The sequence below is a fragment of the Triticum urartu genome, chromosome 1A, assembly GCF_056163025.1.
Source record: "Triticum urartu cultivar PI428250 chromosome 1A, HENAU_Tu73, whole genome shotgun sequence".
NCBI lineage: Eukaryota > Viridiplantae > Streptophyta > Magnoliopsida > Poales > Poaceae > Triticum > Triticum urartu.
The window spans coordinates 396,069,539-396,141,627 of NC_141873.1; positions in this window are offsets into that span (position 1 = coordinate 396,069,539).

Genomic DNA, 72,089 nt, shown 5'->3' on the forward strand with positions numbered 1-72,089 from the left:
AGCACCATCTCCACCATAGAGCTCCCAAACAAGAGCAGTTAGTAAGGCAGCTCCAGTGCCCAAAGGGCCAGTACTATCACGGCGAACCCCAACTCTACCAGTTAGTACGCCTATTCCTGTGGAGGAAGCACAACCAGCTAGTCGTAGTTTAGCATCTATCGCATTTGATGTTGTTAAATCGTATGTGCGTATCTTCCCATCTTGGAAATATTGTACTGAAGATGAAGGAAAATGCCAGTTGCATGTGTTTGTCCAGGAGTTATGTGTAAGTAATGTTATTCATGGCAATTACTTTGCTTTGTCCCATACATCCTACCTCCATGATGGTTATAATACAGCAAATTTTCCCATTTTTCTCTATAGAGAAGGATCGATTTGGAAACTCAGGATGAGGTAACCTGTGCTAATACCTCTGCTGTCTTCAAGAATGCTTGGTGGCAGTATCGGAATTACCTGAAGAAAACATACTTCACCGGCAAAGAAACTCATCAAATTCCCTTACGTTCTCCTGAGACACATTTACTGGACGATGACTGGGAACGCCTTGTTCTGTACTGGTCCCGAACCAAGAATGTGGTAAGGTCTATGAGCTCATTTTCTATTTTTAAGTATTATATTCTTGCGTCTTACTGTACTCTGTTCATGTAGAACAAGTTCCCAAATCTGAAGAACAATTGTTCTAATTTAAGGTTCCATTGCTACCATAGGACATAGATATATGTTTGTTTGATGCTTTTATTATGTACTAGTACTTGGCAATAGAAGACTTGGTAGTTTAATCCTATCCACCTTACTAATGAACTGGTTCACCGAAATGAGTTTCATATACTAGTACATGCTAAACTTGTTATGTGTCTGCTTGTTTCTTCTTTTAGAATGCTGATAGAATATTGGGGAAGAGTGCCTTATTAAGCAACGGTAAAGGAAGTAATGCAGATAAGGTTCAGGATAGTGACACATCCTGTCTTGGTTTAGTGTTGGAGTTACTGGCCACTACCGCTTGCACAAGCTATTCAAACTCACTGTCTGAATCAGTTTGGTTTGTTGAGTCTCAACTACAAGCTGAAAGACATCGATCAGCTGTGCTGCGACAAGAAGCGGAAGGACTGCAGAAGTCCCTGGAGCATTCAGATACATACTTTCTGGTGCAACAGCAAGCGTTGGAGGATTTTAGCGCCAAACAGGACAAAGCTAATCAGCTTGCTAAGCTTACTGCCAGCATGGTGGATACCTAGGATAACGTTTCTTGAGCTCTTCTGAAGTTGTTTCAGTTATGCTCTTGTTTTGCTGCCGCGTTTATTTGCACTGGTGGCCAATTTTGACGGCCAGTGTATATGATATGCTGCTTTGTTCCCTATATTTGCACTGGTGGCGAACTTTGATGCCCAGTGGATGTAATATGTGTAATAGCCGTGATAGCCTAGCATTAGTTGCTTGCTTATTTATTTCCTTGTTGTCTTGTTTATTTGTTTGCTTGTAGTCATTGCAGTTCTTTTTCCGCGGTTAACTAGTGGCTGCAATAACCTATTTTTTAAAACTAGGCCACAATAACCATGGGCTAATATTTACTGTAGTGACACTGGGCCTCCTACGGGCCATAGAAACAGTGGGCCCTTTACGGGCCGTAGAAACAGTAGGCCGTCTACGGGCCGTAGAAATAATGGGCCTTCTACGGGCCGTATCATCAATGGGCCTTATACGGGCAGTATGATCGATAGGCCAAACATGGGCCAATAACAGGCCGCATTATGGCCGTAAACGGTCTAGAGTTGGAATCGTCCATTCATGGGCCAACCGTAACGGGCCATCGTTAATAGGACGTATTTGATGATGCTATGAAAACGGCCCAATGTATTAACGGACCACAAACGGGCCGACTGTAACCACGGGCTGAATTTGGCCCACAAGAAGAAAATGACAGTAACGGGCCGTAAGTAAACGAATGCTGGAAATGAGCCCAAGAATAAATGGGCTCTGAGAAGGCCGAAAGATAACATGGGCTGGAAACAGCCCAACGGAATAACGGGCCGTTAATGGGTATAAAGTGATACACTGTTCATTACAGGCCAGTTTCACCACGGGCCGTTAATGGGTGTAAAGTGATACACTGTTCATTACGGGCCAGTTTCACCATGGGCCGTTAATAGGCCAAGAGTTACATAGGGACTCATATGGGCCGAAAGACGTCATGGGCCATACATGGGCCAGAAGTGAAAATGGGCTGGAATCATATTGGATGGCCCAGATGACGCTACTGGGCCTAATTCGGATAGGGCATAACGGGCCTTGGGTTAGCGGGCTATAAATGGGCTATATGCGAACAGGCCGTTAACATGCTTTCCATGGGCTGGCCCGCCAGCTTTTGACCAAGTCAAACAGGCCGGCCTTTTCACAGGAATGGGCCACTGTTGGGCAGTGCCATGTGTCGACGTATCATAGGCTCCTATCTGACCCGCTGACGAACTGACACGTGTTTTGTCCGGCCAATAAGAATTTTACACGTGGAAATTTCCCATTGGTCGGGGCTGTTAACAGGTTATCGGATCCAAAACCCGACCCGATAGCTTAACAGTGTTCCGTTACGGTGGATGCCACGTGTCGGTCACCCTTGACGAAAGCACTTCTGTGACGCGCGATTTATCATCTTGGAAGTGGACACTTCCGTGATGATAATTTTGGTCATGTCATGGAACACTTATACGACAGCACAGGTATGACTATCTTGATTCTGTCATAAATTTGTCATGGATGTACATGCATGAAAAAAAAGTGACCTACTGTGACAAACACGTATCATCACGGAAGTGTATTTTTTTGTAGTGGTGCCCGCAACCAATCCACCCAGATCTGTATTTAAGTAGCCACCTTAAGTTAACCATCAATTAACAATCTCACATCTGTCATGGAAACACTCAAACCCAATCCACGTCTACGAGCATAGCATGGCAATATAAGCATAGCGTAGAGTAACTCCCAAGGTTTGATAATAAAAGGGCAATAGGTTCTACCTCGTCATCTACTTCCCAATACCCACATGTTATCAATCCTAATCATGCAATGTTTGAGGGCTGAGACTAATGCATAAAAACTGGGTAACAAAGGGATATGATCAAAGTGTTACTTGCTTTGATGATGATCCGCAAATAAAATAGCAATAAAATCCAAATAAAATTATTTATTTGATTTTAACATTTTCCTCCAATATTTCTTTTATTTTGGAGAAGTCATATTATCTCCTCTCATATATTTTAATACGGAATATTTCGGAGAGAAAAATAATTAAATCAAAATGACCCTCTTTTCAATATTTGAGAAAAAATCAAATATGAAAATAATAAAATCCCCAACTCTCTCCGTGGGTCCTTGAGTTGCTTAGGATTCATAGGATCAAAAACCAAAATGCAAATAAAATAAGATATGCATATGATGACCTATGTATAACATGCCAAATTGAAAATTTGGGATGTTACAAACCTACCCCCTTAAGATGAATCTCGCCCTCAAGATTTGGGTTGGCTAGAAAATAGGTGTGGGTGGTCCTTCAGTAGATCTTCCTCTCGTTCCCAGGTGGCTTCATCCTCGGTATGGTGGCTCCACTGAACTTTGCAAAACATGATAACTTTGTTGTGAGTAACTCTGCTGGCAAACTCGAGAATCTTGACAGGTTTCTCCTCATAGGTTAAATCACTATCCAACTGAATTGCTTCCAAGGGAACTGTATCTCTCAGAGGAATGTCGGCCATCTCAGCATGGCACTTCTTCAACAGGGAGACGTGAAACACATCATGAACTCTTGACAGTCCTTCGGGTAACTCCAACTTGTAGGACACTTCTCACATACATTCCAAAACTCGGTATGGTCCTACAAATCTCGGGGCTAACTTTCCCTTAACTCCAAAACATTTAACTCCTCGCAGAGGTGACACTCTAAGATATGCTCTATCTCTGATTTCATAGACTACCTCCTTGCGTTTTGAGTCTGCATAACTCTTCTGCCTGGACTATGCTATCTTCAGTTTATCATGGATCATCTTAACCTTCTCTTCGGACTCTTTGATCAAATCTGGTCCAAACAACTAGCGGTCTCCAACTTCATCCCATATCAACGGTGTCCTGCACCTCCTTCCGTACAAGGCCTCAAAAGGTGCCATCTTCAAACTGGCCTGATAGCTGTTGTTGTATGAAAACTCCACGTAAGGCAAATTGTCATCCCAACTAGATACATAATCTAGTGCACAAGCTCTCAACATGTCCTCCAGATTCTGATTGACTCTCTCGGTCTGCCCATCTGTCTGCGGATGAAAGGCCGTACTAAACTCTAGCCTGGTACCCAAGGTCTGGCGCAGCTGATTCCAAAACTTCGAGGTAAATTGTGTTCCTCTATCTGATACGATGGTCCTCGGAACTCCATGCGGACATACAATCCTGGTCATATAAATCTTGGCCAACTTCGCACTCATATAGGTGGTTTTCACTGGGATAAAGTGAGCCACTTTGGTCAAACGATCCACTACTACCCAAATAGAATCATATCCTGATCGGGTCCTGGGCAATCCGGTGATGAAATCCATGCCAAGCTTATCCCACTTCCATTCGGGTATCGGCATAGGCTGCAATAATCCTGCTGGCTTCTGATGTTCTGCCTTCACTCTCTGACATACATCACATATGGCTACATACTCGGCAATATCCTTCTTCATACCATTCCACTAGAAATGCTCCTTCAAATCCAAATACATCTTGGTGCTTCCGGGGTGTATCGAGTATGGCGAGTCATGAGCTTCCTGAAGTATCAACTTCCTGATCTCTGCATTATTGGGTACATAAACACGATCCTCAAACCACAAGGTGTCGTGCTCATCCTCACGAAAACCTTTGGCTTTTCCTTTACTCATCCTCTCTTTTATCTCAGCAATTTCCTTGTCACCCTTCTGAGCTTCTTGAATTTTTCACAATAATCTTGACTGAACTTCCAATGCTGCAACAAAACCTCTAGGGACTATCTCCAAACGAAGCTCCTTGAGATCTTCAGCCAACTCCTTTGGTAATCCTCCGCTTACGAGGGTATTGGCATAACTTTTCCACCTCAAAGCGTCTGCTACGACATTGGCCTTGCCTGGATGATAGTGCAACTTCATATCATAATGTTTTATAAGCTCCAACCATCTCCTTTGCCTGAGATTCAGCTCCTTCTGTGTGAAAATATACCTCAAACTCTTATGATCCGTGTACACATCACAACGATTTCCAATAAGAAAATATCTCCAGGTCTTGAGTGCATGCACTACAGCTGCTAACTCCAAATCATGCATGGCATAATTCAACTCAAGCGATCGAAGCTGTCGTGAGGCATATGAAACAACTCTTTTGTCCTGCATAAGTACACCTCCAAGTCCTAAGCGAGAAGCATCGCAATACACTTGGAAATCTTTGGTTGCCTATACAGTTCATAGACAAGTTAATGGTTACTACTAAAAGACTCAAGATAAGTGTGAGTACCGAGGATGGCCCCTCATAGGATGACGAGGGAGGATCCCCGCTGGAGTATTGTGTTGGTGAGTAGTGGATTCATGTGTGAAAACTATTTTTACTAGTGGAGTCTCGTAGGATAGCTTAGCCAAGAGTCAAAGCTGGCTTGCTGCAGTAACTCCACCACCTTCTTGAGAATGAGCATGTCTAGTAGGTTCTGTTGTAACACCTGCTGAGTACCTTTGTACTCATGTTTTCTTAATTACTGTTTTCAGACGACATCATCGCCCCCTCCGATGGGTTCTACATAGACCTTGATGTCGACGAGTGACTAGCCACCCAGGTGGTGATCCTGGCCATGGAGGGCCCTATGTAGATAGACAGGCTTCGGAAGCCTTCTTGCTTTCTAGTGTCTGTACTCAGACTATTTACTTCCGCTTGTGCTTGTATGCTTGTATGACTTGAGTGTTGGGTCATGTGACCCCTACCTGTATGAACTTGTTATGTATGGCTCTCTGGAGCCTTTAAATAAAGTACTTGAGTTGTATAGTTTTGTTGTGATGCCATGTTGTATGTACTCATATCGGGCATATTGTGTGTATGATTGAAATGCTTGGTATGAATGGGATCCGACAATCTAGTTGTTTATCCTTGGCAGCCTTTCTTATGGGGAAATGTAGTCTAGTGTTCCTCGAGCCATAGTACTCCGCTGCAGCCCGGTTCACCGGAGTCCTGCTAGCCCAGCACTACTACTCAGGACACTTGACTGGCCGGCATGTGTTTCACTTCGTTCCTATGTCTATCCCTTCGGAGAAATGTCACGCGGTGACATCCGTAGTCCTGCCTAGCCTGCTACAGCCTGGGTTCACCGGAGTCCTGTTAGCCCAGTGCTACAGCCCGGATTCACTCGCTGATGACTGACATGTTTGATGTGATTCATGTATGCCTGTCTCCATAGGTCTGTGCCACTTTGGGTTCACGACTAGCCATGTCAGCTCGGGTTCTCTGTCATATGGATGCTAGCGACACTATCATATACGTGAGCCAAAAGGCGTAAACGGTCCCGGGCCATGGTAAGGCGACACCCGTGGGATACCGTGCGTGAGGCCACAATGTGATATGAGGTGTTACCGGCTAGATCGATGTGACTTGGAATCGGGGTCCTGACAGCGTTGGCATCAGAGCCGGACTACCTATAGGTTCATTGAGCCAAACTGGTCGATGTCGAGTCTAGAAATGCTATTGTTATATGTAGGGGAATTGATTGTGGGAGGGAACGTAAGGCTCTTTTACTCCTTTACCTTATGCCCTCTGATCTGAGTCATTCTCTTCTCATTCAACGTGGGTTAAGGACTAGGCTCTCTTCTTCTGTGAGGTTCACGTGTTACCAATCCATAGTAGCTTATAGGATTGTTGTTACAAGCCTCAGTACAGTTTCTACAACCTTTAGTATGTTGCCAGTTGAATCAGAACCTTGATATGATGTTGTTGAGGGGTATTGCAAACTGTTGTGGATGTCTCAAATCTTTTTCTGAGCATTTACAGCTGTTATGTTGTCCAATTTTCCCTAGAAATTCTAATGTCTTTGCATTGTGGTTGTGCTTTCAGATGGCCACTCGTGCTCAAAACCAAGTGGTTCGCCTGACCCGGTGCCTTGATGTGCCCGGTCATACTGCTATGTTAGTCCGGGTAATAATCAAGACGGGTTACCGTTGGTATCCCGAATACACTGTCGAAGAGCAGTTTCGAGACTTTAATCAAAGCCAATATTTCTGCACTGTCAGGATATTTCCTTCTTATCCTGGATCTACCGAGCCCCTCCACTATTCCTATGGACTCGGGGTTACTGTTGAGATGGCTGTGCAGGATGCTGCCTATTCCATGATGACCATCATGCGAGTCCGGACTAGCCTGCTTCGGAACACCGACTTCCGTTACATGCCAGCTTCACTTCCAGGAGCGCAAGGGTATCTCCAGGCTATCTATGATAACTCCACTCAGGAGGACTCACTAACTCGTTCCACTACCGAGATGCTCGAGGATAAGGACCGAGAGAATCGGGCCTTGAGGCTGGAGCTTTTCAACACCCGTGCTGATCATTGGGCCACTTTGACTCGGTTTGCACCTGCGGTGCAAGCTGGATGTATGGATACAAGGGATATGTATCTTGTGAGATCTGGTCTGCCAGACATGGTGGATTGGCGTGATGTGGGAGGCATCACCCCTCCCCGTGGTCCCCGCAGGCCACCGTTTATTGGTCCAAGACCTCATCCTAGCCCCTTTGGTCCACAAGCTCCTCAGGACCGTCTGTTTCCGGATGATCACGTTGAACTTCCAGGCTATGGAGGTGACTTCTATGAGGACTACTATGGAGCTGTCTGAGTTAGTAGTAGTATCACTAGTATTGTAATAGTTGTATCCCCACTGTCCTGCGTGACTTGTGGAATATGACTTTGTGTGTAATCAATTCCGGAGGTGTAGACAAATAATGTATAGGATCTTGGAATGCCTCCGATGAGATGTAACGTCTTTCATCATAGTTGTACTGTATCCTGGGCTTGTACTAAACTATGTATGGTGTGTATGATCGTTGGTATATATATATGCCAGTTTTATATTACCATGACATATGGATGAACATCTCTGCATTCCGTGTTATCCATTACATTCTGCACTTCCTTGCTAAGTTTGAGCCATCCTTATCTAAACCGTTGTCTTGTTTTCTCCTAGGATGGTCAACACCCGCAGCAACCCTGCTGCCCCGGAGCAGGGGGAAGCCAGTGCAGCTAGGGGTGAAAATCTGCCTCACCCGCCTTCTCTGGCCGAAGTGACGCTGGAGGCGGAAAGAAACAAGCGTGAGACTAACCGCTTACTGGAGCGGATTGAGCAGAACACTGCACGCCATTCGCGAAATGACTTGGTGTCAATCAATGACTTTATCAAGATGTACCCACCAAAGTTTAACCATTCCGTCGAGCCCCTCGACGCAGATGACTGGCTTCGCAGCATCACCCACAAGCTACATTCTGCCAACGTAGCCGAAGCTGATAAGGTTACTTATGCTGCCTACCATCTCGATGGCCCTGCTAGCCTTTGGTGGGAAAATTTTGAAGCCATGCGCCCGGTCGGCCAAATCACTACTTGGGCTGAATTCAGTGAGGCTTTCCGTGAGCATCACATTCCGGAAGGTCTCATAGATCGCAAGACGGAGGAGTTCTGCAATTTCACCCAAGGAAGACTGACTGTGGATGCTTATAGTCGTGAATTTGGGAATCTGGCACGTTATGCTCCTGAAGAAGTATCTACCGACGCTAAGAAGCAGGCAATGTTCCGCAAGGGACTTAGCCCTGAGCTTCACCACGATCTTCATCTGCACGAGTGCACCTCCTTTCAGAAGTTGGTCAATAAATCCATCAGTGCTGAGTCAGGCCAGTCTGACTATGACGCTTCACGCAAGCACTGACGTGATTTTGGCTCTTCATCCAGCTCTGGAGCTTAGAAGCGCCGGGTGTGGATCCCAAGCACGGCACTGCCACCCAAGTTCATTCCGAGGCCATCCTTTGAGGCGCCTCATCCCAACCAGCAATTTGCACCGCCCAAGCCCTATGGTGGCCCCGCTGCTAATGCTGCTCCACGCCCCAATGTGGTGACATGCTTCAAGTGTGGAGAGCCGGGTCACTATAGTCGAGAGTGTCCCCAGAACAACACCAATCAGTCTGGAAAGTCCGTTGGCCGTGGTAAGCCAGCGGGAAAGACATTCTACGCCAAGCCGGTCACCACTGCACGTGGCCATGTCAACTATGTTTCAGCCGAGGAGGCTCATGAGGATCCTAACGTTGTCCTTGGTACGCTCCTTGTTAATTGCCATCCGACATCTGTTCTTTTCGATACTGGAGCATCTCATTCATTCATATCTGAGAACTATGCTCGATTGCATAACACGACATTCTGTGACATGCCCTCTACCATGGAAATTCAAACCCCTGGCTCTAGATGGCAAACTTCTAGAGTAAGCCATGGGAACAAAATTCTTGTCGATAGACTTGTCTTCCTTTCATCCTTAATAGCTCTCAAGTCCTTGGACATAAACATCATCTTGGGTATGGACTGGATGTCATCTCATTATTCTAAGATTGATTGTGCCACTAGAACCGTTCAACTTACTCACCCATCGGGCAAGACAGTCGATGTCTTAACTCGAGTGGCCAAGCGCCAGCTTTACTCCCTAAATGCCAACCCCCTTCCAGACCTTGAAGATGTTCCGGTAGTCCGAGATTTCCGGATGTCTTTCTAGAAGAACTTCCAGGTGTTCCACCTGACAGGGATGTCGAGTTTGTGATAGACCTTGTTCTAGGAACCGTTCCAATTTCTAGGAGACCCTATAAGATGGCACCCTTAGAACTAGCCGAGCTTAAGAACCAACTCGATGAGTCCTTGAAAAAGGGTTTCATCCGTCCTAGTTCCTCTCCTTGGGCTTGCCCCATCCTCTTCATCAAGAAGAAGGATGGAACGGATTGAATGGTTGTAGATTACCAACCTGTCAACTTGGTCACTATCAAGAACAAGTATCCGCTTCCCAGGATCAACGATCTGTATGATCAGCTCACTGGATCCTCAGTCTTTTCCAAGATGGATTTGAGGTTGGGCTACCATCAAATAAAAATCAGAAACGGGGACATTCCCAAAACGTCCTTCGTTACTCGTTATGGCCAATACGAGTACACCGTTATGTCCTTCGGTTTAACCAATGCCCCAGCCACCTTCTCTCGGTTAATGAACTCGGTCTTCATGGAGTATTTGGATAAATTCGTCGTAGTATACCTCGATGACATACTCATCTACTCCAACAATGAAGAGGAACATGCCGAACATCTAAGGGTGGTATTGACGAAACTTCGAGAGCATCGCCTTTATGCCAAATTCTCCAAGTGTGAATTTTGGTTGCCAGAAGTGACCTATCTAGGCCATGTAACCTCTGGTAAGGGTATTGCTGTCAATCCCGGGCGAGTTCGAGCTGTCCTTGATTGGACTCCACCTGAGACAGTCAAGCAAGTTCGGAGCTTCCTTGGCTTAGCGAGCTACTGCCGCTGCTTCGTAGAGAATTTCTCCAAGGTTTCTAAACCTCTAACTGAACTCCTCAAGAAAGATAAAAAGTTCGAGTGGACTCCACAGTGCGAGTTCAGCTTTCAGGAACTGAAAAGACGCCTGACATCTGCTCTCGTACTGGTACCACCAGATTTCTCCAAGGACTTTATTATCTATTGCGACGCCTCATGACAAGGACTAGGTTGCATACTCATGCAAGATCGTCAGGTAATTGCCTATGCTTCACAGCAATTACACCCACATGAGGAAAATTATCCCACACATGATCTGGAGCTTGCAACTGTAGTCCATGCACTTAAAACTTGGCGACATTACCTCCTCGGTAATCGTTGCGAGATCTTCACTGATCACCAAAGTTAGAAATATATCTTCACCCAACCAGATTTGAATCTCAGGCAACGACGTTGGGTCGAGTTGATCTCGGATTACGACTTAGGAATAACTTACACCCGGGCAAAGCCAATGTCATGGCTGATGCACTAAGCCGTAAATCCTATTGTAACAACCTGATGTTACAACAAAGTCAACCACTTCTCCATGAGGAATTTCGTAAGCTTAATCTTCACATTGTTCCTCGAGGATTCCTATCCACCCTGGTGGCGAAGCCTAATCTTATGGATCAAATCATAACCACCTAGCGGTATGATAAGGGCATATCCCAGATTAAGGAAAACATCGCTAGCGGAGTTGCTAAATGTTTCTCCATTGATGAGCGAGGTGCTGTCTTCTTTCAGAACCGCTTGGTGGTTCCCAAGAAACAACATCTACGCTAGTTGATCCTTAATGAAGCTCATGAATCCCCTCTCACCATTCATCCCGGTAGTATTAAAATGTATCAAGACCTACGCCAGAGGTTTTGGTGGACTAGGATGAAGAGAGAAATCGCTCAATACATTGCTAATTGCGACATTTGTCGTCGCGTTAAAGCAGGGCATCAACGGCTTGCTGGCACCCTTCAACCTTTGGCTATTCCTGAGTGGAAATGGGATAAAATCAGTATGGATTTCATTACTGGGTTTCCCAGGACCAAGAGAGGGAATAATGCCATCTTCGTCATGATCGACTGTCTTTCCAAAGTAGCCCACTTTCTACCTGTTCGTGAGAGTATCACCGCTAGCCAGCTAGCCGACTTCTACATCTCCCGAATAGTGTCTCTTCATGGTGTTCCATTGGAAATTAACTCACACCGTGGGAGTCTCTTCACCTCTCAATTTTTGGAAAGTTTCCAAAATGCTATGGGAACTCGTCTCTCTTCTAGCACTGCCTTCCATCCTCAATCAAGTGGTCAAGTAGAGCGAGTCAATCAAATTCTGGAAGATATGCTCCGAGCTTCTGTCATCTCATTTGGAATGGGTTGGGAGAAATGCCTTCCATTCGCGGAGTTTGCTTATAACAATAGTTATCAAGCTAGCTTGGGCAAGTCTCCTTTCGAAGTTCTCTATGGACGAAAATGTCGAACGCCTCTTAACTGGTCAGAAACCGGGGAAAGACAACTCTTTGGCCCGGATATGATTCAGGAAGCAGAAGAGCAGGTTCGCGTTATTCGTGAGAAATTGAAAACAGCCCAATCTCGTCAAAAGAGCCAATATGATCGTAGACATAAGCTTATGGCTTATGAAGTCGGCGAGAAGGCTTACCTTAGGGTTACTCTGTTAAAGGGAATCCATCGTTTCGGTATCAAAGGAAAATTGGCTCCTTGTTACATTGGACCCTTTCGCATTCTTGCCAAACGAGGAAAAGTTGCCTACCAATTGGAACTACCTTCACATATTTCCAGAGTTCACGATGTCTTCCACGTTTCTCAGCTTAGGCGTTGCTTTGTGGATCCCATCCGTGGAGTGGACCACGAAACGCTTGATCTACAAGATAACCTCTCATATCGAGAATATCCCGTTCGTATCCTTGATCAAGCCGAGCGTACCACCCGACGCCATAATATCAAGTTTCTCAAGGTTCAATGGTCACACCATTCCGAGGAAGAGGCCACTTGGGAAAGGGAGGATCGTCTTTGACTCGAGTACCCCACCTTCTTCCCGGAGGATCCTAAATCTCGGGACGAGATTGTTTTGAGTGGGGGTGAGTTGTCACACCCTAGCTAGTTCAAGCATTAGAGTGTGCATCTTGTTTAAATTCCTCTTAAATTTGAAATGGGGATGACAGAACCCCCAGCACCCCCCCCTGGAACAACTAGAGTTTACTAAAAAAAATTTCAATGAACCTAAAATGCCCTTATAAAAAGCCCACCCTTTTTGTTTTGGGTTAAAATCTTTGACAAAAATGGTGCACATTTTTCTAGGACATCTAAGGTCACTGGATTAATCCTTATAGTATTTGCATTTGGGCATTTAAATGCTATAAAATATTTTAAATGCTCAAATAATCATAAACTAAAATGTTTGCTGTTGGATATATTCTAAGCAGTGGCCATGATTAATTTTACGATTTATGGTAATGCCATGGCATTTTTAATAAAGCCCTGAAGTTACAGAAATAATAGAATAAATAAAAAAACACAAAAGGAGAGAAAGAACAAGGACCTACCTGGCGCAGCCCACCAGCCCACCCGGCTCGGCCCAGTCCACTGGCTCTTGCCAGTCGTCCTCCTCCTCTCGCCAGGAGGACAAGGAGCGCATGGCCGGCGCCCGCGGCCACACGCCGGCCACCTCCTGCTTCCGCCGACACCCTGGAGGCGTCTACGAGTGCCACGCCGACCCCCACGACTCCCTCTCTTTCTTCCCACTCTCCCCGTGGCCTCTCCCCCTCTCTGGCTCTCTCCCCATCCCCCTGCCGAGCGCAGCCGTCACCGCCCACAAGCTCCACCGCAGCCACCGCCGTCCATTCGTTGCCTCGTCATGCCAGGAAGCTCCGCCGTCGTCGACTACATCGAGTAGGCCGAGCCCCGAGCGCTTGCTCGCCCCGGAGACGCTGCACAGAGCTCGTCCTCAACTCCGGCCACCGGAGATCCCCTTCGCCGTCCCCGCCGCATCAGCTCATCCCCGACCTCGCCGACTGCCTCGATGAGTCCCCCGTGAGCTCAGCCACCTCCCCACCCTCTCCATTCTCCCTCTCGAGCCCCGTAGCGACTGCACGTAGATCACCCGCACGCACCACCGCGGAGCTCGTCGCCGACGAGGCTCCAGCCACCCAATGGCCGTGCACCCTGTCCACTAGTCCTACCGCACCCCCAGGAGCCCAACGCACCAAACCACCCGCCTCCCCATGCCCCCTAGCGACTAGTTCAACCTCACCCGAGCTCCGGCCGCCGCCAAACTCGTCGCCGGCGACGTTTCCAGCCACCCCAGCTCCACCCACTGCCACCACTCGACGCGGCTTCCTCCCCGCATCACGTAGATAGTCTCCACCGTCCTTTTGGTCACCAGAATGCAAATCCCGCGCTGCTCCGCCGTGTCTGGCCTCGCCGGCGGCTAGACGCCAGCGAGTTGACCCTGTTTGACCCCGTGTGGGCCCAGGTTGACCCCCCTGAGTCTATGACAGGTGGGGCCAGCCTGCTAATTAGTTTAGGATTAGTTTTAACTAGTTTTAATTAGTTTAGTCACTGACATGTGGGCCCAGGCCCCATTGACAATTCATTAGTGTTAATTTAATTCTGTTAATTAGCTGAGTCATTGACAGACAGGGCCCTCCAGTCAGGTTTGACCTGGCCGACCCAGTTGACCGCTGACGTCACACCTATGTCATGCTGACGCATTTATTCAATTACTGGAATTATTCTTATATTGGAAATTCTAGAAAATAGCTAAAACTTCTAAAAATCATAGAAAATCAACCATAGCTCCAAATCAAACAATTTATATATGAAAAATGATCAAAAAAATTCAATCTATCCATCTGTAATGGTTTCATGCATGACAAAACAAGTTAACCTTGCTGTTTAAGCAGAATAAGATAATGCACTAATAAGGACATGTTAAACGAGCTATCATTTGAATCTTTGATTCAAATGAGTTCATTCCATCCTGTTTTAGCTTGCATTAGGCCAAGACACATTCATTTCTGCCATGTCATGGCATGCATCATATTGTTGCATATCGTCATGTGTTGATTATGTTTCGGTCTGTTTTTCGTGGTAGGTTCTGCCTCCGAGGATAACCCCGAGTATCCGTCTGAAGGGCAGTACCCTACTACCACTACATCAGGCAAGCAACCCATTGATCATTCCGATACAACCCATGTTCTCGCTTCTGCTCTTGTTTACCGCATTAAGACAACACGATTTAAACTGATGTGTGCTACGGTAGTTGAACCCTTATCCTCTGCATGACCTTTCATTGCCACAGTAACTAGATGAAACCCACTAGCATGTGTAGGAGTTGATTGAGCCATGTTTGTGTTTCCTACCTTGCTATGCCTGCTATGCTTAGTGTTGTGTCAGGTCTGGTTCATCTGGGTGATGGGCTAGAGTGAAATGTTTATGTCGGTAATCTGAGGGATGTGTTGAACATGAATTGGTAAAGGTATCGATGAGAGGCCATGTAGGAGTACATGGTGGGTTGTATCATTGAGGTCGTCCCTAAGAACTGAGATCTATATGTGTGATTTAAGAATCAGCTACTACCATGCATTGGGATCCTTAATTGACCCTCTCGGCTTCTTAATCACCCTAGTACTCTGTCCAGGAGTTGCAAATAGTTTCTGGTGTTTGTAGGTTATGTGTTGGCGGCCGTGCGTAGCGCTGACCCTAGGGGTGGGCTATGTTGCGGTAGATACACCGTGGCCGGGTATGTCGGGCGCCCGTTTGGCGTCTCGGGACCCTGTTCACATCGTTCGGGGCCGTATGTGGAAACCTCGGCCGGACTCCCTGCGGATGGAACCTGGATAGGTGATAAACCTGGACTAGGGGCTTAAGTGTTTAGGTAGGCTGTGGCCGACACCCTCGTTGGGCTTCCGCTTGAAGGTTGTCGAGTACATGTCGTGTAAACGGCGGTAAGTGGTGAAAGCGTGTATGAAGAAGTATACCCCTGCAGGGTTAACATCATTTATTCGAATAGCCGCGTCCGCGGTAAAGGACTACTTGGTTGCCTATACAGTTCATAGACAAGTTAATGGTTACTACTAAAAGACTCAAGATAAGTGTGAGTACCGAGGATGGCCCCTCGTAGGATGACGAGGGAGGATCCCCGGTGGAGTATTGTGTTGGTGAGTAGTGGACTCAGGTGTGAAAACTATTTTTACTAGTGGAGTCTCGTAGGATAGCTTAGCCAAGAGTCAAAGATGGCTTGCTGCAGTAACTCCACCACCTTCTTGAGAATGAGCATGTCTAAAAGGTTCTGTTGTAAGACCTCCTGAGTACCTTTGTACTCATGTTTGCTTAATTACTGTTTTCAGACGACAACATCGCCCCCTCCGATTGGTTCTACGTAGACCTTGATGTCGACGAGTGACTAGCCACCCAGGTGGTGATCCTGGCCATGGAGGGCCCTATGTAGATAGACAGGCTTCGGAAGCCTTCTTGCTTTCTAGTGTTTATACTCAGACCATGTACTTCCGCTTGTGCTTGTATGCTTGTATGACTTGAGTGTTGGGTCATGTGACCCCTACCTATATGAACTTGTTATGTATGGCTCTCTGGAGCCTTTAAATAAAGTACTTGAGTTGTAGAGTTTTGTTGTGATGCCATGTTGTATGTACTCATATCGGGCATATTGTGTGTATGATTGAAATGCTTGGTATGAGTGGGATCCGACAATCTAGTTGTTTATCCTTGGCAGCCTTTCTTATGGGGAAATGTAGTCTAGTGTTCCTCGAGCCAGAGTAGTCCGCTGCAGCCCGGTTCACCGGAGTCCTGCTAGCCCAGCACTACTGCTCAGGACACTTGACTGGTCGGCATGTGTTTCACTTTGTTCCTATGTCTGTCCCTTCGGGGAAATGTCACGCGGTGACATCCGGAGTCCTGCCTAGCCTGCTACAGCCTGGGTTCGCCGGAGTCCTGTTAGCCCAGTGCTACAGCCCGGATTCACTCGCTGATGACCGACATGCTTGATGTGATTCATGTATGCCTGTCTCCATAGGTCTGTGCCGCTTTGGGTTCACGACTAGCCATGTCGGCTCGGGTTCTCTGTCATATGGATGCTAGCGACACTATCATATACGTGAGCCAAAAGGCGCAAACGGTCCTGGGACATGGTAAGGCGACACCCGTGGGATACCGTGCGTGAGGCCGCAATGTGATATGAGGTGTTCCCGGCTAGATCGATGTGACTTGGAATCGGGGTCCTGACAGCGTTGGCATCAGAGCCGGACTGCCTGTAGGTTCGTTGAGCCAAACTGGTCGATGTCGAGTCTAGAAATGCTTTAGTTATATGTAGGGGAATTGATTGTGGGAGGGAACGTAAGGCTCTTTTACTTCTTTACCTTATGCCCTCTGATCTGAGTCATTCTCCTCTCATTCAACGTGGGTTAAGGACTAGGCTCTCTTCTTCTGTGAGGTTCACGTGTTACTAATCCGTAGTAGCTTATAGGATTGTTGTTACAAGCCTCAGTACAGTTTCTACTACCTTTAGTATGTTGCTAGCTGAATCAGAACCTTGATATGGTGGGTTGTTTCATTGAGGTCGTCCCTAAGAACTGAGATCTGTATGTGTGATTTAAGAATCAGCTACTACCATGCATTGGGATCATTAATTAACCCTCCCAGCTTCTTAATCACCCTAGTACTCTGTCCAGGAGTTGCAAATAGTTTCTGGTGTTTGTAGGTTATGTGTTGGCGGCCGTGCGTAGCGCTGACCCTAGGGGTGGGCTATGTTGCGGTAGATACACCATGGCCGGGTATGCCGGGCGCCCGTTTGGCGTCTCAGGACCCTGTTCACATCGTTCGGGGCCGTATGTGGAAACCTCAGCTGGACTACCTGCGGATGGAACCTGGATAGGCGATAAACCTGGACTAGGGGCTTAAGTGTTTAGGTAGGCCATGGCTGACACCCTCGTTGGGCTTCCGCTTGAAGGTTGCCGAGTACATGTCGTGTAAACGGCGGTAAGTGGTGAAAGTGTGTATGATGAAGTATACCCCTGCAGGGTTAACATCATCTATTTGAATAGCCGCATCCGCGGTAAAGGACTACTTGGTTGCCTATACAGTTCATAGACAAGTTAATGGTTACTACTAAAAGACTCAAGATAAGTGTGAGTACCGAGGATGGCCCCTCGTAGGATGACGAGGGAGGATCCCCGGTGGAGTATTGTGTTGGTGAGTAGTGGACTCGTGTGCGAAAACTATTTTTACTAGTGGAGTCTCGTAGGATAGCTTAGCCAAGAGTCAAAGCTGGCTTGCTGCAGTAACTCCACCACCTTCTTGAGAATGAGCATGTATAGTAGGTTCTGTTGTAAGACCTCCTGAGTACCTTTGTACTCATGTTTGCTTAATTACTGTTTTCAGACAACAACATCGCCCCCTCCGATGGGTTCTACATAGACCTTGATGTCGACGAGTGACTAGCCACCCAGGTGGTGATCCTGGCCATGGAGGGCCCTATGTAGATAGACAGGCTTCGGAAGCCTTCTTGCTTTCTAGTGTCTGTACTCAGACTATTTTCTTCCGCTTGTGCTTGTATGCTTGTATGACTTGAGTGTTGGGTCATGTGACCCCTACCTGTATGAACTTGTTATGTATGGCTCTCTAGAGCCTTTAAATAAAGTACTTGAGTTGTACAGTTTTGTTGTGATGCCATGTTGTATGTACTCATATCGGGCATATTGTGTGTATGATTGAAATGCTTGTTATGAATGGGATCCGACAATCTAGTTGTTTATCCTTGGCAGCCTTTCTTATGGGGAAATGTAGTCTAGTGTTCCTCGAGACGTAGTACTCCGCTGCAGCCCGGTTCACCGGAGTCCTGCTAGCCCAGCACTACTGCTCAGGACACTTGACTGGCCGGCATGTGTTTCACTTCATTCCTATGTCTATCCCTTCGGGGAAATGTCACGCGGTGACATCCGGAGTCCTGTTACCCCAGTGCTATAGACCGGATTCACTCGTTGATGACCGACATGCTTGATGTGATTCATGTATGCCTGTCTCCATAGGTCTATGCCGCTTTGGGTTCACAACTAGCCATGTCGGCCCGGGTTCTCTGTCATATGGATGCTAGCGACACTATCATATACGTGAGCCAAAAGGCGCAAACGGTCCGGGCCATGGTAAGGCGACACCCGTGGGATACCGTGTGTGAGGCCGCAATGTGATATGAGGTGTTACCGGCTAGATCGATGTGACTTGGAATCGGGGTCCTGACAATCAGTGAGACGACGATGAGTAGTAGGAGTATTTCCGAACGGACGTGTAGGCCGGGGCGCCTCTTCGTGAACCGTGGCAAACTCGCAACCGTCCACGTTCTTCCTCTCGATTTGGAACTGCTGTCGCACGTTCTTCCTCTCCCTCCTCCATTTTCCTTCAGCCCTTCACCCTTTCTTCTGCCATTGTTCGATCGTCTTCTCCACGGAGGGAATAGGCCAGAAACGACCTCGTTATTCTTGCCCCGATCTGAAAGATGACGTGGTGGGGGAACTCATTGATCATTGCGACGTCATCACCTAGGCTAGCATGGCAGGTTCGTTCCAGCCCATTCTCGACTCAACTAATAACATCATTGCAAGGAACCCAAGGGTCAAGGAGCGGTTTGATCTCCCCTATCTTCTTCGCCGTGACCCTGATGACTGGCGCCGACACGACGGAGGCCTCGCCCTGTGCAAGTTGATGCCGCTTGATAATGATATGTGTGATGTTAAGATGCCATCTCTTGAGGGCAAGGCTTGGGCGGGCGCAAATGGAGATTGGGTTGTTTACATTGGGTCCAACTGCGAGTGGGAACTTGTGAATGTGTACACTCGTCACCGGGTTCCACTTCCAAAAATCTCAGCACACTGCCCAGAGGTTGAGCACACCGGTAATGTACGCACGTTCAAATATGATCATGGTGACTGTCGTCTACGGAATATAGCAATTTGTCGAGTTCCCAACCGCTCTTGGAATTACAAAAACTATGATGTTGTTGCTATCTTCGATAAGCTTGTTGCCGTCCTTGATGGTTTCACTGATGGATATTGCTCAAAAATCAGTTTCTGTACACGGATGAGTACTGTGATGCAATTGAATACGAGGGCCTTGTGTTTGCTGCCACCACTCGTGGCACTGTTTTTGCATGGCATCCGCGTTGTTTCGGTACGTTTGTCTTCCACCGTAATTATAATTGTTTCATCCACATGCATGCGGGTTAGCAAGTTTCCCTTTACTAATTAACCTTCTTCTTGTGTTTCTAAGGTCCTGTGAACATCCCACCACCTATACTTGAAGATTTTTATAACCATGGGGAGATGACAATGGTGATGATCACGAGCATGAGGACGAGCAGCGCCGATATACTCTGTAGCGCCTGGCAACTAATTCCGACGGATCACCTCTTCTTGTGTGAATATAGCCCACTGATGATGTTACTGCTAAGGAAGCAGGTGTAGTCTCCCATGGTCGCACTCTCTGGACCTATTCCAACACCCGTTGCATGGTATTCGGGATGGATACTAAGGTGCTAGAGCCAACTCCTTCTCCCTGGCACAGAACTGATAGTCTTGGAGAAAACTCACTCTTCCTTGGACAAAACTATCCGATGATGGTGAAAGGCGATCCAACTACTGTTGACACATTTATGAGAAGCAACTGTGTCTATACCTCGGACATTTGGGTGGTTCCCTACCCTGGTACTGATATAGTAGGTCGCTTTAGCCTGGATGATCAGTCCTGCGTTGGTCTCCAGATCGACAACGGATGGCCCGTCCCAGAGAATCACTTGTGGTTCAAAGAAAGCGTTTCCAACGCCGCGGAATGGTTGAGTTGAAGTTCATTTCATGGCTTGTTATTTGTTGTGTGGTGAAAACTTTAGTATTTATAATGTATCCTCATTGTCGATGTGGGTTGATGACCTGCTGTACTATGTAATAAAATGATATGCCTGTGATAAACTTACTAAATTTATGAATGGCTTTCGAGTCGCATCTCTGAGTGAGTGGTGCGACGAGGCAAAAAATATTTTCCGAATACATAATTGTACGTGCATTGCAACAGGTTATCGGATGAGGCCAATCAACAATAGTAGTACACTATTTGTACTAGCTTCACATGCTTCGTGTGTCGGGCGGGTGTTTTTACTATAGACATATGTTAATGTGTTCGTTGTACGCAACCAGCACCTCGAATCCTCGATATACTAGTAGTATAGTATATAGTAGGAGTAAGTAGTAGGAGTAGTAGGGTGGCATGGGCCAGAACAAGCATTCACGTCCAGGAGTACGACACACGCCACCACCACGACATCCATCTGACACCATATTATTTCTTGGAGTCCGTGCGAGAGCAATCTCTTCAACCTCGTCGTTTCTCTAACTTCGGCCATCGCGCGGCGGGCGAGGTGGCGGTTTGCTGATAGTCGGTTTCCTTAACTGCGGTCCCACTTGTAAGGCCAACTCCAACGCACGACCCCAAACGGACCTTTGTTTTGCACGAACTCCAACGATAATTTGGACTACTCCTGTAGTAAGTTGCATTAGTGCCTTCTCGATGCATTCATTGTTGATCTGCGGAGGCTCTATCTTGCGTGCTTCTTTCTTCTTCTAGTGTAAATAAGTAGACGTTGCTTCGTCGCATCTAGTCTAATGTCTAGCCTCTATTCTATACTAGCTAAAAATGATAGAACATCTACTAAATTGCGCTCTATCAATATATGGATGTACTCTTCTTCCCAATACAAAAACTTACATCCATTCTACTCCCTCCGTTGCACAATACTACATGCCTTCTATTTGTCAAAATATATATGTATCTAGACATGTCTTAGTATATAGGTACATCCATTTTTGGACAAATGGAAGTCAAGTATTTTGCAATGGAGGGAGTACACAATAAAAATTTTAAGTTAGCACAACTAGTCTAATCCGAGAGCAGAACCGAAGATTTGGTCGGGTTCTTCCTCCTTTTGCCGACACGTGGGACATCCAGCATCTAGGTCGTGTCATGAAAGAAAATAGAGTGGTAGTTGAAGCCACGAGATGTGCATCTTGGGTTAAACTGTAAATAGAATCTTACTACTCTTGAGTAACTCCAAAAGCGGCCACCGAAGATCTTTATTGGATTTGTTTTTCATCACCAGCACGTCGAGGTGAAAGATGTGCAGGTTCAGTGGGTCCTCTTGCATTTTCTCTGACATGTGGGGCCGCATGTGAGCAAATAGACGATGGGCTCCGCACGTCCGCTGGCTAGCTAAGAAGAGAGATAGAGGAGGGCTGAGCACGGACTGCAGGAAATTTGTTCTACGTACCTCGATATAGTGGGGTGGCATGGGCCATAACTAGCATTCACGTCTAGCAGTACGGCACATGCCACCCACACGAGTCCCATCCGACACCAATTTTCTTGGTGTCAGTGCTACAGCCATCTCTTCTCCCTCCTGTCCTCTTTTCTCAGCCATCGCGCGGTGGGAGGGGTGGGGGTTTGCCGATAGTCGATTTGCTCAACTGCGGTCCCACTTGTAAGTGAAAATGCAACACTGCGCACATTCCCGCTTGAGCGGCGTGCCGGACCAACCGTGTGGGGGTGCGACGCGAACACGGCAGGCTTTTCCTTTTGAACTCGGAACTTGTAAAATTTGGTTCTGCTCCATGGCGCGACCGATAGATAGAAAATAATGATTTTTCCTAGAGTAATGAGAAGTTTGCTTCCGGCGCCGTTCATGCATGGAGTACATACGAAAATTATGAAGTTGATGCGAAAGGTAAGATAATTACTGTAGTATCATATACTACTACATGGATTTGACGGAAGGATAAAAATACATACGGATCCATCAACGTTCAACAACATCCTCACGCCCTAGTGCGCCGGGTCACCAACCGACGTGTGAGGAGCAGCGGCGTTGGCGGCGAGCTCAACGTGCTTCTGAACAGTGTCGTCCAAGGTTGCCCTACGCTCCAAGAAGGCCAGCATCCTATCGTCCTCCTCTTGCATGTACTAGTCCTTGTGGACGATTTGCGTGTAGACGTGGGTGATTATGTCGATGGTGTCATGTTGTGCCAGGCGCTGCGCGGCGAGCGCGACCTCGAGGTGGACATTCTCCGGCGCGACGGCCGGGACTCGCAGGGCCACCAGTGCGTCGAAGAGGTTGTTACCATGGTGGCTGTTGAGGGTGGCGGTCAGCGCAGAGCCTGGGCGCGTCGGCTGGAGGCTTACATCAAAGTCGTCCGCAAGCTTCTTGACGACGGTGAACTTGTCAAGGAAACCGACGAGGACCTCGTCGAACAAGGATGCGAAGCTGTAGTCCAAGCGGCCCCTCGCCCTGGCGGCCTCAAGCAATACTACCTGCCGGGCCGCAGGCCGGCATCGTGGACCATCTGGCACAGCCGGCTGATGCTTGCGCTCATCGCCTCCATGGGTCTAGCGTAGCTTCTAGTCAACTGATCTTGCGATTCGAGTGATCACTCAGCCCTTGGTTAGCGTGCGTAGGTGCATAGGATTTCGCACTACTCCTCAGCCCTCTACTACACCTGCCATTGGCTGTATGATAGGTGGGCCAGCCACCCCCTGGGGCCACGTGTCATTCACCTCCTGACCCGTCTCTCACACGCACCCTGCTAGTGTATATACTCCCTCCTTTCTGGTTTATAGGGCTTATCTCAAAATTTTAGTTTTTCCATTTCATAAGGCTAAATTTGGTTGTTTTCCATCACATGTTAAGATTCCAAGGTGCATTAAATCATTGCATGCAAGTACTAAGAGAAAATTGACCAATGCATGTAATTTATGCATGCATGCATTGCAATTAATGCATTGGTAAACATACTTTTTGAGGAAAACAAGAGCATTAATTGGGTGCTTTTGCAAACTACAAAAAGTATTCCACCACTCACCATCTACCTTGGTTGGTGAGAATTTCGAATTGAGCCTTATAAACCGGAAAGGAGGGAATATAGTGGTTTTCTTTTTCTCTCCATATCAACCATTTTATATTGCGTACGTGTCATTCAAGAGTCAAATGATGGTTACTTCTTCTGACTAACTTACTGTGTGATTTGACTGCTCCTTAGTGGCCCCTACAAGTACTCCCCCTACGTGTATGCAATAGTCACACGTACACATGGACGCAAAAACGCGTGCGATGCCCTAATGCATGCATGTCCGAGCACACGACGAAACACACACGGTGACGCTCAAGTGCTCAACCTACACGTGCATGCACACACATACTCAGTCGGGGTGAGCTAGTGACCGTATGAACACCAGAAAATATATATATTGAGCGCAATGAGCGTAGTATGAAGTCCACTGACCGTATTTTTACAAATATACAGTGTTAGACAGTGTATTTATCTCATTTGAAATTAAGCCATGTTAACCGGAGAGGAGGCAGCATGGACTAGCATTACTTTGCTGTGTCCCGTCAACTTGCCGAACGAGGAGAAGGTTGCGGGACGGGAGAAGCTTGCGCGCGGTGCTCGCAGGACAAGGCGAAACTTTTGACTAATGCAAGCTCTCCCTCGCTCAGGCGGTGGACGTGCAATAGTTAATTCGGTGTCAGATTGCCAGAAGCATACTACACTATACTACTAGGAATCGGATGGAGGAGCGTGTGCACTCTTATTATAATTTTAATATGTGAAAAAGCAATCTTCAACACATTTGGTTCTCTTCGAGGGTTCTCGCATGTGATAATGGAAGTTGATTGCATGGAACACTCGCCACAATTCTTGCTTAATTCTGGCTCATATCCTGTTACAAATAGTAGCGCTCAGTAATGTTTCCTCTTTTTTTGTTATTCAGCATGTAAACAGGTCAGCAAACCTTGTGGCGCATCTTCGTGCGAACCGTGCTTGCTGCACTTTGAATGTGGCCGAGAGCTGGCTTGATGAAACACCTCGCTTCCTACTTCTTTTTTTGGCTTCCTAGTGACCAGTGTCTTGGCTGATCGTCCTAAGAATGCTTATATATGAATAAAGCTCTCTCATTTACCCGCAAAAAAGATTAAGCCATATTAACTGGAAAGGAGGGAGTATGGACTAGCACTACTTTTTGGTGTGTCCCGTCAACTCGCAGAACAAGGAGAAGCTTGCAGGACAAGGTGAAGCTTGCTTACGCCTTTTGACTAATGCAACCTACCCTCGGTGGACATGCATCAGTCCATTCGGTGTCAGATTGTCAGAGGCATACACTGTAGTACCCAACATGCGGAGTACCATCATTGTTCGACTTCACAAAGCGGCGAAGAGCCAAGCGCAGTACTAGTATGCATACTTGGTTTTGCACCTTCATACTACTCCACCCTCCGTCATAGTTACAGGGCGCGCTTCATTATGATGCATTTCTCTCAATGCATTTCCACCACCAGAGAGACTTTAGACGCGTTTGGTTTAATGCTCAATTAATTAGGGCGTGGTAACCGCAATCAAGTCCACAATTTTCTCTCCAAGTATTGTACTACTACGGAGTGCATGCATGTGTGTACCCGGGGTGGAAGCACTGCATGCATGTGTGTACGCATTATTCCCTCTAGTAATAGACGCCGTGCTATAACTACCAATGCTATTTTTCAGGCCGATCGCTAGTCGCCTTGGTCCCACAGATTTTTTTTCTTTTTTCTGAAGCGCGCTGTATAAACAGTGACGGATGGAGTAGTATGAGCGGATTCAAAGAAGAGCGTATTGATGGTTCCTTCTTCAGAGCAACTTATAGTGGGAAAGGTGGGGCTTATGATTTGACTGTTCATTACTCACTATTAATGCGGCGCAACGACCGGGCTGAGTCTCCCATGCGGTTGTGCACTACCCCTTGGTTCTTAAATATACTCCGGAGTATTTGTCTTTCTAAAATATGTTGAAATCTCTGTTAAGACAAATAGAATATTTAGGAACGGAGGGAGTACACATACGAAGCAAAATGAGTGAATCTACACTCTAAAATATGCCCGTTTGAAATTTGTAAAAAGACAAATATTTAGGAACGAAGGAGTATAATTTGGTGCATGGAACATGGACCCGGATGATGAAGAGGCTTCTGGCAATGCTATCAAGCTTCCATCATTTGTTTACATAATTGACGTACTATACAAATAATTTTCCAGCGACATGAAATTGTACAATGGTGTGAGCTTTCAGCTTTTGTTTCGCGTGTCTTGCCATCGATGCTCTTTTGGAAACAATAAAAAACTAACTTCCTTGCTAATGCATGTCAATTATTAGCAGATCGGAGCTAATAATTACATCACAACTAAAGACAAAGTTGTGAGAAGGTGTTAAATTAAAATTGATCCATGCTTTCATTGGCAGCAACATCCCCCCAGCTCTGTCTAAATCAACAAGGCATGTTGGGAAAAAAGTAGCTGTCTGGAGCATGCAACATTCCGATCATTTTGTGCAGTTCCACTAAAATAGAGCTGAGGATCCCTGTTCCAAAGATATCAAGTGTGATTACGATAATAGAGGACTGCTGATGAAACAATAAACACACAAATAAAAGCCGGTCACCTTTGCGGTCTCTCTTAAGACTAATTAGTTGGAGAAGATTAGGCTCGGAGTTGGATGAGGAGGATAGAGCAAAACCAATCTCCCTTTGTGCAGTCGCACTGAAATGTAGAGACGTTGCCCGTGTGACATTTTAGTACAACTGCACAAAACACTCTTAAGATAAAAGTGATTTGTGCAGTTCACCAAAAGGTCGCAATAGCAACGAGGTGAAATGGATAGCCCTGTTTGCAAAAAAGAGGTAGAAAGGAAACAATTACTGGCCAATAACAGTTGATGACACATGCGACGACAAAAAAGAAGCATATTCCTTATCCTAAGGGAAGATAACAACACGGTTGTGTTTGTCTAAAATGGTGTGAGGACGAGAATGCAATATGGACAGTTCGCCGGACGAGCTACGTTTTGGGCAAAGAACTATGGAAGATCCACATGCAACGACGTGGGAAAATGGGCAGTGGAGCAAGGCCGGAGGGGATACCTGGAGGTCATCGGGATGTAACTAGGTGAGCGGAGGCGGGCGGAATCTGCGAGCAGGTGGCGTAGGCCCTGCCGCGCCGGAGCTTGGTCAGAGAGAACGGCGTGTACCGCAGATCGGGACGTGCTGCCTCGGCACCGTCGAACGGAGAAACGATGCACTTCCTTCCTTTCCCCCGGCGGACGGGATGCGGGCGAATCAGTGACCAACAGTGAGAGAGGGAGAGGCCACTGCACTCCCTTTCCCCCGGTGGACGGGATGCGGCCGGATCAGTGACCAACAGTGAGAGAGAGAGAGGCCACCGCACTCCCTTTCCCCGACGGACGGGATGCGGCCGGATCAGTGACCAACGGTGAGAGAGAGAGAGAGGCCACCGGAGCCTTGTGTGAGATACTCTGAAGAGCGGACTACCTTTTCCTTCATAAAAATCGTTTTATATTCTGTGTACGTGCCATTGAGCGCTATAACTTTATCTAAAAATAGCGCGGCAACGCGTCAAGTCGAACTTTGTTTCATGCACGCGCGGTACCCAACCTCCCTAGGTAAACAACCGCTACAGGCGTTCAAATTAGCACGTGGGCAGCCATTTCATAAAGAAATGAGCTCCACCGTGTACCCGCGCGGGTGTGGCTGGGCACGAAGCGTGAGTACGTGCATGGTGCACCTATTCTCTTCTTGTATACGTACACCACCTATGTGGGGTTGTGTGAGAGAGATACAAACCTAGAGAGATATAGTGTGTGGGTTCTTGAGAGTTTTGGGGGGGGGGCAATCAAAAAATTTAACATATGCAATGTGTGTGAAATAGAGTCCTGGATATAACATATATATAGAGGGGGCAATCCACGAGAAGAGAGTGGATGTATCATCGGCTTGAGGTGTCTATAGAATCAAAGAGAGGGATGATGTGTGTGTGTGTGCGCGCGCGATCGATAAAGAGTGCCATCGAATTTGTGTGTGCCCACGTCAAAGATATAGAGTGGCTGGCCTACTGGAATGTGAGATGGGACATGTGCAGTTTGTCTCTGTGGCATGGATACCTACCTGCAGCGCTCGACTATCGGTGTGTTGTGGGGAAGAGGGAGGCCCAATTAACTATAGAGGTACAATGGCTGGTATATGTGTGGAGGAGGAGAGAGGCCTACCTCATGTATTAAGGAGATCGATCTGCCTCATGTATTAAGGGAGATCGATCGGCATCCATGCATATGTGCAGGAGATGAATAAGGTTGGGAGAGAGACAGAGCTAGAGTGTTGGAGGGGGTGGTAGTGGAGTTTCTTCTAACAAATGGTGGGATAGGCTTGCTAGACAAACGGAGGGCACGCCCGCAATATCAATAAGAGAGGAGATGGTTGCTTGTTGTCTGTGCACGTGCGTGTGAGAGACAGGTCAGGAGGCATGCACGAATGATGAGGGGGACGATGTGGCTGTGGTAAGCAGACGTAACTACATAGGAAGATCAATCGCCCTTTGTAAGATAAAGGAGAGACATAACTTGTGAGGTACGTCGATCGATGGGGGGGTAGTTAAAGTCGATCTAGGTATATGTTGGGAGATCGATCAGTATACATGCATGTGTGTGTTAGAAGCAAATGAGGCACGAGGAGAAGGATAGAGAGAGAGGGATGCATGTAGGAGGTGGTACGAGAGGCATACTATATCGAGGGGGAGGAGTGTGCGAGTACGAGAACAATGAAAAGAGTGGTGGGATTGAGGCATGGACGGTGACAAGAGAAGAGGGGAAGCTTGTGTTTGTCCTAGGCACACCTGGCTAGAGAGGCATATCGATCGATGTGTGCCGTAAAGAAGGAGCTGGGGGGCCTACACACACCGTGGGTGAACGACCTAAAGTGAAAACACGAATTTGCGCGATGGAGCTAGAGAATGCTGAGGGAAGGTGAGAGGGATGCGGGCGTGTGCATGCACAAGAGAAAGTTAGCACTAGCTACAAAGATAATAGGGTTGTGTGGGTGTAAAAGATGAATAGAGATCATATATACTTCATTATAAAAAGCGAATTCGGATATTTGAAGAATTTATCATAGTGTTTAAAACCGACAGATGTGTGAATATATATAACGGTGATAAACATGGTGTGGTTATGAACATGGTATACTACATTTAATATATTTTATCTCTACTCTTATAAAAACGGAGTTGTTGATGATGGTGTGCCTGCCATCCTGCATTATAGGCCGTCTGATTTATATCTGGCGGATAGCAAGGAAACTTTGATGGTTGAAGTTGGCAACAATCATGATTGTAGATTCTTATTTAAATGGAGAAACGAATTCAAATTTAGTTCGAATTGCAGCGGTAGTATAGACATTTGGAATGCACTAAAATGTTGGTATGAGTAGGTTACATGCATTATACAGCAAGCGAAATTTTTTAATCGGACATAACATGGATTCATACTCCCTCCTTCCATCTACATAGGGCGTAATGAGATTTTTAAGACCGCCTTTGACTATTAACAAGATTAATAGTACATGACATGCACAATGTGAAAATTATATCATTGAAAGAACCTTTCACAGACGAATTTAAAGGTGTGCTTTGTGTAAGTTGCATGTCATATATCATTGCTCTAATATTTGGTCAAAGTTAGCATCGAAAAACACATTAGGCCCTATATAGATGGAAGGAGGGAGTAGCTTTGAATAGCATTTGTATAGTAAAACATGGCAAGACTCTCTCTTTGTGTGGTGTGAATAGTTTTATTTTTTTCGTTTTCTTTTTGGTTAAGGGAAGTGCGAATTGATTTGGTACGTACAAGTACAATATTACGACACGTTAGGCTTGTCCCTGAAATTCAACCCGCGTCTTGTTATATCCCAAAAATTCAGATATCGTGCTCTCAAAACTGGCGCCTTCACAACCCACGCCTTGCTATCCCGAAATTACAACGCGCGCGAAAACTCCCTCCAGCTGCCAAATCCCGACATGCGAAATCCCCCTTCTAACCCTGAGCCGAAAGCGCCGCTAGTTCAAATCGGTGGGGGGTACTTTTGTAACACACCCTACATTTTGGACAAGCGCGTTCCTAAGTCATGCTTCACCCCCTCCCATCACCCCCTTTTCGCCATTCGAAATCCCAGGACGCCATAACCTCTCCGCTCCAGCCGCAAAACCCCACCCTGCTCCGTCCGCCACGTCACCGCTGCCTAGCCGGTGCCTCTTCCCCGACGACATCGTCCACCGCAACAGCTCAACGTCCCTCGTCCACCTCCCTAGATGAGGATCTGTCGTCCATCTCGCCGTCCCGCCGGTTCAGCCACCCCGTCCTCCACCTCCAAGGAGCTACTTCGACGATCGCCTCGTCTATCGCGGCTCCTCCATCCCCACAGCGCCGCCATAACCTGCTCCACCGGAACCGCAGCATCCCCGCCGGTTGTACACTCATCACATCGCACCTTCTCCTTAACTCGACCTCCCGGCGCCGACGGTGCTCCATCCCGCACCCCCATGGAGCGGCTACCTTGAAGCCAGCGCCACGGGCGACATCTCCACGGCGGCTCTCCCCCAGTGCGAGGCCCCTTCGACAGCGGCGTCCATACCAGCCGGATCTGCTGCTGCTGCTCCGGCTCTCGCTCGCTCGCCCAGCTGCTGCTGCTACTCTCCCCCTCGCTCGTGCTGCTGCTCTGCTCCCATTAAGCCACACTTCAGTCGACTGAATCGACTTTTGGGTCAGTCGATTTTCAGGGGTTGGGGGGCTCGCCGGAGTTAAGGAAGAACCTCCCGCAGCGGGGACGGGGGCTCGCCGGAGAGGTACCCCACTATCTATCTTAGGGTTCAGGGTGGGGGCGGGGGGCCTAGAGGGCTGGCCGGGGCGGCGTGGCGAGTTGTTTCGGGGCGGCGAGGCGGCGTTGGGGCCGGCAGTTCATCCGGTGGTGGCTGGCGGCTCAGGGGGTGCCGGTTGAAGATGAACTGCAGGCCCTCCCTAAACTAGATGTCAAGTTCCTCTCTTCTACCATTGCGTTCAGTTTCGACAGTAGCATTCAGATTCCACAGTAAATTTCAGTTTCGATAGTTAAGTTCAGAGCCAACAGTTTTTACCTCATCTGTTGTAGTCAGGTGGTTTTTGGTGATGTTAATTTTACATCCATTTTACACCATCTATTGGAAATGCTATTAGAATCCCACTTGAGATTGACGATGTCTGTCCTGTGCTGCTTCAGCCTTGACGTCTTACGGCTCACCGGAGCTGCTCCAACGACAGAACGATCCATCACAACAGAGCAGTGCCCTGGACGCCGTCTACAGATTCCTCAGATCTTCCTCCACACCTCCGACAGCCACCTCTGCCTCAACTGCTTCAGCGACCAACCCAATGATTCTTAGGTTGACACGGCTACGGCAAAGAGGTTGTACACTTGTTGCAGCACTTATTACTATACATTCACGCCGATCCATTAGGGCTATTTTGGTTCAACGGAAAAACATCGATCCACTGGTTGTTACCATCACTCTAAATTTCTGCATGCTCTCCTTACATAATCTCACCATATTTTTCTCGTATGCATGTAAGATATTGTACACAGTCATGCTGAACATGTAGAGAAAAACAGAAGAGTTTTGTACGGCAATACAATGTCATGCAGACATCGCTCCATGGTGGGTTCAATGGCAAACCCTCCCCACCCCTCTCCAGATTGTAATCCAGAGGAAGATATCTGTTCTGAGGCGGATTCGGACGCCGCTGACCACTCCTATTTACCCCCCAAGGTGTTTGCTCTACCTTGGCATGATGATGTTAGTCATATCATGCATATGTTTCCTTGCAGTGCCTACTTTTGACATCATATATGTCATCTGCTTAGTTTAGACATGTTCTATAATGCCACCTGTTTAATTTCTATATCATACATGGGAATTATGCAGTCTCATGTATTTTAGCCGGCCATAATATATGTGAAATGTGCAATGCCATCCTGTTTAACCAGGCATCATATATTTGAATGATATCTTGCCCATCCTTTTCTTCATTACATTTCCATTTGTCGACAATGTTTGTACATTAAACTACTCTTCCTGTGAATCAGCCATTTGGGTGGGAGATGGAAATATCTGGAGTGAAAACAAGGCCTTCAGAGCAGACAGTGCTACCTGTCGAAGCAGATCTCTTGTTGGGTCCCGATAGCTCCTCAGAGATGGATTCAGAGACAGATGACCAGTCCTATTCCCCCACTGAGGTGTATGCTCTAACTTGGCACGGTTATACTGCTCATATCATGCATACGGTGTCTTGCATTGCATAGTTTAGACATCATATACACAATATTCAACACCATGTTCTTAGTTCAGACATCATATCGAATGCCCTCTATTTAGCATATAAATCATATATGTGAATTAAATGATGTGATCCTGATTACTTAGATAACATGTAGGTGAATTATGTCAGGTGATCCTGTTTAGTTATTCATCATATCTTTGAATTATGTTATGCTATGCTATCCAGTTTAGATAGACATCATATATGTGAAATTATGTCATGCTATCCGTTTTAGTTAAACAATATACATGTCAACTATTTCATGCCCTCTTTTTTCCACACTATCTATTGCATCTGTCTCTCATACAATGTCTGTACATTCAACTATGTTTCCTGTTTATTAGCCATTTGAATTGGAGCGGGTGATGCTAGTATCTAGCGGACTAAAAACACGGTCTTCATATAAAACAGTGCTACCTCTTGGTGGAGATAGCACCCCGGTTGTACATGCACAAGAACCAGCCCTACCACACATAACCCAAACTCTCACAGATTGTACTAAAACTACGATGGACAGAGAACCAGCTTCACCCAATCTAACCCCAACCCCAGCCGATAGTAACCCAGTTCCTGTTGACACAGCACCATCTCCACCATAGAGCTCCCAAACAAGAGCAGTTAGTAAGGCAGCTCCAGTGCCCAAAGGGCCAGTACTATCACGGCGAACCCCAACTCCACCAGTTAGTACGCCTATTCCTGTGGAGGAAGCACAACCAGCTAGTCGTAGTTTAGCATCTATCGCATTTGATGTTGTTAAATCGTATGTGCGTATCTTCCCATCTTGGAAATATTGTACTGAAGATGAAGGAAAATGCCAGTTGCATGTGTTTGTCCAGGAGTTATGTGTAAGTAATGTTATTCATGGCAATTACTTTGCTTTGTCCCATACATCCTACCTCCATGATGGTTATAATATAGCAAATTTTCCCATTTTTCTCTATAGAGAAGGACCGATTTGGAAACTCAGGATGAGGTAACCTGTGCTAATACCTCTGCTGTCTTCAAGAATGCTTGGTGGCAGTATCGGAATTACCTGAAGAAAACATACTTCACCGGCAAAGAAACTCATCAAATTCCCTTACGTTCTCCTGAGACACATTTACTGGACGATGACTGGGAACGCCTTGTTCTGTACTGGTCCCGAACCAAGAATGTGGTAAGGTCTATGAGCTCATTTTCTATTTTTAAGTATTATATTCTTGCGTCTTACTGTACTCTGTTCATGTAGAACAAGTGCCTAAATCTGAAGAACAACTGTTCTAATTTAAGGTTCCATTGCTACCATAGGACATAGATATATGTTTGTTTGATGCTTTTATTATGTACTAGTACTTGGCAATAGAAGACTTGGTAGTTTAATCCTGTCCACCTTACTAATGAACTGGTTCACCGAAATGAGTTTCATATACTAGTACATGCTAAACTTGTTATGTGTCTGCTTGTTTCTTCTTTTAGAATGCTGACAGAATATTGGGGAAGAGTGCCTTATTAAGCAACGGTAAAGGAAGTAATGCAGATAAGGTTCAGGATAGTGACACATCCTGTCTTGGTTTAGTGTTGGAGTTACTGGCCACTACCGCTTGCACAAGCTATTCAAACTCACTGTCTGAATCAGTTTGGTTTGTTGAGTCTCAACTACAAGCTGAAAGACATCGATCAGCTGTGCTACGACAAGAAGCGGAAGGACTGCAGAAGTCCCTGGAGCATTCAGATGCATACTTTCTGGTGCAACAGCAAGCGTTGGAGGATTTTAGCGCCAAATAGGACAAAGCTAATCAGTTTGCTAAGCTTATTGCCAGTATGGTGGATACCTAGGATAACGTTTCTTGAGCTCTTCTGAAGTTGTTTCAGTTATGCTCTTGTTTTGCTGCCGCGTTTATTTGCACTGGTGGCCAATTTTGATGGCCAGTGTATATGATATGCTGCTTTGTTCCCTATATTTGCACTGGTGGCGAACTTTGATGCCCAGTGGATGTAATATGTGTAATAGCCGTGATAGCCTAGCATTAGTTGCTTGCTTATTTATTTCCTTGTTGTCTTGTTTATTTGTTTGCTTGTAGTCATTGCAGTTCTTTTTCCGCGGTTAACTAGTGGCTGCAATAACCTATTTTTTAAAACTAGGCCACAATAACCATGGGCTAATATTTACTGTAGTGACACTGGGCCTCCTACGGGCCATAAAAACAGTGGGCCTTTTACGGGCCGTAGAAACAGTAGGTCGTCTACGGGCCGTAGAAATAATGGGCCTTCTACGGGCCGTATCATCAATGGGCCTTATACGGGCAGTATGATCGATTGGCCAAACATGGGCCAATAACAGGCCGCATTATGGCCGTAAACGGTCTAGAGTTGGAATCGTCCATTCATGGGCCGACCGTAACGGGCCATCGTTAATAGGACGTATTTGATGATGCTATGAAAACGGCCCAATGTATTAACGGACCACAAACGGGCCGACTGTAACCACGGGCTGAATTTGGCCCACAAGCAGAAAATGACAGTAACGGGCCGTAAGTAAACGTATGCTGGAAATGAGCCCAAGAATAAATGGGCTCTGAGAAGGCCGAAAGATAACATGGACTGGAAACAGCCCAACGGAATAACGGGCCGTTAATGGGTATAAAGTGATACACTGTTCATTACAGGCCAGTTTCACCACGGGCCGTTAATGGGTGTAAAGTGATACACTGTTCATTACGGGCCAGTTTCACCACGGGCCGTTAATAGGCCAAGAGTTACATAGGGACTCATATGGGCCGAAAGACGTCATGGGCCATACATGGGCCAGAAGTGAAAATGGGCTGGAATCATATTGCATGGCCCAGATGACGCTACTGGGCCTAATTCGGATAGGGCGTAACGGGCCTTGGGTTAGCGGGCTATAAATGGGCTATATGCGAACAGGCCGTTAACAGGCTTTCCATGGGCAGGCCCGCCAGCTTTTGACCAAGTCAAACAGGCCGGCCTTTTCACAGGAATGGGCCACTGTTGGGTAGTGCCATGTGTCGACGTATCATAGGCGCCTATCTGACCCGCTGACGAACTGACACGTGTTTTGTCCGGCCAATAAGAATTTTACACATGGAAATTTCCCATTGGTCGGGGCTGTTAACAGGTTATCGGATCCAAAACCCGACCCGATAGCTTAACAGCGTTCCGTTACGGTGGATGCCACGTGTCGGTCACCCTTTACGAAAGCACTTCTGTGACGCGCGATTTATCATCTTGGAAGTGGACACTTCCGTGATGATAATTTTGGTAATGTCATGGAACACTTATAGCACAGGTATGACTATCTTGATTCTGTCATAAATTTGTCATGGATGTACATGCATGACAAAAAAAGTGACCTACTGTGACAAACACGTATCACCACGGAAGTGTATTTTTTTGTAGTGGTGCCCGCAACCAATCCACCCAGATCTGTATTTAAGTAGCCACCTTAAGTTAACCATCAATTAACAATCTCACATCTGTCATGGAAACACTCAAACCCAATCCACGTCTACGAGCATAGCATGGCAATATAAGCATAGCGTAGAGTAACTCCCAAGGTTTGATAATAAAAGGGCAATAGGTTCTACCTCGTCATCTACTTCCCAATACCCACATGTTATCAATCCTAATCATGCAATGTTTGAGGGTTGAGACTAATGCATAAAAACTGGGTAACAAAGGGATATGATCAAAGTGTTACTTGCTTTGATGATGATCCGCAAATAAAATAGCAATAAAATCCAAATAAAATTATTTATTTGATTTTAACATTTTCCTCCAATATTTCTTTTATTTTGGAGATGTCATATTATCTCCTCTCATATATTTTAAAACGGAATATTTCGGAGAGAAAAATAATTAAATCAAAATGACCCTCTTTTCAATATTTGAGAAAAAATCAAATATGAAAATAATAAAATCCCCAACTCTCTCCGTGGGTCCTTGAGTTGCTTAGGATTCATAGGATCAAAAACCAAAATGCAAATAAAATAAGATATGCATATGATGACCTATGTATAACATGCCAAATTGAAAATTTGGGATGTTACAAACCTACCCCCTTAAGATGAATCTCGCCCTCAAGATTTGGGTTGGCTAGAAAATAGGTGTGGGTGGTCCTTCAGTAGATCTTCCTCTCGTTCCCAGGTGGCTTCATCCTCGGTATGGTGGCTCCACTGAACTTTGCAAAACTTGATAACTTTGTTGCGAGTAACTCTGCTGGCAAACTCGAGAATCTTGACAGGTTTCTCCTCATAGGTTAAATCACTATCCAACTGAATTGCTTCCAAGGGAACTGTATCTCTCAGAGGAATGTCGGCCATCTCAGCATGGCACTTCTTCAACAGGGAGACGTGAAACACATCATGAACTCCTGACAGTCCTTCGGGTAACTCCAACTTGTAGGACACTTCTCACATACATTCCAAAACTCGGTATGGTCCTACAAATCTCGGGGCTAACTTTCCCTTAACTCCAAAACATTTAACTCCTCGCAGAGGTGACACTCTAAGATATGCTCTATCTCTGATTTCATAGACTACCTCCTTGCGTTTTGAGTCTGCATAACTCTTCTGCCTGGACTATGCTATCGTCAGTTTATCATGGATCATCTTAACCTTCTCTTCGGACTCTTTGATCAAATCTGGTCCAAACAACTGGCGGTCTCCAACTTCATCCCATATCAACGGTGTCCTGCACCTCCTTCCGTACAAGGCCTCAAAAGGTGCCATCTTCAAACTGGCCTGATAGCTGTTGTTGTATGAAAACTCCACATAAGGCAAATTGTCATCCCAACTAGATCCATAATCTAGCGCACAAGCTCTCAACATGTCCTCCAGATTCTGATTGACTCTCTCGGTCTGCCCATCTGTCTGCGGATGAAAGGCCGTACTAAACTCTAGCCTGGTACCCAAGGTCTGGTGCAGCTGATTCCAAAACTTCGAGGTAAATTGTGTTCCTCTATCTGATACGATGGTCCTCGGAACTCCATGCAGACATACAATCCTGGTCATATAAATCTTGGCCAACTTCGCACTCATATAGGTGGTTTTCACTGGGATAAAGTGAGCCACTTTGGTCAAACGATCCACTACTACCCAAATAGAATCATATCCTGATCGGGTCCTGGGCAATCCGGTGATGAAATCCATGCCAAGCTTATCCCACTTCCATTCAGGTATCGGCATAGGCTGCAATAATCCTGCTGGCTTCTGATGTTCTGCCTTCACTCTCTGACATACATCACATATGGCTACATACTCGGCAATATCCTTCTTCATACCATTCCACCAGAAATGCTCCTTCAAATCCAAATACATCTTGGTGTTTCCGGGGTGTGTCGAGTATGGCGAGTCATGAGCTTCCTGAAGTATCAACTTCCTGATCTCTGCATTATTGGGTACATAAACACGATCCTCAAACCACAAGGTGTCGTGCTCATCCTCACGAAAACCTTTGGCTTTTCCTTTACTCATCCTCTCTTTTATCTCAGCAATTTCCTTGTCACCCTTCTGAGCTTCTTGAATTTTTCCCAATAATCTTGACTGAACTTCCAATGCTGCAACAAAACCTCTAGGGACTATCTCCAAACGAAGCTCCTTGAGATCTTCGGCCAACTCCTTTGGTAATCCTCCGCTTACGAGGGTATTGGCACAACTTTTCCACCTCAAAGCGTCTGCTACGACATTGGCCTTGCCTGGATGATAGTGCAACTTCATATCATAATGTTTTATAAGCTCCAACCATCTCCTTTGCCTGAGATTCAGCTCCTTCTGTGTGAAAATATACCTCAAACTCTTATGATCCGTGTACACATCACAACGATTTCCAATAAGAAAATATCTCCAGGTCTTGAGTGCATGCACTACAGCTGCTAACTCCAAATCATGCATGGCATAATTCAACTCAAGCGATCGAAGCTGTCATGAGGCGTATGAAACAACACACCTCCAAGTCCTAAGCGAGAAGCATCGCAATACACTTGGAAATCTTTGCATATTGATGTCTACTACACAACCTTCTTCTGGTAGACGTTGTTGGCCCTCCAAGTGCGGAGGTTTGTAGGAAAGTAGCAAATTTCCCTCAAGTGGATGACCTAAGGTTTATCAATCCATCGGAGGTGTAGGATGAAGATGGTCTCTCTCAAACAACCCAGCAACCAAATAGAAAAGAGTCTCTTGTGTCCCCAACACACCCAATACAGTGGTAAATTGTGTAGGTGCACTAGTTCGGTGAAGAGATGGTGATACAAGTGCAATATGGATGGTAGATAAAGGTTTTTGTAATCTGAAAATATAAAAACAGCAAGGTAGCAAGTGGTAAAAGTGAGCATAAACGGTATTGCAATGCTCGGAAACAAGGCCTAGGGTTCGTACTTTCACTAGTGCAAGTTCTCTCAACAATAATAACATAATTGGATCATATAACTATCCCTCAACATGCAACAAAGAGTCACTCCAAAGTCACTAATAGCGAAGAACAAACGAAGAGATTATTGTAGGGTACGAAACCACCTCAAAGTTATTCTTTCTGATCAATCCATTGGGCTATTCATATAAGTGTCACAAACAGCCCTAGAGTTCATAGTAAAATAACACCTTAAGACACAAATCAACCAAAACCCTAATGTCACCTGGATACTTCAATGTCACCTAAAGTATCCGCGGGTATGATTATACGATATGCATCAGACAATTTCAGATTCATCTATTCAACCAACACAAAGAACTTCAAAGAGCGCCCCAAAGTTTCTACCAGAGAGTCAAGACAAAAACGTGTGCCAACCCCTATGCATAAGTTCAGAGGTCACGGAACTTGCAAGTTGATCACCAAAACATACATCAAGTGGATCATGTGATATCCCATTGTCACCACAGATAAGCACATGCAAGACATACATCAAGTGTTCTCAAATCCTTAAAGACTCAATCCGATAAGATAACTTCAAAGGGAAAAATCAATCCATTACAAGAGACTAGAGGGGGAGAAACATCATAAGATCCAACTATAATAGCAAAGCTCGCGATACATCAAGATCATGCCGAATCAAGAACATGAGAGAGAGGGAGAGAGAGAGATCAAACACATAGCTACTGGTACATACCCTCAGCCCCGAGGGAGAACTACTCCCTCTCGTCATGGAGAGTGTCGGGATGATGAAGATGGCCACCGGAGAGGGATTCCACCCTTCGGAAGGGTGCCGGAATGGTCTAGATTGGTTTTCGGTGGCTACGGAGGCTTCTGGCAGCGGAACTCCTGATCTAGGTTATTTTCTGGAGGTTTCTGTATTTATAGGAAATTTTGGCATCGGTCTCACGTCAGGGGGATCTCCGAGTCGTCCACGAGGGTGGAGGGCGCGCCCTACTCCCTGGGCTCGCCCTCCTATCTCGTGGACAACTCGGGACTCTTCTGGCCCAACTATTTTAACCCGGGGGCTTCTTTTGGTCTATAAAAAATCATCAAAAATTGGCACGTCAATTGGACTCCGTTTGGTCTTCCTTTTCTGTAAAACTCAAAAACAAGGAAAAAACAAAAACTGGCACTGGGCTCTAGGTTAATAGGTTAGTCCCAAAAATCATATAAAATAGCATATAAATGCATATAAAACATCCTAGATGGATAATATAATAGCATGGACAATAAAAAATTATAGATACGTTCGAGACGTATCAAGCATCCCCAAGCTTAATTCCTACTCGTCCTCGAGTAGGTAAATGATAAAAACAGAATTTTTGATGTGGAATGCTACCTAACATATTTATCAATGTAATCTTATTTATTGTGGCAAGAATATTCAGATCCATAAGATTCAAGACAAAAGTTTAATATTGACATAAAAATAATAATACTTCAAGCATACTAACTAAGCAATTATGTCTTCTCAAAATAACATGGCCAAAGAAAGTTCATCCCTACAAAATCATATAGTTAGGTCATGCTCCATTTTTTTCACACAAGAATGTTCTCATCATGCAGAACCCCAATGACAAGCCAAGCAATTGTTTCATACTTTAGTAATCTCAAACCTTTTCAACTTTCACGGAATACATTAGCGTGAGCCATGGATATAGCACTATGGGTGGAATAGAGTGTAATGATGGGGGTTATGTGGAGAAGACAAAAAAGGAGAAAGTCTCACATTGACGCGGCTAATCAACGGGCTAGGGAGATGCACATCAATTGATTTCAATGCAAGGAGTAGGGATTGCCATGCAACGGATGCACTAGAGCTTTAAATGTATGAAAGCTAAACAAAAGAAACTAAGTGGGTGTGCATCCAACTTGCTTGCTCACGAAGACCTAGGGCATTTGAGGAAGCCCATTGTTGGAATATACAAGCCAAGTTCTATAATGGAAAATTCCCACTAGTATATGAAAGTGACAATATAAGAGACTCTCTATCATGAAGATCGTGCTGCTACTTTGACGCACAAGTGTGGAAAAAGGATAGTAGAATTGTCCCTTTTATTTCTATTTTTTATATTTTTTTATTTTATTTTGGCTTTGTTTTTTAATTGGCCTTTCTTTTCTTTCTTTTTCTTTTTTATTATTCTTTGGTACAATGCTCTATTAATGATTTTCATCACACTTCTATTTATTTACAACTCAATGATTACAACTCGATACTAGAACAAAATTTAACTCTATATGAATGTCTCCGGCGGTATACCGGGATGGGCAATGAATCAAGAGTGACAAGTATGATAAATTATGCACGGTGGATTTGCCACAAATACAATGTCAAGTACATGATCATGCAAGGCAATATGACAATGATGAAGCGTGTCATAATAAATGAAACGGTGGAATGTTGCATGGCAATATATCTCAGAATGGCTATGGAAATGCCATAATAGGTAGGTATGGTGGCTGTTTTGAGGAAGATATAAGGAGGTTTATGTGTGATAGAGTGTATCATATCACGGGGTTTGGATGCACCAGCGAAGTTTGCACCAACTCTCAAGGTGAGAAATGGCAATGCACGGTACCGAAGAGTGTGTATAATCCATGGACTCAACATTAGTCATAAAGAACTCACATACTTATTACAAAAATATACAAGTAATCAAAAACCAAGCACTATGGGCATGCTCCTAGGGGGATAGATTGGTAGGAAAAGACCATCGCTCATCCCCAACCACCACTCATAAGGATGACAATCAAAGAACACCTCATGTTTCAAATTTGTTACACAACGGTTACCATACGTGCATGCTACGGGACTTGCAAACTTCAACACAAGTATTTCTGAAATTCACAACTACTCAACTAGCACGACTCTAATATTATCATCTTCATATCTCAAAAAAATTATCAAGTATCAAACTTCTCATAGTATTCAATGCACTTTATATGAAGGTTTTTATTATATCCCTCTTGGATGCCTATCATATTAGGACTAGTTTCATAACCAAAGAAAATTACCATGCTGTTTAGAGACTCTCGAAATGATATAAGTGAAGCATGAGAGTTCATCTATTTCTTCAAAATAAAACCACCGCCGTGCTCTAAAAGGATATATGTGAAGCACTAGAGCAAACGACAAACTACTTCAAAAGATATAAGTGAAGATCAATGGGTAGTCGAATAATTATGTAACTATGTGAAGACTCTCTAACATTTAAGAATTTCAGATCTGGGTATTTTATTCAAACAGCAAGCAAAAAAAATGACGCTCCAAGAAAAACACAAATCATGTGGTGAATAAAAATATAGCTCCAACTAAAGTTACCGATGAACGAAGACGAAAGAGGGGATGCCTTCCGGGGCATCCCCAAGCTTAAGATCTTGGTTGCCCTTGAATATTACCTTGGGGTGCCTTGGGCATCCCCAAGCTTAGGCTCTTGCCACTCCTTATTCCATAGTCCATCGAATCTTTACCCAAAACTTGAAAACTTCACAACACAAAACTCAATAGAAAACTTGTAAGCTCTGTTAGTATAAGAAAATAAATCACCACTTAGGTACTATTATGAACTCATTATAAATTCATATTTGTGTAATAATTCTTCTTTATTCTTCTAATTGATTGCAATTAAACTCGGCTCAATCTTTTTTTTCTAAAAAAGATTGAGCCGAATAAAAATAGATCATGATATGATCATGAGACTTGACAAATTGTATACTGTATTTGAACTTCTATATGGTTCATACCCTCCGATACTACTCATAGATTCATCAAAATAAGCAAACAACACAATGAAAACAGGATCTGTCAAAAACAGAACAGTTTGTAATAATCTGTATAAAACGTATACTTATGTAACCCCAAAAATTCTGAAATAAATTGGTGCACGTGAGGAATTTGTCTATTAATCATTTGCAAAAAGAATCAACCTAATCTCACTCTCCACTAAAAAATGGCAGCAAAACTCGTGAGCGCTAAAGTTTCTGTTTTTCACAGCAAGATTGCAAAGACTTCACCCAAGTCTTCCCAAAGGTTCTACTTGGCACAAACACTAATTAAAACATAAAACCACATCTAAACAGAGTCTAGATGAATTATTTATTACTAAACAGGAGCAAAAAACAAAGAACAAAAATTAAGTTGGGTTGCCTCCCAACAAGCGCTCTTGTTGAACGCCCCTAGCTAGGCATGATGATTTCAATGATGCTCACATAAAAGATAAGAATTGAAACATAAAGAAAGCATCATGAAGAATATGACTAGCACATTTAAGTCTAACCCACTTCCTATGCATAGGGATTTTCTGAGCAAACAACTTGTGGGAACAAGAATCAACTTGCATAGGAAAGCAAAACAAGCATAACTTCAAGATTTTAAGCACATAGAGACGAAACTTGATATTATTGCAACTCATACAAGCATATATTCCTCCCTCATAACAATTTTCAGTAGCATCATGAATGGATTCAACAATATAACTATCACAGAAAGCATACTTTTCATGATCTACAAGCATGCAAAGTTGACACTCTTCCAAAATAGTGGGATTAACATTAACTAAAGTCATGACCTCTCCAAACCCACTTTCATAATTATCACAATAAGATTCAACACCCTCCTAAATAGTGGGATCATTACTTCCTAAAGTTGACACTCTTCCAAACCCACTTTCATCAACATAAATATGAGGAATGCTATCATCAAAATAAATTTGCTCATCAAAACATGGGGGACAAAAAGATATCATCCTCATCAAACATAGCATCCCCAAGCTTGTGGTTTTGCATATCATTAGCATAATGGATATTCAAAGAATTCATACTAACAACATTGCAATCATGCTCATCATCCAAAGATTTATTGCCAAACATTTTATTGCATTCTTCTTCTAGCATTTTGGCACAATTATCAGAATCCTTATTTTTATAAAAGATATTAAAAAGATGAAGCATATGAGGTACCCTTAATTCCACTTTTTTGTAGTTTTCTTTTGGGATAATTAATTTGGTGCCCTTAGTTGTGTCCCACTCGGTAGGTTTACCCCTAGTTTCCGAAAACACTTGTTCCTGCCCAAAGCACTTTGCTCCTCTTATGCTTTTGCCCTTTGACCGTTTGACCATCACTTTGAAAACTTCATAAAGCATTCATACTAACTCAGAAAAATTCAAATAAGATATCAAAATGTTCATAAAAGCATCACCTATATGTGCATGTCATTTGCATTCATGAAAAAAGTGTTGGCCGGTCCCCATCTCAGTTTTAGCTCATATCATCTTAGCATGAACAGTAAAATCTAAAAAAAATATAAAAATTCTAAAAAAAATGGTCGCAAACTTTGACCAGTGTTTTGAGTGCTTGCCAAGTTTCATAAGGGAATGACATTCGTGGAAGTCGTGGTAAGAAAATGAAATTTTGGAGCATTGATTTTTGTTTTTTTGCCACGACTTCCATGAATGCCATTCCCTTATGAAACTTGGCAAGCACTCAAAACATTGATCAAAGTTTGCCACCAAATTTTATTAGAATTTTTGGAATTTTTTTAGATTTTATTGTTCATGCTAAGATTATATGAGCTAAAACTAAAATGGGGACTGGCAACACTTTTTTCATGAATGCAAATGACATCCACATATAGGTGATGCTTTTCTAAACATTTTGATATCTTATTTGAATTTTTCTGAGTTAGTATGAATTTTTTATGAAGTTTTCAAAGTGATGGTCAAACGGTCAAAGGGCAAAAGCATAAGAGGAGCAAAGTGGTTTGGGCAGGAACAAGTGTTTTCGGGAACTAGGGGTAAACCTGCCGAGTGTGACCCAACTAGGGGCATAAAATCAATTATCCCTTTTCTTTTATAGACTAAACTAGTGATAAAACAAGAAACAAAAAGATTTGATTGCAAGATCTAAAGATATACCTTCAAATGCTAACCTCCCCGGCAACAGCACCAGAAAAGAGCTTGATTTCTACTACACAACCTTCTTCTTGTAGACGTTGTTGGGCCTCCAAGTGCAGAGGTTTGTAGGACAATAGCAAATTTCCCTCAAGTGGATGACCTAAGGTTTATCAATCCGTGGGAGGCGTAGGATGAAAATGGTCTCTCTCAAACAACCTTGCAACCAAATAGCAAAGTGTCTCTTGTGTCCCCAACACACCCAATACAATGGTAAATTGTGTAGGTGCACTAGTTCAACGAAGAGATGATGATACAAGTGCAATATGGATGGTAGATAAAGGTTTTTGTAATCTGAAAATATAGAAACAGCAAGGTAGCAAGTGGTAAAAGTGAGCGTAAATAGTATTGCAATGCTAGGAAACAAGGCCTAGAGTTCATACTTTCACTAGTGTAAGCTCTCTCAACAATAATAACATAATTGGATCATATAACTATCCCTCAACATGCAACAAAGAGTCACTCCAAAGTGACTAATAGTGGAGAACAAACAAAGAGATTATTGTAGGGTACAAAACCACCTCAAAGTTATTCTTTATGATCAATCCATTGGGCTATTCATATAAGTGTCACAAACAGCCCTAGAGTTCGTAGTAAAATAACACCTTAAGACACAAATCAACCAAAACCCTAATGTCACCTAGATACTCCAATGTCACCTCAAGTATCCGCGGGTATGATTATACGATATGCATCACACAATCTCAGATTCCTCTATTCAACCAACACAAAGAACTTCAAAGAGCGCCCCAAAGTTTCTACCGGAGAGTCAAGACAAAAATGTGTGCCAACCCCTATGCATAAGTTCACGAGGTCATGGAACTCGCAAGTTGATCACCAAAACATACATCAAGTGGATCACGTGATATCCCATTGTCACCACAGATAAGCACATGCAAGAGATACATCAAGTGTTCTCAAATCCTTAAATACTCAATCCGATAAGATAACTTCAAAGGGAAAACTCAATCCATTACAAGAGAGTAGAGGGGGAGAAACATCATTAGATCCAACTATAATAGCAAAGCTCATGATACATCAAGATCGTGTCGAATCAAGAACATGGGAGAGAGAGATCAAACACATAACTACTGGTACATACCCTCGGCCCCGAGGGAGAACTACTCCCTCCTCGTCATGGAGAGCGCCGGGATGATGAAGATGGCCACCGGAGAGGGATTCCCCCCCCCCTCCAGCAGGGTGTCGGAACGGGTCGAGATTGGTTTTCGGTGGCTGTGGAGGCTTTTGGCGGCGGAACTCCCGATCTAGGTTATTTTCCGGAGGTTTCTGTATTAATAGGAAATTTTGGTGTCGGTCTCACGTCAGGGGGATCTCCGAGTCATCCACGAGGGTGGAGGGTGCGCCCTACCCCCTGGGCTCGCCGTCCTATCTCAGGGACGGCTCGAGACTCTTCTAGCCCAACTATTTTACTCCAGGGGCTTCTTTTGGTCCATAAAAAATCATCAAAAATTTGCACGTTAATTGGACTCCGTTTGGTATTCCTTTTCTGTAGAACTCAAAAACAAGGAAAAAACAGAAATTGGCACTGGGCTCTAGGTTAATAGGATAGTCCCAAAAATCATATAAAATAGCATATAAATGCATATAAAACATCCTAGATGGATAATATAATAGCATGGAACAATAAAAAATTATAGATACATTGGAGACCTATCACGTATATCTGGCAGAATCAACACTAGGGTTGTAACCAAACGTTTCTTCAACTCCTGAAAACTTGTCTCACATTCATCTGTCCATTTAAACTTAGTGTCCTTCTTCAGCAACTCCGTCATAGGCTTCGCAATCTTAGAAAATTTCTCAATGAATCTCCGATAATATCCTGGGAGTCCAAGAAAACTCCGGATCTCTCCAACTAAGGTGGGTGCTAGCCAATCAGTGACAGACTGCACTTTGGTTGGATCTACCGCTATACCTTCTCCTGATATAACATGTCCGAGAAATCCTACTTCCTTCAACCAAAACTCGCATTTGCTGAACTTGGCATATAACTGATGTTCCCTGAGCTTCTTGAGAACTAAACGCAAATGCTCCTTGTGTTCCTCTTCATTCTTCGAGTATACCAAAATATCATCAATGAACACCACAACAAACTTATCCAAGAACTCCATGAACACCTTATTCATCATACTCATGAAATAGGCTGGGGCATTACTCAATCCAAATGACATAACCGTATACTCATATAACCCGTACCTTGTGGTGAAACATGTCTTGGGTATATCCTGTTCTCGAATCTTCAACTGGTGGTAACCTGATCGCAGATCGGTCTTGGAGAATACTTTAGCTCCTTGCAGTTGGTCAAACAAATCATTGATCATCGGTTGTGGGTACTTGTTCTTTATCGTCACTTCATTCAATGCCTGATAATCAACAACCATTCTCAAGGATCCATCCTTCTTCTCAACCAAGAGCACTGGGGCTCCCCATGGTGACGAACTTCGTCGAATGTAACCTTTCTCCAATAACTCCTTAATCTGCTTCTTAATCTCCTCCAAATCATTTGCGGGCATCCGGTATGGTCTCTTCGATATGAGTCCGTTGCCTGGCAACAGCTCTATCAAAAACTCAATGTCTCGATCCAGCGGCATGCCTGGTAGCTCCTCTAGAAATACATCCGGATAATCCTTCACTATCGGCACTTCCTCCTGAACAACTCCTGAGAGGGAATTTACTTGGGTTCTCTTTGGCGCATGGCTGGACACATACTTGATCCTTTTTCCCTCCGGGGTAGTGAGAAAAATTGACTTACTGGCGCAATCGATGTTTCCTCCATACATCGACAGCCAATCCATTCCTAGTATCACATCCAATCCTTGTGACTCCAAACTTATTAGGTCTGAGGGGAAAACATGGCTACCAATGGTTAAGGGTATCCGATGGCACCATCGGCTGGCCATATACTCTGCTCCTGGTGAGCTTACTAGCATGGGTGACCTAAGGGCTAAGGTGGGTAACTTAAAATTGTCCACAAATCCCCTTGAAATGTATGAATGTGATGCACCAGTATCAAAAAGAACGAGAGCGGTAAATGACTTAACCAAAAACTTACCGATAACGGCATCTGGCTGCTCTTCAACCTCCTCCACATTCACGTGGTTCACTTGTCCCCTGTTGAAAGGGTTGGGCTTCTTCCTAGAGCTTCCATTGCCGTTACCATTCTTTGCTTCAGAACACTCGGTGGCGTAGTGTCCAGTCTTCCCGCACTTGAAAGAAGTAATGTGACTTAGATCCTTCTTGGCGGGTGTGGCTGGGTTAGAGCAACTCTGAATGCTGCCTGTTCCATTCCCGTTTCTTGGGGCCACAATGGTTATGCGAACTTCCTCCATTGTGGGTATGGCCACCATGATTATGGGCATATCCTCCCAAGTTCAGGGTAACACGAGGCTTCTACTGAGCTCCTGAATTGTACTCCCCTTGTCCATACTTCCTTTTACGGCTCTCAATCTGCTGCTGCTTCCCTTCAATCATAAGAGCCTTGTCTACCAACTCCTGGTAGTTGTTGAATATTGCCACCATTAACTGCATACGCATCTCATCATTCAACCCTTCCATAAACTTCTCCTGCTTCGCGACATCTGTGGCCACATCATCTGGGGCATGGCGAGCTAACTTGCTAAACTCATCCACGTACTGCCCCACAGTATGATTTCCCTGGCGTAAGTTGCGAAACTCATGCTTCTTCATGCTCATAGCTCCAGTTGAGACATGAGAAGTGCGGAATGCTTGTTGAAACTTCTCCCAAGTGACATTGGCTATAGGGAAAGTGGCTGTGTAATTCTCCCACCATGAGGCTGTAGGTCCATCCAATTGATGTGCGGCAAAACACACCTTCTCAGCATCTGTGCAACCTACGGTGGTCAACTCCATTCCAATCCTACGTAGCCAATCATCAATAACTATTGGCTCGGTGCTGGTGGAAAACATTGGCGGCTGCAACCTTAGAAAACGGGCTAAGTTGTCAACTGGAGGTGGTGGCGGTGGGTTGTTGTTGTTGTTGTTGTTGCCTTGGTTTTGTACTAGCAACTGCATCAGGGTATTCTGCTATTGGATCAACTAAGTGATCTCCGGTGGGAAGCCAAATCTGGGGTCATGTCTCGAAGGCATCTGATGGATTTAGAGGGGGGAGATTAGAATAGAATGGGGTCTAGTGAGAAAGCACTACCCATATGCACATGAGACAAACACATTCATATCACACCAAATCAATTCAAGCAAGGGCATACAAATGATCTAACTACCGTTACAGTGCTTGGACTACTACTATATACATGGGGGAAAATACTAATAATAATATGGTGGTCGACTAGAAATTTTGATCGGTGGAAGACTCCATGATATCCGCTCCAGCTTCGTCTTCATAATCATCATCACTATTGTCGGGGTCGGTGTCGTCGATGATGATGTAGTCCTTGGGATGGTCGTCATCTCCTCCTGGCGCGGGGTCTCCCATGAATACTCCTAGCTTCATTGTTAGTTTGTCATTCTTGTCCACTAGTATTGTGATTTCCTCCTTGTATCCATCGTGTGTAGGATTGAGTTCCTCTTCAAGCTCCATGTTCCTAGTCATCAACTTCTTCAGATCTATCATGCTTGCGCACATCTGGTTCTCCTGGCGACGAATGTGCTAGTTTAACTCCTGGATAAAGGCTGCAATGGACATGTCCCTTCTGGTGCTGATCATCTCCCATTGCTCATCTCGGCACCCACATATCTGGTAGATAGTGTCCTTAAGATCTTTGTGATATACTTCGCCAATGCGTCCCATGGCAATGTGGGCTGCTATGCTCTTACCTAGACTCCAGGTTGGGGCATCAAAAGAAAACTCTATGGGCTCAGTGACTGGCTTGAATGTCCTTCCTGGAACTTGAACTCGAATCATCCATTGTTCCTATTCTAGTAAAGTGGCAGTGTAGGCCCGGTGAAGCTTGGTATTCCGATGTTCAGGTACCTAGTGACTTCATTCAAGTGTCGTCCAAAGGGTGTGTCTTCATCCGGTTGTGCAAACTTGTTCCTTGAGTCCGCCATCCTATGGAGTAGAAAATGGAGAGGAGTCAAAAATGAGTAGAGAAGAGTGATCTATGGCTTATGTTAGTGGTCGTGTCCTACAGTCAACTTGGCTCTGATATCATTTTGTAGCGATCCGACCTCAGATGGTCAAATCTCTGTGCATAAGTGTCATCCCTGGATCGGTAATGCTGACACACACAGTACTTGAAGGATTTATAACAGAGTTCAATCACACACTTATTACATCGAATGTCTCAAAAGAGAACTTATTACAATAAATATGGCTTAAGGCCATCTAAAAAGATAACGGTGGAACGCTATGGAAGACAAAGTGAGTCCATCAACTCCAACGGCATAGCTGAGTGCACGACAACGACCTAGCCACCTTACTCTTCGCCTGAAAAGTCTGCAACATGATACGTTGTAGCCTGAAACGGGTCAGCACATGGAATATGCTGGCAATATAACACAGTAGAGCAATGAACAGAATAAATGCTATCACTGCATGCATATATGGCTGGTGGAGGCTCTATGGTTACAATGTTTTGCGAAAAGCCAATTTTTCCCTACAACAAAGGAATATATTTTATTTAACTATCATGGTAGTTGTTAAACATTGAGAAGGTTCCTCCAACTCAATTCCAATTAGATAGTAACAAAACCCCAAAAAATTAATTAGAGTGTTGAGATCAACATGATAATCCAAGAACCAGATACTCAAGATGTCCATAACCGGGGACACTACTAACCATGATTAGTTTATACACTCTGCAGAGGTTTGCACACTTTTCCCCACAAGACTCGATCTCCTCCGTTGGATTTCTCGCACTACATGATGTTTGAGAAACGGATGACCGAGACATAGTCTTTCAGAAGCATTAACTCTTTACTCTAGGTAGACAGTACCAACCTACATCCCCTACATCTGCTAGTCTACCACTGAAAGTGGTCATGCAACATACTCAACTATGCTAGAGCCCATAATAGCTTGTGGCTGCACACGGAAGTTTCTAACATGAAAAGTCTTATGATCCCTTTGAGCCTGGGTGGTGAACCATAGGATGATCACACGGGTACTCTGGGATATTGCTACCTCTTGAGCACTGCATTGGTTTTTCCCCAAAGAGGAAGGGATGATGCAACAAAGTAGCGTAAGTATTTCCCTCAATTTTTGAGAACCAAGGTATCAATCCAGTAGGAGGCTACGCGCGAGTCCCTCGTACATGCACAAAACAAATAAATCCTCGCAACCAATGCGATAAGGGGTTGTCAATTGCTACACGGCCACTTACAAGAGTGAGATCTGATAGATATGATAAGATAATATTTTTGGTATTTTTATGATAAAGATGCAAAGTAAAATAAAAGCAAAGGAAATAACTAAGTATTGGAAGATTAATATGATAAAGATAGACCCGGGGGCCATAGGTTTCACTAGTGGCTTCTCTCAAGAGCATAAGTATTCTACGGTGGGTGAACGAAGTACTGTTGAGCAATTGACAGAATTGAGCATAGTTATGAGAATATCTAGGTATGATCATGTATATAGGAATCACGTCCGAGACAAGTAGACCGACTCCTTCTTGCATCTACTACTATTACTCCACTCATCGACCGCTATCCAGCATGCATCTAGAGTATTAAGTTCATGAAAACAGAGTAACGGCCTAAGCAAGATGACATGATGTAGAGGGATAAACTCATGTAATATGATGAAAACCCCATCTTATTATCCTCGATGGCAACAATACAATGCGTGCCTTGCTGCCCCTACTGTCACTGGGAAAGGACACCGCGAGAATGAACCCAAAGCTAAGCACTTCTCCCATTGCAAGAAAGATCAATCTAGTAGGCCAAACCAAACTGATAATTCGAAGAGACTTGCAAAGATAACAAATATTACATAAAAGAATTCAGAGAAGATTCAAATATTGTTCATAGATAGACTTGATCATAAACCCACAATTCATCGGTCTCAACAAACACACCGCAAAAAGAAGATTGCACCGAATAGATATCCACAAGAGAGGGGGAGAACATTGTATTGAGATCCAAAAAGAGAGAAGAAGCCATCTAGCTAATAACTATGGACCCGTAGGTCTGAGGTGAACTACTCACACTTCATGGGAGGGGCTATGGTGATGATGTAGAAGCCCTCCGTGATGGATACCCCCTCCGGCGGAGCTCCGGAACAGGCCCCAAGATGGGATCTCGTGGATACAGAAAGTTGAGGCGGTGGAATTAGGGTTTTGGCTCCGTCTCTGATCATTTGGGGGTACGTAGGTATATATAGGAGGAAGGAGTACGTCGGTGGAGCAACAGGGGGCCCACGAGGGTGGAGGGCGCGCCTGGGGGGTGGGGGTAGGCGCGCCCCCCTACCTCGTGGCCTCCTCCTTTGTTTCTTGACGTAGGGTCCAAGTCCCCTGGATCATGTTTGGTGAGAAAATCACGTTCCCGAAGGTTTCATTCCGTTTGGACTATGTTTGATATTCCTTTTCTTCGAAACCCTAAAATAGGCAAAAAAAACAGCAATTCTGGGCTGGGCCTCCGGTTAATAGGTTAGTCCCAAAAATAATATAAAAGTGGATAATAAAGCCCAATAATGTCCAAAACAGTAGATAATATAGCATGGAGCAATGAAAAATTATAGATACATTGGAGGCGTATCAAGCATCCCCAAGCTTAATTCTTGCTCGTCCTCGAGTAGGTAAATGATAAAAACAGAATTTTTGATGCGGAGTGCTACTTGGCATAATTTTAATATAATTCTTATTAATTGTGGTATGAATATTCAGATCCGAAAGATTCAAGATAAAAGTTCATATTGGCATAAAAATAATAATACTTCAAGCATAACTAAGCAATTATGTCTTCTCAAAATAACATGGCTAAAGAAAGTTCATCCCTACAAAATCATATAGTTTAGTTCTGCTCCATTTTCGTCACACAAGAATGCTCTCATCATGCACAACCCCGATGACAAGCCAAGCAATTGTTTCATACTTTAGTAATCTCAAACCTATAAACTTTCATGCAATATATGAGCGCGAGCCATGGATATAGCACTATGGGTGGAATAGAATATGATGATGGGGGTTATGTGGAGAAGAAAAAAGGAGAAAGTCTCACATCAACGAGGCTAATCAATGGGCTATGGAGATGCCCATCGATTGATGTCAATGCAAGGAGTAGGGATTGCCATGCAACGGATGCACTAGAGCTTATAAATGTATGAAAGCTCAACAAAAGAAACTAAGTGGGTGTGCATCCAACTTGCTTGCTCACGAAGACCTAGGGCACTTGAGGAGGCTCATTGTTGGAATATACGAGCCAAGTTCTATAATGAAAATTCCCACTAGTATATGAAAGTGACAAAACAAAAGACTCTCTATCATGAAGATTATGATGCTACTTTGAAGCACAAGTGTGGAAAAAGGATAGTAGCATTGTCCCTTCTTTATATATATATATTTATTTATTTATTTGGCCTTTTTTTTATTTGGCCTCCCTTTTTTGGGACAATGCTCTATTAATGATGATCATCACACTTCTATTTTTTTATGACTCAATGATTACAACACGATAATAGAACAAAAGATGGCTCTAGATGAATGCCTCCGGCGGTATACCGGGATATGTAATGAACCAAGAGTGACATGTATGAAAATTATGAACGGTGGCTTTGCCACAAATACTATGTCAACTACATGATCATGCTAAGCAATATGACAATGATGAATGTGTCATGATAAACGGAATGGTGGAAAGTTGCATGTCAATATATCTTGGAATGGCTATGGAAATGCCATATTAGGTGGTGGCTGTTTTGAGGAAGATATAAGGAGGTTTATGTGTGAAAGAGTGTATCATATCACGGGGTTTGGATGCACCAGCGAAGTTTGCACCAACTCTCAATGTGAGAAAGGGCAATGCACGGTGACGAGGACATGTATTGGGGGTAGGGTAACATGCGTGACCTAAAGACCCTACCCATGGACACCGTACACTTTGTACTGGGCCCCTGGGCCAGATCGCCGTCCAGATGTACCGCAACTTGAAAGTCACTCGGACTTCAACAACCACTCGAAGCACGGCACTCCACTCGACGAGATCATTCCACTCGACCGTGTAACTCACTCGGATATGCGAATACCAATAGTCAGCATGACGGTTTTGTAGTGGGCAGGCATTATGACATTGATACTCCTCCGTGTAACATAAGGGGTGAGGGGGTGGCGCACTCTATATAAGCCACCCCCCACCAGTAGACTCGGGGGCTCTTTTCTTCCACCTCTCTCTCTTTCTAACCATTAGTCTCAGGACATAGCTCAGGCATGGAGATCCGCTCTCCCCTCTCTCTCTCAAACACACATTGTAATATCCGAATACATACTCAGATAAAACAAAGCCTCTCCGGAGAACGAGACGTAAGGTTGTTATCACCACCGTGAGAGGCCCGAACTCGCTAAAACCACCGTGTCACCCATTTGCATCTCGATAGATCATGCTCCTTTATCCTACCCCTCTCTTATTGTTGGAATCGTTACCATGACAGTTGGCGCCCACCTTGGGGCATGGCGTCTATCGAACCATGGTGCAAATGATTTTTTCTTCAATCTTCAACAGTGGATCAACTACCATCGCCAGAGAAATTGGCGCTCTGGTCATCGCGTCATTCGTAGAAACAAAAGGATCAGGGAAGTATCCATTCAATCTAGTAGTTTTACAATACATTATCTAGCCATGAGTTTATCATGAAGCAGAGGAGAAGAGAAGAGGACGAGTCGCTCCTCATCTTTCTTGCCTTCTCAACCGATCATTATCAATGGCAACTGCTGCAAACGGCCACCGGCGCAGTCCGCCGCGTCGTCTCCGGCCTCGTCTGCGACGCCGTCGGCAAGCTCTTAGAAACTACCACATGCGCGCTACCGTCGAGCTCCTGCAAACGGCCAGCGACGGGTCCGTCCCGTCGTCCCGGGCCTCGTCTACGACTCCACCACCGAGCTCCTACACACAAGCACCGGAGAAGTCCACCACGTCATTTCCGCCCTCATCTACGGCGCCGACGGCGGCCCCTCACGCACGGCACGCTGCAACAGCGACTGCAGAAACGGTCTGGATCTTCCCGGTGACCACGACCAGCGACCCGACTTCGCGAGAAGACAAGGCATCCGTCGTCCACGCCCGGTCGTCATCTTTCTCTCTTCCTTTAATTAATACTTATCCATACCCATCCATGCATGCATAGTTTTTTCCTCAATCCTCTCGGCTGCAAGGTCATTGGATCGGTTAGGCACCCGTGCCATTAACTGCGTACATAATGCGGCAGCCAATGCATGCCGTAACTGCGACCAGCGCTGAACGCATCCATGCGTACGTAGTCTTTTTTCGTCGATCCTCTCTGTTGCATGTTCACCAAATCGGTTACGCTCCCACGCCATTAACCGCGTACTTAACGCAGCAGCCGATGCATGCATGCCGTGAATGCAGCCAGTGGTGAATGGGGGCTTAATTTGTGACATGCATAACTGAAACATGCAGTCTGGTGCAGCCATAATTGCATGCTAATACCATTTGCTGGTACTAGTACTCTTCAAACGCACACATAATTAGTACTCCATGTTACAGTATTAGTCTATTGCCTGAATGTTTGGGTAACATGCAGGATTCACTCAGATAGGGCTGGCCGTACCTCCACATGCAGCGCATCTGTGAGTCGTAACCGCCACGGTCAGGCTCATCATGCCTGCCAGTGCTGCCAAGTCAGTCGACGTGATGCTCCATGTCGAGTGCACCATCGAAGACCACGATGTCAGCAAGATCCACATCCCGAGCTGCTCTCCAGCGCCCGCCGACAGCCTCGTTCACGTCAAGGCATCAAGTCCATTGCCTCGGAAAATTATTACACTCGGCAGCAACTCCCTTCAATCGGCATGGTCACTCGGATGGAACCAGCTCACTCGGACCAAACCGGATCACTGGCAATTGGACGTTCGTGCGTCACCACTCGGCCACCCGTACATCATCACTCGATTGGACGTGTCCTCACTCGTCCTGCATGAGGTCACGAAGTTGCTCGCGTCATCATCAACTTGCCTGACATGGACGTCCGTGCGTTGCCACTCCGTGGGACGCGTATACTTCACTCGGATACCCTGCGCATCGTCACTCTGCAGCACGCGTGTACTTCACTCCAACGCTCCGTGCATCGTCACTCCGCGGCAGGCGTCTACATCACCCGGACGCTCTGCGTGTCGCCACTCTATGGGACGCGTGTACATCACTCGAACGCTCCGTGCATCGTCGCTTCGCGGCAGGCGTCTACATCACCCGAACGCTCTACGCGTCGCCACTCCGCAGGACGCGTGTACATCACTCGGACGCTCCATGCATCGTCACTCCGCGGCAGGCGTCCACATCACCCGGACGCTCTGTGCGTCGCCACTCCACGGGACGCGTGTACATCACTCGGACGCTCCGTGCATCCTCACTCCGCGGCAGGCGTCTACATCACCCGGACACTCTGCGCATCGCCACTCCGCAGGATGCGTGTACATCACTCGGACGCTTCATGCATCGTCACTCCGTGGCAGGCGTCTACATCACCCGGACGCTCTGCGCGTCGCCACTCCACGGGACGCATGTACATCACTCGGACGCTCCGCGCGTCGCCACTCTGCAAGACGTGTCCACATCACTCGGCCGCCCCGCGCGTCGCCATCGGTTGGTCACCTCGTCACCACTCGGCCGCTCCGCGTGTCGCCACTCGGTTGGTCACCTCATAACCATTCGGCCGCCCCGCGCGTCGCCATCGGTTGGTCACCTCATCACCACTCGGCCGCCCCCGCGCGTCGCCACTCGGTTGGTCACCTCATAACCATTCGGCCGCCCTGCGCGTCGCCATCGGTTGGTCACCTCATCACCACTCGGCCGCGCCGCGCGTCGCCACTCGGTTGGTCACCTCATAACCATTCGGCCGCCCCGCGCGTCGCCATCGGTTGGTCACCTCATAACCATTCGGCCACCCCGCGTGTCGCCATCGGTTGGTGACCTCATCACCACTCGGCTGCCCCGCGCGTCGCCACTCGGTTGGTCACCTCATAACCATTCAGCCGCCCCGCGCGTCGCCACTCGCTTGGTCACCTAATAACCATTCGGCCGCCCCGCGCGTCGCCATCGGTTGGTCACCTCATCACCACTCGGCCACCCCGCGCGTCGCCACTCGGTTGGTCACCTCATAACCATTCGACCGCCCCGCGAGTCGCCATCGGTTGGTTACCTCATCACCATTCGGCCGCCCCGCGCATCGTCATCGGTTGGTCACCTCATCATCATTCGGCTGCCCCGCGCGTCGCCATCGGTTGGTCACCTCATCACCACTCAGCCGCCCCGCGCGTCGCCACTTGGTTGGTCACCTCATCACCACTCGGCATCCCCCAGTGGGTGACTTAGCTGCGAATCTGTTTCGCCTAAGTTCGAAAAATCCTACCGAGTGGAGAGCAAACCTCCCACTCGGGGGCTTAGCTGCAGTCTAGTACCCGCCTAAGTTTGAAAAAATCCTACCGAGTGGAGAGCAAACCTCCCACTCGGGGGCTTAGCTGCAGTACAGTACTCACCTAAGTTTGAAAAAATCCTACCGAGTGGAGAGCAAACCTCCTACTCGGGGTCTTAGCTGCAGTCCAGTATTCGCCTAAGTTTGAAAAAATCCTACCGAGTGGAGAGCAAACCTCCCACTCGGGGGCTTAGCTGCAGTCCAGTACTCGCCTAAGTTTGAAAAAATCCTACCGAGTGGAGAGCAAACCTCCCACTCGGGGGCTTAGCTGCAGTTCAGTACTCGCCTAAGTTTGAAAAAATCCTACCGAGTGGAGAGCAAACCTCCCACTCGGGGGCTTAGCTGCAGTCCAGTACTCGCCTAAGTTTGAAAAAATCCTACCGAGTGGAGAGCAAACCTCCCACTCGGGGGCTTAGCTGTAATCCAGTACTCGCCTAAGTTTGAAAAAAAATCCTACCGAGTGGAGAGCAAACCTCCCACTCGGGGGCTTAGCTGCAGTCCAGTACTCGCCAAAGTGTTTGAAATCCTACCGAGTGGAGAGGAAGCCTCCCACTCGGAGGCTTAGCTGCAGTCCAAGGACTCGCCTAAGTAGCCAAGATCCGACTGAGACAATAGCAAACCTCTAACTCAAGGAGCTGCATCACAAGTATAACGTGTGCTCCATCCCTATCCACAAGGACACCGAGACGAAGGTCGACTATCACCATCGCCTCGTCACCACTCGGCCACTCCTGCGCCTTCAGACAGCTAAGTCATTTTACATTTTGTTATTTCCATCTTCCCGAGTGTCCCGTAATTCACACATCACGTTCACTCGGAGACCATGCCACCGAGTGTACCTCTACGCTCGGCTGCTTATTTTCACATACTTGCTTAGTACTGGTTATGTGACTCCCGAGTCCAACTTCCATATTTTCGCATACATCATTCACGAACACCATGCGTCGTTCTTCATTTCGAGTTTGCATCGGTCCTCCGGGGCTGCAACTTAGTCGAAACACTACACTTCCGTTTTATTTGAGCCAATATTCCAATAAGTTCAGTCGGATCCGTCGCTTCGACAAGTTCAAACGGATCCTTCGCTCTTTCAGACTCTTGCTGGTTAACCAGCAAGCCCCTTGCACTCCCAGCAGGTGTCTATGGGTGTTATTCACACAAATCATTTGAGCACACACCGAATTTCCTCGGGAAATTATTTCGTTGGCTTGTGCCATTTTTTTACACAAGTTACGCGATCACTCGACGGCCCTATGCGCCAACTTCATCGCTGCTCGGACTCGGTCACCGTACCGGTCCTAGCGCACCACAACCCCGACCTTGTTGTTCTGTTGATTTCAAATACATCCGACCAACCCCTCTGTGGAATCCTCTTCCTCGTATCAATGATATAGACCTCGTCAGGCATAAGACAGATAAATCCCTTTTATAATTAAACTGCACCCTTCACTCCTTGCGAGTTTGCCTCTTTCGAGCATCACTCGGAAGCTTCTCCTCATCTTTACCCGAGTCCGACTCGATGAATTACAAATTATCCATTCAAAACTATATTTCTCGTATTCTGGCACGTCCGTTGTCGAAGCCTATAGTACGCTCGGGGGCTACGCCGCGCTCGGGAGCTGCAGCTCATTCGGAATGATACTCTCCTAAGTGGTTGAGTACTTCATCACCAGTCAGACCCTTCACTTCAACAAGTACATTCGATCCATCACTTTGACAAATTACATAATCACCCAGACACTCTGCGCGCCATCTTCATTCCTACTCAGACTCAGTTGTCGCGCCGGTCTTGTTGCGCCGCAGCCACACTACACCGACCTCATCGCTACATTAGCTTCGAAAGCATCTGGCTAACTCCTTCAAGGACCATTTCTGCCACTTGGCTGAACACTTAGTCCTTCACGCGGCCACCTCGCATAGCATCACTTGGCCGCCCCGTGCGTCGCCACTCGGTTGTGCACGTCTTCGCGCCTCGACAACCCCGTCCGTCACCACTCGGTTGTGCCCGTCTTCACCACTCGGCCGCCCCGCGCGTCGCCACTCAGTTGTGCACGACTTCACCACTCGGCCGCCCCGCATGTCGCCACTCGGATCTGCACGTCTTCACCACTCGGCTGCCCCGCGCGTCGCCACTCGATTGTACACGTCCTAGCCCCTCGGCCACCCCGCGCGTCACCATCAGTTGGACATGTCCTCACCTCTACACCCCCAACACTGGAACAACTAAGTTACTCATATGTTCAAACCTCATATCACACTCTGTAGCAAGCTTACCTTTTTCGAGCATCACTCAGGGGCTTCACACAGCCCTGGGCCATGTCGCCCTCATGGGTTACGCCCATTTGGTCAACCTATTGATCACATGAGGAATATTCTTCTGACCATACATGCTCGGTCCGCCAAAAATCTATAAGGGTAGTACTGTCTACTCGGACGATCGCCCAAATCATTACCTGAAGTCATCTTTAAGACTGCAAAGGGTGAAAACAACGCTCCTCTACGGATACACTTGACCCTTATCCTAGGCTCCAAGGCATCAGTTTCACAAACTTGGACTTAGAGATGGCATGTGCTGGTGTTCCCCCAGGATAATGAGTGACCTCTCTCCGGAGAGTCAGCCCACACACTAGCCTCGCCACTCGGGTTTCATAGCACGTCCATGTCAGACCACTAGTCTATCTCCTCTGGGAGACATACGAGTGCCACCAAGTTTTTCCTTGCAGTCAACATACCCCGATCAGTTGGGAAGCATGTCCACTCGGACAAATACCCCATTCATGCAAAAGGGTGAAAACGAAGCTTCTCTACGGATACAATGTACTCTTGCACATACCCCTTTCATGCAAAATCTAACGGTCAATATAAGAAGTACTACTGGAATGATTACTCCCTGGAGTGTCTGACTTTTTTCTACAGTCGGCAGTTTCAAAGCCGAATTCGTTCACCGTGCCGAGGGCACGAAGATTCACCTGCTTGATCAAGTTCCAGGCTGAATTTATTTACCGTGTCGAGTGCATGAAGTTTAGTCCGACTGACTCAGCTCCAGGCTGAGCTTATTTACCATGTCAAGTGCCTGAAGATGCATCCGACTGACCCAATTTCAGACTAAAAAGATATTTACCGTGTCGACTGCGTGGAGGTTTACTAGGAGACTTAAACCCTCTGCCAGGCTCATCTACTCCGACAGAGGCTCGAGGACTACACCCAGTGAGTGCACTCAGCGTGGAAGAGAACTCAGAAAGAAAAATTTTGCTCGATGCAAAACAAGCTCCAGAATCACTCAACCTCCGAGTCAGAGAAGAACAAGTTCGATCAGTACCAGCTAAGAAGATTTTTAGTTCTCTCAGACCCCCGCTGACTGCCTACAGTCGACGGCGATCTCGGGGACTACACCCAGTGGGTGCACTCAGCGTGCCCCCACTTGAGTAATCTCCACTCGGTACGGCCTGACCAGTCCGAGTGATGAACAACAACAAAAAAGACAGGCTCTAAGACTCGGCGGGAGTCTTAGAGCCTGTGTTTTTTGTTGTTGTTCATCACTCGGACTAGTCAGGCCGTACCGAGTGGAGATTACTCAAGTGGGGGCACGCTGAGTGCACCCACTGGGTGTAGCTGTCGACGGCAGTTTCGAGGACTACACCCAGTGGGTGCACTCAGCGTGCCCCCACTGGAATGGTATCCACTCGGAACGGTCCGCCCGGTCTGAGTGACGGCCAAACAACAAAAAGAGACACGTTCCAGGTGTGAAGAAATTCTGAGTAATAAGCTACTCGATGCGGGACCAGCTCCAAACTCAGCGTGCCCCCACTGGAATGGTATCCACTCGGAACGGTCCGTCCGGTCCGAGTAACGGCCAAACAACAAAAAAGACACGTTCCAGGCATGAAGAAATTCCGAGTAATCAGTTACTCGATGCAGGACCAGCTCCAAATCACTCAAATTTTTTTGCTATAAGGTGAGTTTAACGCTCCTCCACAGACCCGTTTGAGCTCGTTTCACTCGGACACCATGCAGTCTGGAATCCGTCAAGGCAACACGCGGAGATAAGACCGACGGGTGACCAAAGGGAGTTCATAAGTGCCTCCATAGCACTCAACTCATCTGGGAATTCACCTCGACTTGACCCGCTCAACTCGACCGATTCGGGGGCTAATGATGAGGACATGTATTAGGGGTAGGGTAACAGGCCTGACCTAAAGACCCTACCCGTGGACACCGTACACTTTGTACAGGGCCCCGGGCCAGATCGCCGTCCAGATGTACCGCAACTTGAAAGTCACTCGGACTGCAACAACCACGCGGAGCATGGCACTCCACTCGACGAGATCATTCCACTCGACTGTGTAACTCACTCGGATATGCGAAGACCAATAGTCAGCATGACGGTTTTGTAGTGGGCAGGCATTATGGCATTGATGCTCCACCATGTAACATAAGGGGTGAGGGGGTGGCGCACTCTATATAAGCCACCCCCACCACTAGACTCGGGGGCTCTTTTCTTCCACCTCTCTCTCTTTCTAACCATTAGTCTCAGGACATAGCTCAGGCATGGAGATCCGCTCTCCCCTCTCTCTCTCTCTCAAACACACATTGTAATATCCGGATACATACTCAGATAAAACAAAGCCTCTCCGGAGAACGAGACGTAAGGTTTTTATCTCCACCGTGAGAGGCCCGAACTCGCTAAAACCACCGTGTCACCCATTTGCATCTTGATAGATCATGCTCCTTTATCCTACCCCTCTCTTATTATCGGAATCGTTATCACGATAGACGGTACCGAAGAGGCTAGCAATGATGGAAGGGTGAGAGTGCGTATAATCCATGGACTCAACATTAGTCATAAAGAACTCACATACTTATTGCAAAAATCTACAAGTCATCAAAAACCAAAGCACTACGCGCATGCTCCTAGGGGGATAGATTGGTAGGAAAAGACCATCGCTCGTCCCCGACCGCCACTCATAAGGAGGACAATCAAATAACACCTCATGTTTCAAATTTGTTACATAACGTTTACCATACGTGCATGCTACAGGACTTGCAAATTTCAACACAAGCATTTCTCAAATTCACAACTACTCAACTAGCACGACTTTTATATTATTACCTCCATATCTCAAAACAATCGTCAAGCATCAAACTTCTCTTAGTATTCAAAACACTCATAAGAAATTTTTTACTAATCTTGAACACCTAGCATATTAGGATTATTTAAGCAAATTACCATGCTATTTAGGGCTCTCAAAATAATCTAAGTGAAGCATGAGAGATCAATAGTTTCTATAAAACAAATCCACCACCGTTCTCTAAAATATATAAGTGAAGTACTAGAGTAAAACTATATAACTCAAATGATATAAGCGAAGCACATAGAGTATTCTAACAAATTCCAAATCATGTATGGCTCTCTCAAAAGGTGTGTACAACAAGGATGATTATTGTAAACTAAAAATCAAAGACTCAAATCATACAAGACGCTCCAAGCAAAACACATACCATGTGGTGAATAAAAATATAGGTCCAAGTAAAGTTACCAATAGAAGTAGACGAAAAGAGGGGATGCCTTCTGGGGCATCCCCATGCTTGGGCTTCTAGGTGTCCTTAGATTATCTTGGGGGTGCCATGGGCATCCCCAAGCTTAGGCTCTTGCCACTCCTTGTTCCATAATCCATCAAATCTTTACCCAACACTTGAAAACTTCACAACACAAAACTTAAAGTAGAAAATCTCGTGAGCTCCGTTAGCGAAAGAAAACAAAAGACCACTTCAAGGTACTGTAATGAACTAATTCTTTGTTTATATTGGTGTTAAACCTACTGTATTCCAACTTCTCTATGGTTTATAAACTATTTTACTAGCCATAGATTCATCAAAATAAGCAAACAAACCACGAAAAACAGAATCTGTCAAAAACAGAACAGTCTATAGTAATCTGTATCTAGAGCAAGATCTGGAACCCCAAAAATTCTAAAATAAATTGCTGGACGTTAGGAATTTATCTATTAATCGTCTTCAAAAATAATTAACTAAATTTCACCTTCCAAATAAAAATGGCAGTAGTTCTCGTGAGCGCTAAAGTTTCTGTTTTTTACAGCAAGATATCAAGACTTTCCCCAAGTCTTCCCAACGGTTCTACTTGGCACAAACACTAATTAAACACAAAAAACACAACATAAACAGAGGCTAAATAAATTATTTATTACTAAAAAGGATTAAAAAACAAGGAATAAAAATAAAATTGGGTTGCCTCCCAACAAGCGCTATCGTTTAACGCCCCTAGCTAGGCATAAAAAGCAAGGATAGATCTAGGTATTGCCATCTTTGGTAGGCAATTCCTCAATGAGGCATCTACATTTTTTAGGAATTTCTTTATTTCTATTTATTATCAAACTTTTAGGCACAAGATCGAAAAATTCATTTGTAACAAATGGTTCCTTAATGATAGCAAAAAGATTGGGACGAATACTTATAGATTTGAGATCCGCAGTTTCGTTACTAGAGGATTCACCCTTATTTTTAGGAACATACATAAGCTTGGCAATTTTAGTGGAAGGACTTGGAGTATTCTTTATGGAAGAAAAATTGGTTCCCAAGTTGGTAATAATATCCTCAAGTTTATCGATTCTAGTGGAATCGTGATTTATTTTCTCATTAACTATGGGTTCCTTCTCTTTAATATTTTTCAAAGTGACTCCAACTTTAGATCCATATTGGGAGATGCGGTTGTGGATCTTTTTATCCAAATTTTCAATTAACTCTACGGTAGCAACCTTATTTTCAATAATTTCGAGCATTAGCATTACATGCTCCAAAGTTAATACAGTTCCATTAACCAAAAGAGAAGGTGAGCCAAACAAATCTATCATAGCATTATAGGAATCAAAAGTATGGCTACCCAAGAAGTTCCCTCCAGTAATAGTATCAAGGACATATCTATGCCAAGGAGTAGCGCCTACATAAAAATTGCGAAGAAGAACAAAAGTAGATTGCTTCCTGGTAGATCTAATTTGAGCATTGCAAATTCTATACCAAGCGTCTTTTAGATTTTCTCCCTCCCTTTGTTTAAAATTTAGAATTTCATTCTCAGGAGACAACGGAGAAGATAAGGGACTAGCCATAACGCCAAGCAAGCAATCTAACACACAAGCAAACAAAAAGCAAGCGGGCAAAAAGGTGGAAAATAGAGAAAGAGAGGGAGGATAGAGAGAGAGGGCGAATAAAATGGCAAGGGTGAAGTGGGGGAGAGGAAAACGAGAGGCAAATGGCAAATAATGTAATGTGGGAGATAGGGATTGTGATGGGTACTTGGTATATTGACTTTTGCGTAGACTCCCCGGCAACGGCGCCAGAAATCCTTCTTGCTACCTCTTGAGCATTGCGTTGGTTTTTCCCCAAAGAGGAAGGGATGAAGCAGCAAAGTAGCGTAAGTATTTCCCCTCAGTTTTTGAGAACCAAGGTATCAATCCAGTAGGAGGCTACGCACGAGTCCCTCGTACCTGCACAAAACAAATAAATCCTCGCAACCAACGTGATAAGGGGTTGTCAATCCCTACACATCCACTTACGAGAGTGAGATCTGATAGATATGATAAGATAATATTTTTGGTATTTTTATGATAAAGATGCAAAGTAAAATAAAAGCAAAGGAAATAACTAAGTATTGGAAGATTAATATGATAAAGATAGACCCGGGGGCCATAGGTTTCACTGGTGGCTTCTCTCAAGAGCATAAGTATTCTACGGTGGGTGAACAAATTACTGTTGAGCAATTGATAGAATTGAGCATAGTTATGAGAATATCTAGGTATGATCATGTATATAGGCATCACGTCCGAGACAAGTAGACCGACTCCTGCCTGCATCTACTAGTATTACTCCACTCATTGACCGCTATCCAGCATGCATCTAGAGTATTAAGTTCATGAAAATAGAGTAACGCCTTAAGCAAGATGACATGATGTAGAGGGATAAACTCATGCAATATGATGAAAACCCCATACTGTTATCCTTGATTGCAACAATACAATGCGTGCCTTGCTGCCCCTACTGTCACTGGGAAAGGACACCGCAAGATTGAACCCAAAGCTAAGCACTTCTCCCATTGCAAGAAAGATCAATCTAGTAGGCCAAACCGAACTGATAATTCAAAGAGACTTGCAAAGATAACCAATCATACATAAAAGAATTCAGAGAAGATTCAAATATTGTTCATAGATAGACTTGATCATAAACCCACAATTCATCGGTCTCAACAAACACACCGCAAAAAGAAGATTACATCGAATAGATCTCCATAAGAGAGGGGGAGAACATTGTATTGAGATCCAAAAAGAGAGAACAAGCCATCTAGGTAATAACTATGGACCCGTAGGTCTGAGGGGAACTACTCACACTTCATCGAAGGTGCTATGGTGATGATGTAGAAGCCCTCCGTGATGGATACCCCCCTCCGGTGGAGCTCTGGAACAGGCCCCAAGATGGGATTTCGTGGATACAGAAAGTTGCGGTGGTGGAATTAGGGTTTTGGCTCCGTCTCTGATCGTTTGGGGGTCCGTAGGTATATATAGGAGGAAGGAATACGCAAGTGGAGCAACAGGGGGCCCACGAGGCTGGAGGGCGCGCCTGGGGGTGGGGGTAGGCGCGCCCCCTCCCTCGTGGCCTCCTCCTTTGTTTCTTGATGTAGGGTCCAAGTCCCCTAGATCATGTTCAGTGAGAAAATTACGTTCCCGAAGGTTTCATTCTGTTTGGACTCCGTTTGATATTCCTTTTCTTTGAAACCCTAAAATAGGCAAAAAAAACAGCAATTCTGGGCTGGGCCTCCGGTTAATAGGTTAGTCCCAAAAATAATATAAAAGTGGATAATAAAGCCCAATAATGTCCAAAACAGTAGATAATATAGCATGGAGCAATCAAAAATTATAGATACGTTGGAGACATATCAGATATCCTAGTACAATACTGGATTCTCCAGGTGCCCGCAACCAATCCACGCAGATGTCTATTTAAGTAGCCACCTTAAGTTAACCATTAATTAACAATCTCACATCTGTCATGGAAACACTCAAACCCAATCCACGTCGACGAGCATAGCATGGCAATATAAGCATAGCGTAGAAGTAACTCCCAAGGTTTGATAATAAAAGGGCAATAGGTTCTACCTCATCATCTACTTCCCAATACCCACACTTTATCAATCCTAATCATGCAATGTTTGAGGGTTGAGACTAATGCATAAAAACTAGGTAACAAAGGGATATGATTAAAGTGTTACTTGCCTTGATGATGATCCGCAAAACCTAGAGACTCGTAGTAGCACGCTGCACACTCCGGGAATTCTATCGCAAACAAACAATAGCATACATAAGCATTCAAGCAATGATTCAAGGGGAAAACTCAAATAAGAAGATCCAAACTAGAAGTTCAACTGAACAGATTCGATTTGCAAAAAGGATCGGTCAAATCGGAGCTACGGAACTGAAACTACGGTCAAAAGAACTTCGAAAACATATCTTCTTGAAACCAAATTTTAAATTGTCAAAACATTGTTCAAGTTGATTAAACAGAAAGAGGGGCTCGCGATGAAGATTTTGGCGTTGGTTTCACTGGATTTGGACAAACGGTTAAAAAGTTGCGAGGGTTTGAAGATCAGGGGCTAATCTGTGATAAAAGTAATCGTGGATAGGTCCCTGGTAGGAAAGAACTATGGCGCGAACGTTCGTTAATAGTGACGAATGTGCGAATAAATGAATGAACGAACAAACGTTCGCAAACGAAACTAAACCGAGAAAACCGAACTAATCTAAATAAATAAAAAACCAATCTAGGGTTTGTAAGAGAAACCAGTGGTTTTTACCTAAAACCGAAAAAAAACGGGCGGCGAATCCGCAAGGTCCGGCTCGGCTCCGGCGGCTTTCCAGCGAGGCGGGGCGGCTACGCGGGGCGGTGGGGCAGGCAGTGCGAGGCGGCGAGGCAGGCGGCGGCTGCGGCGGCGAGGTGCGTCGCAGGCGGCGGGGCGGCTCGGGTTCCAAGGGGGGCCCCGGGTGGTATTTAAAGGGGGGAAGAGGCGGCGGCGGGGTCCGACTTGGGGCGGGGGTCGGCGGCGCCGCGCGGGGCTCGGACTCCCTCTGAGTCCGGCAGCGGCACGCGGGCGAGCGGGGGAAGGCGGCGGCGAAGCTGGGCCGGCTGGGCCCTTGGCCCAGGTCGGTCCAGGAACCTTTTTTTAAACAAAACCGCCATAAAGGAAAAATACTAAATAAATATAAAAAATTCTAAAAATGCCAAAAACAATTTTCACGTGTAAATAAAATATTTGGAACAAAGTGAACATTTTCTTGGCCTAAAATGCAATTTTGAAAAATGCAGATTTTTCTAATTCAAATAAAATAGTAATAAAATCCAAATAAAATTATTTATTTGATTTTAACATTTTTCCTCCAATATTTCTTTTATTTTGGAGAAGGCATATTATCTCCTCTCATATATTTTAATACAAAATATTTCGGAGAGAAAATAATTAAATCAAAATGACCCTCTTTTCAATATTTGAGAAAATTTCAAATATGAAAATAATAAAATCCCCAACTCTCTCCGTGGGTCCTTGAGTTGCTTAGGATTCTTAGGATCAAAAACCAAAATGCAAATAAAATAAGATATGCATATGATGACCTATGTATAACATTCCAAATTGAAAATTTGGGATGTTACATTCCTGGAGACGAGCGGCCTCGGCTGCTCTCTCATACTCGTTTGCCACCTCTCTGGTTATGAAATATCTCCTGTTTACCTTAAAGTTAAAGAAGGTAGGAGCGGGAAGAGTAATATGGACGGCATGCTGTCTATCAAAGATTAGTCGGTACTGGAAGAACTGTTCGTTCCTCTTAAGAAACTGGTAGTGTACCATAGCCTCATAATCTAGAAAAGCATGTGGCAACTCAATATCATACCCTCTTATGGGTACACCAAAATAATTAGCTAAACGAGTTGCATAAATCCCGCCAAATAAATCTCCATCTTTGGCATTATGGTGTCGCCTCCTAGCAATAATAGCCCCAGATTATATCGTTTATCACCTAACACCGCACACTTGAGGACACTAAGATCCGGAATGCAAATGTGGCAATGCCCATGTATACCATTAATGCACCTAGCGATAAAGAGAAAAATAATGTATGGCAGGAAAGTGAATGCTCCCTACAGTTGCCTATGTGATATTTCTAGTTTCTCCAACAGTGATGCTACCAAGGAAATCATTATATTCGGATTTATGAGGCTCACTAAGACTACCCCATTGTTGGATTTTGCATGCATCGCAAAAATCATCTAGGTCCATGGTATAATATTCATCATAAAGATCAAATAGGACAGCATGAGTATTACGCTTAGATGAAAACTCAAACCTCCGCATGAAGGAATCGGTGAGATGATAATATTGTAAGCACTTGTCTGATAAGAAATCCTCAAGGCCGGCGTTTTGTACGTACGCACAGAACTCATCCTTGAAACCCGCATGATCCATAAATTCATCCGATGGCCATTCGCAAGGCTTCACTTGAGCTTCCCTTGGCGGTTCAAGATCCTTCTCACGAATCGCAGGCCTTGGTCCTTGCTTCCTCGAAGAACAACCTTGGTACATTTTCCTGGACATTTTTCTTCCTCTGAAAAATTTCTGAAATTTTAAGTGACTCAAAATAGAATTGAAACAAACTCCACAAGATTGATAGCAACTACTCCTACAAGTGCCTAGAGGCTATATCATGCATCAAAACTACTTTGGACCATATAAATTTGACATGCAAGCTCAAGAATAGGGTCACCAAAGCAGCAAAAAATTGCAATAAATAAAGCACTAGAACAAAAACTAATTGGACCATTGAAGCTAGGAGTCACATACCGAAGAACAATCCCCCAAAGAAGTTTTGTGAATGGAGCTTTTAGCAAGGAGATCGAAAATGGCAGCAAGATGAACAAGAACACGAGTTTGAGCTATGGAGTGATTTTTTCTGGAGGAAGAAGGAGAGGATGGGTGCTGGAATAAGTGGAGGGGGGCCACGTGGGGCCCATAAGGACATGGGCGCGCCCTAGGGGGGTGGGCACGCCCTCCAACCTTGTAGCCAGCTGGTGAGGCCCCCTGGTGTGTGTTCAGTGCCAGAAATTCTAAAATATTATATAAAAATCATACAAAATTTTCAGGGCATTTGGAGAACTTTTATTTTTGGGACATTTTTTATTGCTTGGATAATTCAGAAAATAGAAAGAAAATACTAATTTTGCTTTATTTATTTTAAATAACAGAAAGTAAATAGTGGGTACAGAAAGTTGTGCCTTCTAAATTCATCCATCTCATGCCCATCAAAAGAATGCATTAACAAGGTTGATCAAGTCTTATTAGCAAACTTCTCCTGAATGACATTAAACCGGAGAACTTTCGAATAACACTAGGTTACCTCAACGGGGATATGCATTTCCTCAACAATAAGAATATCATACTTCCTTTTTATAGTAGGAAGAGGAAATTCAAAACCTCCAATAGTAATAGTTGAAATTTTTCTAATAGAATTGATACTATGAACCTGAGGTTGCTTCTTCGAAAAGTGTACCGTATGCTCATTACCATTAACATGAAAAGTGACATTGCCTTTGTTGCAATCAATAATAGCCCCTGCAGTATTCAAAAAGGGTCTACCAAGAATGATCGACATACTGTCGTCCTCGAGAATATCAAGAATAACAAAGTCTGTTAGGATAGTAATGTTTGCAACCACAACAGGCACATCATCACAAATACCGATGGGTAAGCAGTTGATTTATCAGCCATTTGTAAAGAGATTTCAGTAGGTCTCAACTTATTCAATTCAAGTCTATGATATAAAAAGACATAACACTAACACCGGCTCCAAGATCACATAAAGCAGTTTTAACACAGTTTCTTTTAATGGAGCATGGTATAGTTGGTACTCATGGATCTCCAAGTTTCTTTGGTATTCCACCCTTAAAAGTATAATTAGCAAGCATGGTGGAAATTTCAACTTCTGGTATCTTTCTTTTATTAGTAACAATATCTTTCATATACTTAGCATAAGGAGGCATTTTAAGCATATCAGTCAAACGTATACACAAAAGATAGGTCTAATCATTTCAGCAAAGCACTCATCATCCTTTTTTCTTGGATGGCTTAGGAGGAAAGGGTATGGGATTTTGAACCCATGGTTCTCTTTCTTTACCATGTTTCCTAGCAACAAAGTCTCTTCTATCATAACGTTGATTCTTTGATTATGGGTTATCAAGATCAACAACATGTTCAATCTCTACATCATTATCATTACTATGTTGAGCATCAACATGAACATCATTATTAACATTATCACTAGGTTCATGTTCATCACCAGATTGTGTCTCAACATCAGAAATAGAAATATCATTGGGATTCTCAGGTGTATCTATAGCAGGTTCACTAGCATGCAAAGTCCTATCAGTTTTCTTTTTCTTTTTATTACTAGGACTAGGTGCATCAGTATTAACTCTCTGAGAATCCTGCTCAATTCTCTTAGGATGGCCCTTAGTATACAAAGGTTCCTGGGTCATTTTACCACCTCTAGTCATAACCCTAACAGCATTATCATTATTCTTACTATTCAACTCATTGAGTAAGTCATCTTGTGCCTTAAGTACTTGTTCTACTTGAGTTGTAACCATGGAAGCATGTTTACTAATAAGCTTAAGATCATTAATAGTTCTACTCATATAATCACCCAAGTGGTCAAGCATGTAAGCATTACGTTTCAATTGTCTACTAACATAACCATTGAAATTTTCTTGTTTCACTACTCCGGTGGACCGCATCAGCGATCTCCTAGACGACATCCTTGGAGAGATCATCTCGCTTCTCCCAACCAAGGATTGTTGCCGCACACAAGTCCTCTCAACTCGGTGGCGCCCTCTATGGTGCATCGCGCCCCTCAATCTCGACTGTCGTCAGATATCTGTCCTTCCTGAATTTGATCTCCTCAGAGCCATCGTCTCCTCCCATCAGGGCCCCGTTCAACGCCTCTACATCCCGACACACTACCTGCTATCCATACCCTGCATGGTGGATGAGGGAGTCCTGGACTAAGGGGTCCTCGGGTGTCCGGGCTATTTGATATGGGCTAGACTTATGGGCCGTGAAGATACAAGGCAGAAGATCTTTCCCCGTGTCCGGATGGGACTCTCCTTTGCGTGGATGGCAAGCCTAGCGTTTGGACTTATTATTTCCTTTCTCTGTAAACCGACTATGTACACCCCTAGACCCCTCTGATGTCTATATAAACAGGAGGGTTTAGTCCATAGAGGATAAGACAAATCACATAGGCTAGACATCTAGGGTTTAGCCATTACGATCTCGAGGTAGATCGACTGTTGTAACCCCTATACTCATCAAATACAATCAAGCAGGATGTAGGGTTTTACCTCCATTAAGAGGGCCCGAACCTGGGTAAACATCGTGTCACCCTTGTCTCATGTTTCCTTCGATCCTCAGACACATAGTTCGAGACCCCTACCCGAGATCGGCCGGTTTTGACACCGACATTGGTGCTTTCATTGAGAGTTCCACTTTGTCATGAACAGAAGGTTCGATGGCTTGTTCGATCATCAGCAATGATGCCGTTCCCGGGGAAGTTTTCCTCCCCGGCCAGATTGTTGTGTTCGGTGGCTTCGTTCTATGTGCCAACTCAATTGGTCACCTCGAACAGATCGACAGCTACACCCCTGGTCATCAGATCAGTTTCAGGAACCTAACCTATCACTACTACTAAAGGAAATATGCCCTAGAGGCAATAATAAAGTTGTTATTTATATTTCCTTATATCATGGTAAATGTTTATTATTCATGCTAGAATTGTATTAACTGGAAACTTAGTACATGTGTGAATACATAGACAAACAGAGTGTCACTAGGTTGCCTCTACTTGACTAGCTCGTTGAATGAGTGATGGTTATGTCTCCTAACCATAGACATGAGTTGTCATTTGATTAACGGGATCACATCATTAGAGAATGATGTGATTGACTTGACCCATCCGTTAGCTTAGCACGATTATCGTTTAGTTTGTTGCTATTGCTTTCTCCATAACTTATACATGTTCCTATGACTATGAGATTATGCAACTCCCGAATACCGAAGGAACACTTTGTGTGCTACCAAACGTGACAACATAACTGGGTGATTATAAAGGTGCTCTATGATACGTCTCCATCATATCTATAATTTTTTATTGTTCCATGCGAATATTATACAACTTTCATATACTTTTGGCAACTTTTTATACTA